The following is a 65887-nucleotide window of genomic DNA, read 5'->3' as shown; positions in this document are numbered from 1 at the left end:
TAGTAGAATCACGTGACTACAGTAAATAAAGGAGGTTACTGTTTCTACTTTCGGTGCAGGTGGGACCAAAAGTAGAAATGATTACTTCTTTTGACTGTGACTGTTTCTACTTTTGGTGCTGGTGGGGCCAAAAGTAGAAATAATGACTTCAGGCAAATGGGTCCTGGGCATCTTGGAAAGCTGACCCACATGGATTCCTGTGAGATGTTGCTGTAGCTGACTCTTCAGATGATGTATCATCTTCTTCTTGACTGGCTTGAGCAATTAACTGTTGTGCTAACATTAATAACTGGGAGCACTTGGTTTTTGACTTGGATTTCGAAGGCTTGGAAGAGCTTGGTGTTGGACTTCCAAGTCTAATAGTGGAAAGTGTAGGTGAACTTGGTTGAATCTGAGGAACTTGAACATGTATAGCTGGAATTTTGACTGGTGTTGAAACTTTGACTGGGAATTCTTCTTTGACTTGATCAATAACGCGTTGATACTTGTATGCATCCCACCATTTTACCAAATACTGGCGATTGACTATCGTGTTATTGATACCATATTTCCATTTGAAGATCCATGAAACTTTGTATTTTGCCATAAATAATAGTAGTACTGGAAATTGACTTGTGTGACTATTGACTGGATACAGAGTGGAAAAGTAAGTGACTTGGTCCATGAGTTCACTGGGTAAGATGTCTGGAATGGCTCCATTTTGGTGCCACCATCGGGAGAACCAAGATGGAATTACTGATTTGAATTTATGATCAAACGAAAAGAACCAGGAGTGAGTAAAAGACTCATTCTCATAGAGGATGACTTTGAACCATGTATCAATATAATCATAATAATTATATTGAATGTGATGATTCGGAAGATCTTTGAGTAGTGATGGGTGGCCCCATTCTTCTAGGCTGACTATGTTGTGAATATAGAAGGAATGGTAAATGACTTTAGTTGGATTGACTCTGTCATTAATGGGTTTTATCAGGATTGACTTGTGGTGAAGAAGGATATCTTTGTAAAAAGAAAGGGTTTTAGTTGGGTGAGCAGGGATGAAATGCCATCCTGGGGGGAAAAAGGCTTTGACTAATTCAACTGGGTTTTGAATATTTTTGTGGGCTGGTTCAATGGAGAAGAGGTTAGTGGTGACTGGTTTGAGAATATATTCTGTAGTTCTTGCAGGGTAAGGGAATCTTTGTTGACTAGGTTGAATAGTTTGAGTCGAGGAAAAGGGATCAGCATGAAGGTTTGAATTGGGTGGTGTAATATTGTGACTAGGTGAGGGAGCATGTATTAGTGCAGAACTGTAACTAGTTTTGGGTACTTGCCCAAGAACTTGGTACCTGTTTCTGCAATCAGTTGGGGGAAGTGCAAGTTGGTTTTTTGTAGTGGAGGTAGGTTTCTTGCTTTTCTCTGCCATGACTGAACTGCAAATGAATTTAATGTTAAATACAATGAATGCTGCTGAGAAAACAATTTTTAATAGCTGGAAAGTAATTTTATGTTGTGCTAAATAAAAATTCTCTAGTAAGAAAATCTGGAATGGAATTTTGATCTCCTTTAATATATTCAATATCAAAATCAAAAATACTTAAAATTGACTGCCGTCTAGCAAAGATTTGTTTACTAGCAATATTTTTAACATCTTTTTCTAAAACATACTTTACACTTTTGCAATCAATTTTGACTAGGAATTTTTGGTTTAATATATCATCTTGAAATTTTGAAATACATAAGACTAATGATAAAATTTCTTTTTTAATAGTACTGTAATTGCTCTGTGTTTTATTCCATAGATCAGAATGGAATCGGACAATTTGCTCAGGGGAAGTAGGATTGAGTTTCTGCAGGAGGATACCACCATATCCTATATCAGAGGCATCAGTTTGAATAATCTTAAAAGAATTGACTGCAGGAATACCTAGACATGGTAATGTTTTTACATATGTTTTGACTTGCTTGACTATGGAGGTGTGTACTGGTGACCAAGGAGGGGGATTGTCCCTTAGACGCTCAAATAAAGGCTGACAAGTTTTCCTAAGGTCCTTATAAAATTCAGCTATGTAATTTAGGGATCCTAAAAATCTTTGTAATTGATTTTTGTCAATAATTTCATCCGGAAATTTATCAGCAAATTGAATGGCTCTACTGATTGGTACTATAGTTGATTGGTGAATATCATAACCTAGAAATCTTACTTTTGTTTGGAATAATTTAATCTTAGGAGTAGAAATGACTAATCCATTATGTTTAATAGTTTTAATAAATGATTCTAAATGTTTCCAATGCTCTTCAATTGAGTTAGAAAAGATGAGAACATCATCTATATATACTATAATAAAATGACTGAATTGGTTAAATATTTCATCATTATATTTTGAAATTCACTGGGAGCATTTTTTAATCCAAAAGGCATTACATTCCATTCATAATGACCAAAGGGGGTAGTAAAAGCTGTCTTATATCTATCATCAGGGTGTAACTGGATTTGCCAAAATCCGCTTTTTAAATCAAATTTTAAAAAGATTACTGCTTTACTTAATCTATTAATTAAATCTTTTTTATTTAGAATTGGATACCTGATCCATTCTAACACATTGTTTAATGGTTTATAATTTATGACTAACCTAGATACTCCTCTTTCTTTTTCAGCATTTTTGTTAACATAGAAAGCTGGGCATGACCATGGTAATTTACTTTTCCTAATAATATTGTTATTAAGTAAATCATTTATTTCTTTTTTGCAGGTTTCCATAACTTCAGTGTTCATTTGAATAGGCCTTGACTTTGTTGGGATTTGGGCTTTATTAAAGTCCTTTATGTATGGCAGTGTTACTATATGTTTCTTTCTATGCCAAAAAGCACTGGGAAGATTAGAACAAACTTCCTCTTTTAATCTTTTATTAAAATCTTCAATTTGTTGACTAAGTAGTTTATTGGTGAGTTGTTCTTCAATTTTTTTGTATCTAATTTCTTCCTGTAAAAATTTTAATTGGTTCATTTTTTGACTTACTTTATAAGTAGATGGTAATGTTAATTGTTTCAATTTTCTTTGTTCTGGTGGTGTTAAGAATTTGAACATTACCTGTTGACCAAAAGGTTTAGTAGAAATTCCTTCTTCAGTAGTTGTAAAAGGATAAAGTAAATAAATAAAAGAGGTGCCTAGAATTACTTTGTCAGATAAATCTTGAACTAGGACAAAAGAAGTCCTAAAACAAATTTTGTCTTGACAAACATGGACTTTGGGCAACTTGTAATTAATTACCATTTTACTACCATTAGCAGAAGTCAATTGTTCTGTTGTTTTGTGATAGTACATGGTAGGTACTATACCTTCTTGAATACAATTTAAGTCTGCTCCTGAATCAATGAGGGCAGGGATTTCAATTTGATAATCATGGATTACTAATTTTACTTTGGCATACCATTGTTGGTAGTATTCTTATTGATCAGATGTTTGGTGATTTTTAGGAATTGTAGCAATTTCTTTACCAAATTGAGATTTATTTAGTTTGGTAATATCTTTTTTAATAAGATTAGCTTCCTGCTTTAAATCTTGCAAAGTGACTTCAGTGTGGACTTTGTTTAATCTTTTACCAGAATTTTCTAATGATGTAATTGAATGAGATTTTTGAAGTAAAATTTGCTTAAGGCGAATAATATATTTTTCCTTTAACTTTGAATCATCTATTTTACTGATTAGGTCAATTAATAATTCTTCTTCAGGTAAGGTTTTGGTGATTACGTTTAATTTTTTAAATTCCTCAATTTCCAATTTACTATTGTTAGATGGTGGGGTATCACTAATGGTGATTGGATCTAGAGGAGGGTGTCCTGTGGTTATAACAGGCTGGTCCGACTTATTTCTTTTCACCTTTTTAATAGTATTGACTTTTTTGTAATAATTTTCTAAGTAGTCGAAAAAATAAATTTCAGTTCTGGATTCTTCCATAAATGCTTCCCAATGAGCTAAAATTTTATCCTGTTTACTAGATGTATATTTAGCAAAATAATTTTTTCTTTTTTGTTTATTTTCTTTTGACTTAAATTCAGAATATAATTTGTCAAAATTTATTTCAAAAGGTTTATTTAAAACTAATAAAGTTGGATCAGTGGGTTCTTCAAAATCTGTTTGAGTTGGAGACCCTTGAAAGGTGTCTTCATCCTCAAATTTTGACTGTGTAGAATAACAAGGTTTACTAATTTGTGAACTTGATTCAACACCTTTTAATTTAATACTGGGATCAATTAAATTGTTGTCCTTTCTAGGCAAAGTAGTTGAACTATTTGACCTATCCATAGCTATTGAGCTATTGGATCGACTTAATTCTCTGATTCTCAGAGGAGGGTTTACTCTTTATTGATCAAAACTTATCCTGACTGTACCATCTAAGTATTGTTGAATATAGTCTAGATCAATTATGTCATTTTGGAGTTTCTGTGAGAAACTCTCATTTTCACTAAGCCAACTGGTTGGTAACTGGATATCATTCCAAGAAATGGTTTTGGGTACTTGTACATTAGCATTTGTGCTACTTTGTATAAGTACAGTTTTATCCTTGGAACTTTTGACTAATGCATGAATATTTAAATTAGTTTTCATACATTTATATTAAATACGGTAAATTACTGCAATTGACTGACTACCTTCAAGCATTTGAGTGATTGCTCCGGCAGTTTGAATATTTAAAGTTAATACTTTCAAAATATTTTTATCTTTTAAACTAAGGGGTAAATCGGAGTAACAGTTAAAATAAACTGGACCATTATGTAGACTTGACTCCATTAATCCTAGGAGACTATCACTATAGACTGTGAATCTACTATCTCTTAAAGATAATAAAATTGAGGAATTTAATCCTCTTCTTGTTAATGGTTTAATTGCAACTTGTATTAATCCTACATGAATATAATTATATCATCGTTCAATGTGACGTTTGACTGATTGTTGACTAAGGAGAGAACATCTCTCTTCTTGTTTAGTAATGGCATAAACATGTTCAGCAGTTTTAGTAACTTGATCAGTACGAAAAGCATCATCTAAAAAACTTAACTTATAAATTTCTTTTACTGGGATTTTAGGTATATTCCAATTTCCTGATCCTGTATCTAAATCTTGATATTCATGTTCTTCTTGGTTGACTATGTCCGCTAACTCAGATAGAGAAGCCATTGAAGAACTGGCTGAAGAACTACACCTAAATAATCTATTCATTGTTTTTAATCCTACAGACTTTTCTTTTAGTATTTTAACCCTAAAGATTTCTTAATTAATATTTTAATCCTAAATTGTCATGATAAACACATACCCAAATTGACACATACCCCAGGTTTTTTCCCAACCCCTCACTGCCCTACCCTGGGACTTACTCACGGGGACTTTTACGGATTACCTAAGGTGGTCTTTTGCAAGGTGGTCGACCGATGACAACCGAACTAAAATACTAACTAAAATTTCAGCAGGACTAAAAGACTAAATGAAAACTAAGTAGGAGTAAAGACAACTTATAGATTACTTGAGTTTAATTCTTCAACTATATCCTACTTGGCTCTGATACCATTGAGGGGGGCGGAAGCACGGACAAGGGGGAAGAACATGTGGGTCAGAGTAAAGACAGTGGGAATTGGAGTACTAATGTTTACTGGGGTACTAATGTTACCAAAAGAATCAAACAAAGGTTACAAAAGAATCAAACAAAAGGCTATGGTACCTATGGTGAATAGTGATTTAGACTAATTTGTTCTCTCTTCTCAGGGAGGTGGATAAGAGGTTTTTCAATATTTTTACTGGATGAGGGGATGCTACTAGAGGATCCTTCATCTATTTTAGTTTCTATTTTATCCAATTGTTTACTAATCGTTGTGAGACATTGATTAGTGTAATTAATTTGTTCAGCTATTTGCTTACATTCAGTTCTATTGTAGAAAAATCTTGGGTCACTCCAAGTTTATATTTTTTAAAATTAAACTTGAACGGATCTTCTATTCAAAATCTTTGGTATGCCGGCTCAGGTGGTGTGTTTCGTAACTAATGTCCAATATGGTGGCAAAAATGTGGGTTATTTCGTGATGGTTTATGGGTCGTCCATCGCTCTAGTTTCATTCATCTCGTTGTTGAGACTAATTCTACGTGCTAAAAAATAAAGTACTTATTATTTGAATTGTACATAATTTTGTGCATGCACTTGGGATTGAGTCTCTATTCTTCTAGGTAAATCAATAGTTGACTACACGCGAGTCTATAGATTTAAAAAATGCGGATGGAGCAGTTGAAAGATTGAAAGCGTCGTTGATGGCTAAACTGCTAAAGGATAGATACAAGAATCTGGAGTCGAAATTGCGGATAATTTCTTGCTTTGTTGTGGGATCTGCTTGTGCATGGCATTGCTCTTGTTTGAGTTGAATTTGGAACCTGGGGATGTGCTAAGCTTTCCGAAGCAACAATGTAGCCAATGGGGATCTATCGGCCGACGCTTGCAGCCTAGGCAAAGCTGACCCCTCAACAAGGAGGCATCCCCTGTGATGTGCACCATGGCATTTGGAATCAAAGACCGTTAGCCGGGGGTACGTTTTTCCATGAGAACACCATTGCGTCATCGGGAAGGTGTTTGAGTTGAATTTGGAACCTGGGGGATCCAATGTAATCCTGTCATATTAGGATCCCCGGTTGTGTGTGTTGAACCAAGAAAGTTACTTTACGTAATATTTTTCTATGTGATTTGGGGGTCCGATTTTCTCTGTCCCGAAAATTAATGTGCCTTTGTGCCGATAGATTTTACAGCCATTGAATTGTGTGATTTTCTTTTATGTTTTAAATTCAACGGCCGAAAAACCCTTAAACACAAAGATACAGAGATTTTCGACACACAAGATTCTACCCAAGTGAATTGCACATGTTTTATGTACTTGTGGTTACCTGTGTGACTTTATGAACCTAACCTAATAAGCAGTACAGCTGGTGGTTTCAAAAGGTTGTTGAAGCAAATTAGCCAAGTGAACCACCGAGGTGGTAGCCCAGTTGGTGAGGGCCACTACTCTCCTTAACGCAGACAGAGGTTTGAGTTCCGGCAGGTGTTCGAAATCCATTTGCAGACCAGATGGGGGGACTTTTCATCAGCTGTGCACTAAAGTGGTGTCGTGGGGACAGCCCGTCCTCCTGGACGGTAGCTATGGTTCGAACCGGACATTCCATTGGCGGGTAGAGAGCCCCTATGGTCACGCCCAAAAGGAATTGCTACGTTGGTTACCCCCTCCCACCCTTTCGATTATCAAAAAATTAGCCAAGTGAAGCTAAACTCATCATTTATTATAAGACCACATGCACAGTAGTGGACGATTTTAATGCTCTCATGAAATTAATCAAGCAAAAGCTGCTCTGATTTTTGCCACCAAAACGTAACAAGCCGACATGCTACACTCCCCCTTTGATTCGAGATGCAAAGGGGGAAGAGTTGGTTCTATATGTTTGGACAAGGAGTACTTTCTGTGATGCCCTAGTGCACTATGCGAGTGTAATGCGTTTCGATGGGTTCTACTGATATCCTACTTGACAATTCCAAAGACCACAAAAAGTTTTTGTTCTGAGATCGGGCTCTTATGTGCATGCTATCAACTCATGTGTCGGGCAAGTCCATACAAGGCTTATACCAAAGGATTCTAAGGAATCTAAAGCCCTCTCCACTGCGAATATGTAAACAGATACATGTTGTAGTGTATCCGTGTGCTTTTGTGCATAGATCGTATTACCAATTTAATTGTCCCAACATTCAAAATAAAATAAAATCGAATTCAACGTACGTAATTCTTATGGTATTTATTTGTAACATGCAGCCGAAAGAAAATCCGAAAATACAGTGGCGGCTCCAGGAATTTGTGATAGGGTGTTCAGAAATTATCTTAACTCTACTAGCTGATATATTAACTAATAATATATGTACAAAATCTCATATAATTGTATAAGTAGGGTCAAAAAACATAACTTGTATTCTTAAAAAATTAACTACGAGGCGAAATGCTTAAAAATATATAACTATATTTTTTAACAAAAATTTAATTTTTTTGAAAGTTGTTGTATTTCATAGTAGATTGTGTTTTGAGAATGGAGGGGGTAAAATTTTACAGTTGTCTAAGATGAGGAATTATATTTTGTGAAAACATTTAAACAACGTATTAATCTACTAAAATCTTTTCGAAAGAAATTGTAGCGAGCATTTTGGAGTTAATCTTCTTGAAAATATATTGTTCTTTAAAATGACATGATGAGATTTTCTATTGTAGTCTTAAGTTTGAAGAAATATTATTCAAGTTAACAGGATTTGCAATGTAGTTGAATTTTTTTTTTAAAGCTTTGTCCATATTTTTATAAGCTAATTAGAAAACATAAATAAAGTAGTTATTGTCATGAATGCAAAATTAATACATTTAGACCATTGAGAATAAAGATATGGAGAGAGAATGCATAACATAATACTTACACCAATAGATTTTTCTTTTCACTTTCCTTTTACGATTTTTTATTATTATAATTATGAGCTTTATTTAAGGTAATTTGTTTGATGTTCAAATATGAATTATCTGGATAGATGGGCTGTAATTGTGTTGTGATTGAGTATTCAATTAGTTTTGGATTAGGTGTTCAATTCTTTTTGGGTTAGGTGTTCAATTCTTTTAGACTTGGGTGTTCATTGATATTTGCATTGGGTGTTTTCAAAGAAAGGCTAGCCCATAATTTTTACATGTATTCTAAACAAAAAAATTTGTTCGGGTGTTCAGTTGACCATGGAAGAGTGTACATAGAGCCGCTCCTGCGAAAATACAACCAACGACCGGATCTTGTCAACCAGCTGTTTAGCTTAGAGTTCGAACCCTCTGGCCGGCCTCTACTTCTTCTCCAATAATCTGGCGTTTTACCTTCTCCAAAAAGGAAACAAAATAAATTAAAATCATTCTGGTGCGAAGCGTGCTTCAATTAGCCACCCAGAGAACTAACTTGATGGATCGAGTATTGCAGTTTCGAGGTCAAGAATTAGCAATCAATGATGTACGCCAACTTGCCAACTACAGTACCGTGTCACCTATAAACCATATGACAACTAGTAATTTGGTGACCAGACACAATATTGGATCCTTAAGTCCTAACTAATTAAAAGCACCAACCATGTACCAACTTTTTTTTTTCCTTTTATGACCAGATGTTCTGGCCGGCCAGTTTACGCACACCTCGACTAATTTCGTCGCAATCCTCATGAAGCTAGTTAACGACCGTGCAAATCCTCCAGTGATTCCTAGATTTGGAATGTTTGGCCTCCGTGAAATTTGAACATGCGATCCCGTAGAGGACAAACACTTATTTGTTTTCTCATATTTACTTGGCCAAACTTGTTGGGGTTAACCATGTACCAACTTGGTTTACAGAGGTGGGGACTGGCAATCAGTTTTCATCAACTAAAATGCTAAACACATGATTAAGTTGCAGAGTTTGCTGTATGTAATCGAACACAACTTCGAACAATGATGAAGTCAACAAAATTAGGGTGCAATTAAGCAAGTATTACTACGAGTTTAAGCATAGAATTCGAATCTGTCTTGGTTACCAACAGCTAATCATGATACGAAAATACTAGAAATAATCTATTAGGTTGTCAATAAGATTAAAAGTTAATTAATTCATGTTGGTATTTGTCAAAATTATTGGATTATGTGTAAAAGTATATTGAAATGTGCAAATGCCTGAAAAAATTTCATTAATTACTTGTTGCATTTTCTTTATATTAATTATTGACAGCTTAACTTCCGATCATTGCAGACGGATCAAAGTAGAAGTTATGAACTGACAGAGGGATATATGTGAGGAACGTATATGTAGATGCTGCCAAGCGGGTGTCAAGCGGCCGATCCGGTCGTTCATTTCGGCAATCGACGGCTCGAGTCTTGACCGAGCAATGAACGATTAAGATTCGTATGTGCTCACATTCAATCTGAACAGTCCGTGCTGAGATGAACGGTCGAATACCGCTCGACACCTGCTTAACGAGGGTGCTTGGCGGCATCCCGAGTCGGATTTTGGGGCCTGCAGTCTAAAAAATGTTGATTGACTCAAAAGGCAGAAACCCCATGTGAAATTGAAAAACTAGTCTTTGAAAGCTCTGCATTCTCACATGGGAGTCTAAAATGGAATCATCTCACCTCCGTAACTTATCTACCAAACCCATGCAAACTCAATGTTTGGGGCCTCCACTAATGGCCCACAACAGTGATTCGAACCGTTCTTTTCGTAGTTCTTACCAAGAATAAAAAGTGTAGAAAAATCAGCTTAGTCGATCATCAGTAAATTCTTGAACAATTTGCAAAAAGGACTGTTCATATAAGCATTTTATACAATTTGTTTACGTACTTATCAATGACAGATCGATCCAGAATTTGTTTACAGATGTGATGAGCGAGATTTGGATCACCGTAGTGGGCCCATACCGGGGTCCAAATATTGAAGTTTGGAGGAGTTTTTTATGGATTAGGGTTGTAATTGGATTTTTCTATTCAAAAAAATAAGAAGAAGAAACCTTTCTTTGTCTCTTTCATTTTTTTTTCTTCAATCGAAACAAACAAATAAGCTCTTAATTCTATAGGGTAGAATAAAAATTCAATTGACCTTTTGATATAATTGCTATGCTTAATGTATGACTCGTTGGTTTTTTTAGACTTGGGGTTCAAAAACGATTCTCCATAGTATGGACTACTCCATAACTATAGAACTAATAGCTCCAAATTATGGGAACTTCCATTGCCAGTGTACTCCTCTCAACTTCGTCCTGCTATAGGATTCCTAGAATTTTCTTACCAAAATTCATAGCATTTAAAAAATGGTCTCCCAAGTTTTTTAATATTCTTTTGTCCTTTATCTATATTTATTATTAGTATTTCTCTAAAAATATGGCGGCAATCTACCTATTCTCATGTCAATAGCAATTATAAGATTATTTTTACAATGTTTTATGCATAAAATATTATTCTTGACAAATTAACTACTCCTATTTTATACATAGAATATTATTATTAACAAATTAACTACTCCTATTTTGTTTAACTATATAGTTTAACAATGATTTCTATTAAGACTAAAAAAAATATTCTTTCTAAAACCCCAATTTCCCAACACACCCACTTAAACAAACCCTAGCCTTAATGATTCTCTGTGCTTGACCAACAACCACCATTATCAGCCGCCGTCTTACCTGCACCTATGCCACCGTATCCACTCCCTCAGAACAATTACAACTAATCAACTTGTGAGTTGGGAAAGAGACAAGAAATATGGCAGAAAATAAAAAGGTTCCCAAACATAATTGGAGAACCGATTTGGGAAGGGGCTGGTTAGGAGTATGGTTAAATATTCAGGTGAAATGTAACGGGAACCTAACCCCAACGGTTGGCCAGGTAGTTTTGGGGCCGGTTTTGAGTTTTTGAGACCCGATGTGAACGTTTTCGAATGGGCCATTTATATGTAATTCACAAAAAATGTTTTTCAAAAATAAAATAGTTTAAAAGAAAATACTATAAGTATTCAACACCATAAGTAACAAAAAGCTGGATAATCATTCCATTGATTCAAAATGCATTAATTAAACATCACTCTTCTCACGTTGTTCACGGCGAAAGTAATGTTTAAACTCAAATAATCAAGTTTAACTGCTACATCTTTTTCAACGGATAACATGTTAATTCATTTAACTTTTCTTGCGACATAATTGACCGAAGATACAATTTAATTAATTTTAACTTCCAAAAGCATCTTTCCCCGGAGGCCATGATAACTGGATCCGGGGATCCCATGATAACTGGGTGTAGTCAACTATATTCAATAAGCGATTCGTGCATTTAGAAAACAATCGCCCATTAATTTAAAATAACTGAATACTTCCTTACAGAACACTTGGGGTTTTTATTTATTTATTCTTTAAACAAATGAGGACAAATAAGCAATTGCTTATTAGTACAAATTTTGACCCAAAAAAATTGTGACTTGAATTAAAGATTACATCTTCACCACAATTTTTTTTGGGTCTTTTGCTTTGGACTTTCATTTAAATTGGGTCTAAAATTCTATTCGACATTTTTCTATACACACACACACACTATAAGGGCATAAAAAATTTAGGGCCCCAAAAAATAAGAAAAATTTTGGGGCACGGTGCGGCCGCATCCTTTGCGTATGGCCCAAGCTGGCCCTAAGTAGTCTTGGCCAGAGACTCAAAGCCGTTTGCTCCCTCCCAATGTCTCAAGTTCGATTGCTAGCTCTTGCCAACAACCTCTTTGGCCCACCTCACCTTCATGCGCACGTGTGTGAAACAGCTGTAGAAGGGACTGTAAGAAATAAGAATTAATCTGAAGTGCGCGCAAGCTAGCTTGAAACACCGGCATTACCCAAAAAAATGTAACGTGTACCTGACCTTTATTTCTCTCACACTAATGGCGTCTCCTCAGTTGTCTGGGCCGTTCGTTTGTGTTGAGGTTTCACCGTTTTTAGTTGATTCTGTGGCCAGAGAAGATTATTAATTACGGGTATAAATAGAATCACTCAAGGTTTAATTCCTAATTTTGTCAATCATCATCACACAAATATTTTTCACTTTGTTTGATTTCTCATCTCAGAAATACTCTTCTTCTTTTTTTAAATTTGATTGTTTCGTCATCCGTATTTTTTTGTTTTTAGTGTTTTTTTTTTTATCAAATCACAAATTGTAAGTTTAATGCATCTGACTAGATCGATCGCTTGGGTTAGTCTCAGTCATTCAGCTTGGTCCAATTTTCAGCCGTTGCGGAATCGAAACTTTTCATAATTTAAGTACGTCCCGTTAAAAAGTTGCTTCATCGAAGATCAACAAATTTTCAACAACTCATAGTTGCAAAAGATAAAATGAGTAGTCAAAGTATGAAAATGATGGATCTTCCTTAGTGGTGAACTGCTAGGATAACCATCGATATCTGATCAAACTAACTGTCAAAAGAATATTTATTTTTACAAGTCTCTATAATACAAGCAGCACCGATTACCGTGATGAAATTGGACTCGGCAAGAATAGTTCAAAATTGAGACCAACTATGGGTACCAATAATGAGAGTAGATAATGGAAGTACCGATAATACAAGTGGGGTCCACTTTCGGGTCCTACAAAAATAATTTGAACCATTCATTAATTTTAAGTGTTTTTTCAAGTGACCTTGCACAAAATCAGTTCAACTGGATATGCGTAAGTAGTTTATCAAACCTTCTAATTTTTCGTTAATTCTGGATCCTTTATTTTTGCTAAGCTTAGAAATCTGGATCCTAAGTTCTGAATAAAAGTTGAAAGATTGGATCAACTATTTATGCAAATCCAATTGAGTTGAGTTTTTGCCTGGCCACTCAAAAAGTTATTTCAAACTTAATGAACAATTTGGATTATTTTTGTGAAACTCGAAAGTGGGCCGCACACCTCATATGTACATTACCGGTACTCCAATGATCGATACCTCTAGTATTTAGCAAAAATGTTAAGGGAAACGACAAGGAGAGTAGCAATTGGGTACCAACGGCATGTGGGGCCCACTTTTGGGTCCCACACGGATAATCAAACCATTCATAAAATTTTAAATAATTATTTTGAGTAGTCTCGGAAAAAAATAAGCTCAATTGAATTTGTGTCAATGGTTAATCCAATTTCTAAGTTTCGACTCAGAATTCAAGATCTTAAACTCTAAATGAAAGTTGAGAGTTTGGATTGACCACACAAATCCAATTGAGTTGATATTTTTTCAGAGCTACTAAAAGAATTACTCCATTTTAAAACTAATGAACGGTTCGGATTGTCCGTGTGAGACCCAAAAGTGAGCCTCACACGTCATCGGTACCTAAGGGCTACTCCATTAGGGTTGAGGGGGTTCGGTACCTAAGGGCTACTCCATTAGGATTGAGGGGTTTCACTTGGTTAAATTGTGTACTATAAATTTGTATATTTCTGCGTATAATTTGTTTTTTTTATTGTCGGCATGTTAGTACTGAATCACTCGTGCAGAGTAAAGTAAATGAAAATTTACTGAAATTTGTAAGTAAATAGATCATATAGCTTAACAAAATAAAATAAATCGGGCTTGATAAGTTTTCAAGCAAAACAAATACAATAGTCATCTTATATAGTGATTTGTATGCACAACTTTTTGTATACTCCATCCGTTCCTATTCTTTAGTCTCTTTTGAGAGTCCGTACCATTTTTCAATCGATTATATCTTGTAATCTATAATTGTTTAGGTAATTTTTAAAACATCGTTTAAAAAAATTCATTGGGATCTATCAAATAAAATTCATATTGCATATAAATAGTATTACAAATTAAAAGTTATAATTATTTTTTTATCCAATCCGAATAGGACGATGGACAAAAAAAAATAAAAAAGAAAGTAGCATTTTTTTGTCATCGTTGAATTAAAATCCTGCAACCGCCTCAGTTGGTACGTGCAGTGGAGTTGCTGTCTAGGTTCAGAATTGGACCACAATGGGAGGACGGTTGGACCATATGGCTGGGTACGTACCATGTGTGCATGTATCCCTTGCGGGGCTATTTCTCGAAACCGGAAAATCGATCGAAATTGGAAAAATTGGATTAGACCGAATTTTTTAAACCGGTTGAATAATTTCGATCCGGTTCCGGTTTATAAAATTTTAAATTTTATAAACCGGAAAAATAATTTCGATCCGGTTTATGTGTTCTAAAAACCGGTTGAAACTGGACCGGTTATATATGTATAATATATACATATATTTATAAAAACATAGGGGAGGGGTTGAATCATGGGTTTTTGGTTGATATTTTGTGGTATATATTGGTCCAATAAATATATTTATTATATAAAAATTGTTTTTATGGGCTTAATTATGTTTTTATGGATTTTTTTTATGTATTGAGCTCAAAATTGATCCTTTTTTGTTGGCCCAAAAAAAAATGGTTGAATTATATATTTTTTGTTGATATTTTATGGGTTGAATTGTAAATTTTTTGATGTGTTGGACCCAAAATATGGCCCATAAATAAAAATCAGATAAATCGGACCGAAACCTGTTGAGCCGGTCGAAATCGGACCGGTTTATTTCAACTGATTTCGATTTCTAAAAATCTCAAACCGGATAATCAATTTCGACCGAAAAATACATCCAAACCTGTCAAAACCGGACCGTTATCACCTCTAATTCCTTGCTAGGCGACACCGCCACATGCACTTGGTACTACGTACGGGGTGGGAAGAAGACCGAGAAGAACAGCATGGGCCGGGAGCAGTAGCATTCATTCGCCTGATTAGACTGCGGGAGAGGGACAAAAGTCATAGAAAGTAGGCGCCATTTATAAAAAAGACATTCTTCACTTGGCCATCGGCTGTCAAATTCAAAGCCCAACCGCATCCATCATCCCCCATCAGTACTCCTATGCTATGGATCATCGTCTTATCTGCTTCAGCTGAGATAGACCCTCTTGTCTTTTTCTCCAGACCAAATGCTGAGATCGATAGACCCTTTTCTTGTCTTTTTCTCCGCATACGAATTTTTGCTCTTTTTGGGTTTTTTTTCCGAGAACAAATTCGCGGTGTAAAACCCTCCTTTTCCTCCGAACCAAAAAAAAACGCGCCACATCAGCAAAAAGGGTACGGAAGTGAAAAAATTCACGCCTTCTCCTCTCCTCTGGTTACCGGGGTTAACTTGAAAGGGTGAACTTCACTTTTGAGAGCAAAGTTTGAACAATTAAAAAAAAACCCATCATTGCATAAAGACCCCTACTCCGTTATCAAGAATTCTACTCTGCACCGTTAAATATTTTTATGCTAACTGTGCTTCAAGTGGATCTTTTAAAACTGAAAATATTCATTTGCAAAGATTTTTCAGAATTCAATATAGAGAAATTCTAAAATAAGACGATGACTGTGCACATATACATAATATTGTCTCTTATTCGGACCTCACTAGTAGCAATATATATATTTTTGAATGGTGAAAAAATAAAATTTTATTAATCTTTGAATGAGCCTAATGTTAAAATGGCCCAAAGAACCAATCCCGTACTCATCCTGAAAAGTCCACGATAACCATATGATCCCACTTCACCTAATCCTATCCCAAAGCAAATCGACATGTAGGTTGATACAACCCCACTTGAAACGAAGTGGTACAAGTATTAGTATCAGCTTCCATTAAGTCCATAATTCCAGCAAAATTCCAGTTCACCTCCAACTCTCTTAACCCTCCTAATTAATCTTATTTAGGAGTTGGGAAGAGATGTGACAATGAAAAACATGTTTGTATTATCAATATATGAAGATACACATGATTTGCGCCTACACTAAACATAAATCCTGCGTTGGATTCCACTCCCAATTAAATATAACAAAATACGATTCCAAAGTTCTAAAAGGGAGGATTCATTGAATCAAATCTCATAATCCACATAACAATCTCAATTAAAATCAAGCTTTTGTTGTCCTTCTCAAAATTCATCCCGAAAATATCAAAACGAGGATGTGTATGTGGCCTCCATCATCAAATCCTGCATAAAGAATGAGCAATGCAGTAAAAATAAAGTCATATGTAGTTGCAAAATAAAAAAAAATGCTGTCATTTAAAAATTGGGAAAAAAACTGTAATAGTCCTTGTAATTAAGTGCTCGTGTTAATTTGGTCCCTGTAGTTATAATTGGCTCGATTTACACTCTGTACTTTCCATTTTGTTTCAATTCGGTCCAATTACTAACTTCCGTTAGTCCGCCGTTAGTCATTTAAATAGCAAAATCATATGCCCCCTTTTTTGGGGTTAAAACAGAGCCGTTCGGCTAAATAAGCCAACTTCCTTATTTTTTGTCCTTATTCAAATTTTTTTCGTATTTGTTAGTTTTTCGTCAATTTTTTTAGGGGTTATTGCATCGTCATGACGAGAAAAATCTAAAAAGTAAAAAATTATTATTGAAATTCATTTTTTTTTTGAATAAAGACAAAAATTGACTTAAGTTTATTTTTCAACATTCCTAGTCAGGAATCAATACATGGGCCAAGTGTAGGAAAATGAATGGAATGACAAGGCACTATTTTTTGTAACCACTTGGGCTGTTAAGTTAGGTTTATTATAACCTATCTGAGTGGTTTGTTATGTCTATGTATTAGGTTATGACATGGTAAATTTGAAACTGAGTTTATATAATATTCTGACATTTGGACATGGTTATTTATCATGTTGTGACTTTTGGATCTATATCATATTGTGACTTTTGGACATGGTTCTATATGCATTTTCAGTACTATGTATGTAACGCCCCGATTTTTCAAGGAATTTTGGAAGCATTAACCCAAAAATACACTAAATTTTACAAACTATTAGGCCCCTGTTTATCCTTATACAAAAATTACAATTTCAAAATAATACAAAAATCTATGTACATTTATATAACAAAAGTAACTCCAGAGCGACTCTAGTTTTGACACGAAATTCCAAGCAATGTTGGCCCAGACTCCGTTTCAGGGGTCCCACCTGTATCAACTGCTCCACTGTGGAATCCTGCACACTCTGGCAAATTGAACGCCGAAGCAAACGATTTGCCAGGATACAAACGTATCCTGAGTGATAATTCACTAAGTAGAAATCCTAAAACCCAATACCACAATATGCAGATCAACAGTATAATAATTCATAATACACCGAAGGTACAAAATAATAACACATCGTCTTTTTCTTTACTATCCATCATCTTACATGTAATCTAAGAATTCTCTCCGCGAGATCCTTTCCTCCCACATCCACTAACTACAATCGTCTCATGGGTCCACCCTTCCTCTTGCTTGTCCTGCACCAGGGTCCTAGGTGAGCGCATCTAAGTTATGTACCGAGTATGTTCTCACTTAAGACCATAACAGGAGGATCGAGTCATCCCATAACGTATCGTACATTAGGGTCGGACATCCACTACCCCACGCTAACTATAACCGTCTCATGGGACCCATTCTCTTTTTCCAAGAGAAACTTTCCATGACGTATCATACATTAACGTCTCACTAACTATAACCGTCTCATGGGACCCATTCTCTTCCTCGAAGAGAAACTTCCCATGACGTATCATACGTTAGCGTCACAACACCGGGCCCCTCAGGTAACCCATTTCAACACAGGGCCCCATAGGATACCCTTGCCATCACCACGGCTCAAATCACAATCCACACAATCACACTTCCAACACTTTATCAATTTCCATTTACTTAACATCGTCTACATGAGTCACTACTCGTAACCACCCAGGGAACCTATTTGTCCAATCTACAGCCACAACAAAATATCACACGGTTCAACATTTCAACTAAAAGTACTAACAACACATAACCATGCGATAAAATTAATCATGTCATAGAATTTATCATGCAAGTAACAAAATAATATTCAGTCAAACAATTAATTACTATACTTAAAATTAAGTCTATTTCTCTCATTTAGAAATTTTATAAAACATTTCTACTATTTAAACATTTTCTTTAACTTTCATATTATTCATAGATTTTACAAACTAATTATTTTTATTGGAAAATACTTATTGCTAAATTTAGTATTTACTAACTATATTACATATTAATATGAGATTTTCATAAGAACAAAATTATGCGAGGCTATTCTAGTCAATATTTATTAGAGTTAAAGATTAACTAATATATAATCTAAAATATTTCTTGTTTACAATCTAAATAAATTTTTACTAGTAAAATATTCTTGTTAATATTTCATAAATATTTATCTACTCCAATAATTTATTAAACACGTAAACATCCACTCAAATACAAATTAACAGTGCAACATCAATAATAATTTCACAATCAAACACTTGTTAAACGATCATAAATTTTCACAGGGTATAACACTAATCATTTCAGCACAACCGGACTAAATTTTAATATAAACAGGACTAAAAATAAATTAACAATTTAATAGCAAATCATCATCTTAAATAAACTTTAAATCTAAGTAACTCCATTAAAATGCAGATAAAGGTTTTGGGTTTTCGGAAAACTACCTCAAACACGATTTTAAGTTCGGATAAGTGTTGTACGGTATCCATAGATCGCCGTGGTGGTTCTGAAATCTCGAGGCAGCGTCCGGCGACACTCCAACAGGGCCGCAGCAGCGATGTGCCCACGAAACTCACGGTGTGCACACACCTATAGCCACAACTATCTCTCTCTCTATTCTAGACTCAACAATAGAATTGGGAGTAAAATAATATACTGGTGTTCAATTTGCGGATTGTGTGGATATGTATAATGAGAGAGAATAAAGTAGTGAGAAGGTGAGAGGATAAGTGTAGAAGTGGTGGAATGAGGAAGGAGAATGATACTGATAATGATAAAAAGATAGGGGACAAATGCTACATTTGGGGGGTTTTCAATTCTAATGTATGTGGACGTATGTATGTACATGGTGAGAATGTATCTGGACGCTTTTATGTATAGGATGAGAGATAGAGAAGTGGAGAGTTAGTTTGAATAGAGTTCTACTTAGGGTTTAGATAGGAAAGATAGGAGATGAATATGAATCACTGATTTCCTGTATATCTAAAGTTTAAATACATATCTTATTCAATAGTGCAAATAATATAAATTATACACAAAATAATATATTTTAATTATTCAATCTAATTAATTATTGAATTAGAAATTTAACAATATAAATTTGTATTAAAAAAAATTGGGTCAAAAATCCGGGTCGTTACAATGTAGAACAATAAGGCATCTCAGTATTTGTCCACAAGTTGAACATGTAGACAATATCAGTAGTTATGATGCCTTATGGCTGATCATAAAAATGCTAAATTCGATGGCCACTTTTCGTAGAAAATTATAACCCAATTTCTTCCCAAGTGCCTCCTTATCAATGGAGAATGAAAGAATGAGCTGTGTTTTGGTTCAGATGTATATTAGGGCAAGAGGGGAATGAGTAACCCTATTCAGCTAAATAAGCCAACTTGCTTTTTTTTTTTGTCCTTATTCAATTTTTTTCGTATTTGTTAGTTTTTCGTCATTTTTTTGGGAATTATTGCATCGTCATAACAAGAGGAATCTAAAAAGTAAAAAATTACGATTGAAACTTAATTTTTTTGAATAAAGACAAAAAAAGGCCAATTTTTTCGTCTTTATTCAAAAAAAATTGGATTTCGATAATAATTTTTTACTTTTTAGATTTCTCTCGTCATGACAATGCAATAACCCCAAAAAAATTGACGAAAAACTAACAAATACGAAAAAAAAATTCAATAAGAATAAAAAAATAAGCCAGTTGGCTTATTTAGCCGAACGAGTCTATTTTAACCCCAAAAAAGGGGGCCATATGATTTTGTTGTTTAAAGGACTAACGGCGGACTAACGGAAGTTAGTAATTGGACCAAATTGAAACAAAATGAAAAGTACAGAGTGTAAATCGAGCCAATTACAACTACAGGGACCAAATTGACACAAATACTTAACTACAGGGACTATTTTAGTTTTTTTCCCTTAAAATTTTATCCAGGCTAATCAATTTAGTACCATAAATGTAGAATGCTGAGGATCTTGAAATACAATAATAGGGCTATTGAAATCCAAACTTGCCTGTCAAAAAATTGACATTAAATTAATCTCTCATATACAAGAACTATTCATATAATGACATGCATATCTACAAGTGAGTAAAATTACAATACCTTATGCAAAGCCTGATTGGTAGACGCATTTAAGATAGTAGGAGATAAACTTGTACCACCAACATTATTCCTGAATGAAATGAAAAAGTTTACGAAGGATATAACTTTCTATATGGACCATGTAATTATAAAGAGTAATACTTACCTTGCTTCCTTTTGTGTGGGACAGTTAGTTCTAATATGTCCTAGTAGTTGCCTGCAAATGCCACACTTCCTGTTTTTTTCCTACCTGATTCTCGATAGGATGTTTCTGTCTAAGGGAAAAGTCTACAAGAATAAAATACTTACTTGATGGAGCAATGGAAGCTATACGACGACTGGTAGTTGTTTCCACGCACAGAGAGGAAAAGGCCGAAGTTGACGATTCGGTGTAGAGATGGAGTAGAATTCTTGATAATGGGGCAGGGGACATTATGCAATGATGGGTTTTTTTTGTAATTGTTCAAACTTTGCTCCCAAAAGTGAAGTTAACCCTTTCAAGTTAACCCTGGTAACCAGAGGAGAGGAGAAGGCGTGATTTTTTTTCACTTCTGTACCCCCTTTTGCTGATGTGGCGCGTTTGTATTGGTTTGGAGGAAAAGGAGGGTTTTACACCGCCGATGTAATGAATTTATTCTCTTTTTTTCCTCAATGAAATGGCCGGTCACTGTATTGAAATTAGCGTAACGGCTCCTCGATTGATTAGGAAACTCATTTGACCTAGAATGTTTGGATGTGCTTAAGCCATATATAGTTGACCCGGCCCGGAGGAAAGAAATATATTGATCCGTCACCGACTCACCGCGTTGCAGGTTGTGTCACCAAGCCCCGTGCAAGTTAAATTTGAGCGACCTCGCCCAACAATCTGGTCACAAGTATCGAACTCAAGACTGGTTGGAAAAGAGCATCCTTATGTTAAATTTTGGAGGGAAAATTAGTTTTGGAGAACAATAAATGAGTTTTTGAAAAGTTGAGACAGAAATGAAGAAATGGGTATAGTTGAGTAGTTGCATTTTCCACGCTAATGTTTTCAATAAAAAACAGTATTTTTATTATTCAATGTGAAGAATTGGGTTGGAAACTCTTGTACGACCTCCCGTTCATTTAAAGATTTTGAATTTTGGATTATAATCATTATTTTATTTTTCTTCAATTGTTACTTTCATTTTTTTCTCTATCTCTTTCCAATCTGCTTTATTTCTCAATATACTAATTACCTATAAATCCAAATCTAAAATTCCAAAACGAACGGGGTCAAGGATGGCCCTGCCCTTTAGAGCATCTCCAATGGAGATGGAAAATGACTATAGATGGATAGTCATTTTAGAATCAAAAATTTATTAAAAGTTAGTTGGTTATAAAATATGATTCACTCCTCTCCAATGGTGAATTTTAAAACGGTTTTTCTATTGTCAACCCAGTGAGTTGACAATAAGTACACAAGAGAATAAGAAAAACATTTATTTCTATTTTTTTTTTTACATTTTTCAATACACATTTACACTTCTTATTGTCAGCCCAGTGGGCTGATTTTAGATTTTTCCATTTTAAAATAGAACCAAAGAGTCATAAATATGCACTAACTTTTCCTCCACCTTATTTCCCTCAACGTAATTCAACTACTACTTTCGTTCAAAAATAATTGTTGTGTCTGCCAAACAAGGACTTTTAAAAATTATCTTTTATTTTTTAAATAATTCCATCATGTTTTAAGCTTTCCGGCCGTTTTCCGTTGAATAGCAGATAACTTCGGCAAATTTTATGGTAGATGATTGTTGGATTTAGGTGAGGTGGCAAGAATAACTATAGTCATTTGGAAATCCATATATTCATCCCCATATTCATCAAATGCATTTTTCATCCCCATTGCAAAAAAAATGACTGTCCATCCCCCATTGCACTTATTACTCTTTAAGTGGTAGTAACGCATTTCTCTCTTTGAGAGGAAATCCCTAGTTAGACCTAGTATTCCAACGGCTGTTGAAAGCCATTCTTTATCTTTCTCTCTGGTCGAGTGTGAAATCCCGATCCTAGATGTGGATGAGGAATTTTGAAGCCTTTTTATTTGAAGTTCACTCTTTTTTATTTTGACCTTTTTCCATCTCTTTTAAGGGAAAGGCTACAATACACACTTTTTATTTGGGTGTGTATCATATGCACCCCAAAAAATGTTATAAATTTGTTTGGGCTCCGAAATGGCTCAAAGGGCTGAGCGGGTGTGCCAGGACTTGTAGCGTCCAACGTGACGGACTGAGTGCCCCTTTTCTGACTTCTTAACCGTGAGGGCGAAAGTGCTGCAAACCTAAGAGCTGGATTGCAGTGTTGGTTCGTGGTTTTGCCTTTACGAGTGAAGACTTAATAATTTCCTAACCGTGTAGAAAAAGAAGTAATAACATAGAATAACTTTATTATATCGTACTAATAAAGTTGGGGATACAAGAGAGATAGGAATAACTTTGTTATGTCGTAATGATAAAATTGGGGTACAAGAGAGATAGAAATGAGGGCGAAATGAGATAGTTGCTTCACTGGGAAGGCTTTAGTTTTAAGTGTTGAGCTTGATTAGTGTGTGGACCATTTTTTCTTCTTGTCTTCTAGTATTTATAGGCAAAGTGCTCCACGGTTTTTCTGCATGCAAAGGCCTTGTTGTCCTCCTCTTGTGGCGCCACGTGTCCTTTGTAACTTCCACTTCATAGGATCATGGGTAGTTATCAGAGAATTACCCATGTGTTTACTCTTATTCATGGGCAGTTACGAAGATAGTAGGGGCCACCTCCATTTGCTATTTCCGTGGGTTATCAAAAACCACCCGTCACTTGACTTAGTCAAATGTCTTTTTGCAAGTCAATAAGCACTTACCCACATTCCACTTTTCATGGGATTTACGGGCAATAGGCCATTTAATTAAATTAAATGGCATACTTATGTGTTTAACCCACAAAATTGCTTCCAGAGACATAATCAACTTCCATGGGCTATGGCCCCTTCTATTCTTTCTTTTATATATAGGCCCAGAGCACTAAGTCCGTGGCCGAATTAAATTAAAATTAATCGGGCCCAATAAATATTATTTTTGGCCCATTAATTTAAACCCAATACATCTATATTTTTTGACCCAATTTAATTAAATGATAATTAAATGGCATTCCAGTGCTTGCCCAGGACTGGGTGCCAAAAACGGGTGTAAACAAAATTATAGAGAAAATGTTACGAATCGTATTGCTAAAAAGTTACGAGTCGTATAAAGGTAACGAGATACACTAAAATGTTATGAATCATAATAAAAATGTTACGAATCGTACTGCTGAAAAGTTATGAATTCTAGAACAAGAGTTACGAAATACGCTAAAATGTAATGAATGAACTATAAAATAGATGCATATGGTACATCCTTTTAAGAAATGTGTATTGTAGACTGATCTACTACTAGATTCTCATTTACATTTTCATTGATCTTCGTTTGTCTTTTTCTTCCTTATTTTTGGTAAAATAATTGGTCATCATTTCTCATGGGATTTTTTTTTGTGATCCGATTTGTCATAGCAAATTTTTCTGTACTAGTCGAACTATTGGGTCCATGTGATGGAACCATTGGGCAGTCTGCAACCGGTAGGGGACCTCAACACAGGCAAGGCCTTTTCATTGTCACTCACCTTAAATTTGACAACTCTTTCACATGGATGCTGCAGAATGAATAATCACGGATTCCTTTTTGGCTTCATTTATATTTTTGGTGGGAAAACTTAGTATATTCAAATTTGAAAGACAGCTATTCATATTAGTATTTCTTGATATTCTCTCCGTCTCATTTTATTGTGCTCATTTTTTTTTTTGGCTTTTCAATTTTGGATATTAATATTACTATTTTACCCCTTATTTCTCCCTCTAAAATTTAAATTTTGAACTTGATTTGAAAAGAAAGTGGAGCAAATTAATGACATGACAAGAAGTTAAAAAAAAAAAAATCATAAGTTACAAAGGGGTAAAATTAGCATAAAATCAATGTAATTATGATCTTTTCTTAAATTACGTGAAAGTCAAAATAAGCGCAACAAATTGGGACAGAAAGGGTATTTTAGTTAAAAATTTGAGTAATCATCAGAATTACTACTATTTATTGATCTTATGAAATTAATTATCAGATAATGCTTTAGATATTCGTAAAAGAGGTGATTATATTATCCAGTGTTAGAACCAAAAGTACATGTCAGCACGCAATACTACAAAGTAGCAAATATTTAGACCTCATTTTTTATATTAAAGGAAAACGAATGAAATTATTTAGCCGTTTGCATAGTCAAGCCTTGGTTAATTGATGACAAACATATCGTTTCCTATTTTAGGTTAAAAGGTAATTTATGATCAAGAATGTTACGTTACCCATGTCCCGGGGATCAAATTCGAGTATCATCTCATTCAACAACCTTAAATGTATACAATTTAATGTTTCGATATCTTCTTGTCAAGGCCAAGGGATCTTTGGCCGAACGACACCAGGTGTAAATTTAGGTGTCAGGAGAAAGAATATCGGGAGTTTAACTCTTCTTTCAAGGTGCTAGATCTTCTCTAACAATACTGGCTTTTGCTGATCGGAAAAAGAATCGAGGACGCACCAAAAATTTCAACCTAAGAAGCGAATGCATGTTCAATCCAAACGTTACCTAGCTTGTCTGTGCATTTTCAGTGTTTTAAGGCTTGTTCGATTAGTGATTGAGATTTTGGACTCAAAATTATTACTCTACTCAAACATTCATTCATTATTCCTATCTCCAATCACTACTTTCGTTTTTATCTTTATCTCTCTCCAATCATTACCACATCTCTCTACCCTAATCATTACAAATTCAAATCCAAAAACCTTCCGCAGAACAAAGCCCTTAATGATCCACTTTATATATCCAGCCCAAAATCAACTCATCATAATATGGTGAGGCCCAATACAGTAGTATATCTCTGCTGCTTTTGGTATCAGATAGTTATGCTAACTGGACCATCTTAAATGGCCCAGGCCCAAGTTTCGGGCTTGGTTGAACTGCAAATTGGGAAGGATTGGGCTGGACTTTGACAAGTGTTCTGGAATGTGCATTATTAGTGTTCAACACCAAGCTTCTTGTAAGGGAGTCCTTACTTAGCTTGAGTAAGGACTTCACATTTTTTTTCAAATTTTGACAATCCGAACCGTTCAATATATTCAGAATGCGATTTTAATGGTCCCCGCGAGAAATTAGCTAAAAATATGATCGGAAAGTGCTTGATCCAAACAGTTTTTCAAAAAGTCCGCATATAACTCTTATTCTGAAAAATTGTTTAGATCAAGCCCTTTCCGGTCCTAATTTTAGTCGATTTCTTTAGAAAAGACTCTTAAAATTACGTTCTGAACACATTAAATGATTTGGATCATCAAAATTTGATCGAAAAATGTGAAGTCCTTATTTAAGCTAAGTGAAGACTACCTTACAAAAGGGGGATTGTTCTTTTCAAAGTCCAGTTTTTTTGTTTTTTTTAAAGAGCTGAATGCAATGGGTTAGACAAGAATGGAACAGCCTCTGATAAACGTGAAAATTTCTAAACGGAAAAAACCCACAGGAATGAATCACGTACTAAAACCATTGTATGATTACAAGTAGTTATCCCTCAGTGTTCGCATATCCTCATCACGAATCCTAATACCTATTTGTCGAATCCATGTTCATCATACCTCTATATGATTGCTGAATCTTAAATCCTCAAACCTGCCAAATGAATTGCCTTTCGCAGGGTCGGCCCAGGCACAAGGTCCAAAAGGCATGGGCCTTGGGCATCCCAAAAATCTCAAATTTTAGGGGCACTTCAATATTTTTACTATTTGATTTGAGTAGGACTCTTTATAAGCCCAATAAAATGAAAAAAAAATGCCCAATTAATACTTTTGCTTCTAGAAATGCAACATGAGTAATATTCAAGTGATACTCATGCGTTTTTGAGATAATATGTATTTGCCTATTTGGAGATTTTGTATTTTACGTTCGTATGTAATGATTAGTAGAACTTTATATTAGTTTGGCTTTTCTCGAATTGTGATTGTTACTACAAAAATTGTTAAATATTAACTCTTTAAGGACATACTTTTTTTATTAGGCCTTGGGTACTAAAAATCATTGGGCCAGCCCTGACCTTTCGAACTCCACGAAAAGACTTTTTATAGAGATTGATGTGTTGAAGCAAAAAAATCCCTTCAAAGTTGATTCTTTCACACAAGGTTTTGAAAAACCTTCACTAGTCTTCGATGTGAACAAACCTTAGCTGTCAAAAGTGTTAGGAGATGGAAAATAGTCAAAATATAAGCTCTCAACTTTATTTTGGCATAGGTAACGTTTTACAACCTAATGGTACATACTCTCTTGGTTTTAAGGGAGAGGTTGGGGGTTCGAGTTCATGTTAGAGCATCGAGCTCCGGTAGTTATCTAACTCACTAGGAATAACTATCCTAGAGTGTGAAAAAAAATACTAACAATGGGCTGAAAGTAAGAGACCAAACCCATTCCTTAGTGGGCTTTTTATGGGCCTAACACAATAGCAACGTGGACCTTCTACAACAGCCCCCCCTTGGCTTCTCACAAGGGAAATAAATGGAGAAATGAAAAAACATACTCAAACATATGCGCACTTGTACCTAGTTGGTATTGTGGTGACGGCTTGTCCTCTCGAACAGTAGTTATGGCTCGAACCGGACATTCCACAGCAGGTATGGAGCCTCTATGGTCACGCTCAAGGGAGTTGCTACGCTGGTCGCTCCCTCCCACCTTTTTTGCTAATTAAAAAAAAAAAAACATACTCAAACCCGTGGGCTCACCCTGAGCTTAAAGCCTACGCCATTCCTCTAAACTGTGAAACGCACTGATTTTTTTTTGCTCATCCGAAACGCAAAGATCGTGACCAAATTTTTATTACCATCTTATTGCTTAATTAGGTTATATTTAATTTATCTGGTTAATTAGCTGGTTTAGTTGCCAATCAAAACACACACACAAAAATAAATTAAAAAAAGCTAGCTTAGTTAATTGCGTGTTGGAAGAATATCTTGTGAAATAGCAAGTTCGGATAAATCGAGATAAATATTTGTGATATACCCTCGTCTTCAACAATTCTAGACCCTTTTTATTTATTTATCAAAAGTCATCTAGCACTCAGCCACCTCCATTGTTCATGAAAAGTCCCACTGTACACAAATTACAAACTTGATAAATATTAACAAAATGGCCAGATCAAAGGGTATTGGGCAAAATCAAGCAAATTTTGTGAATTGCTCCAACACTAGAGAACTGCAAGATTGTAACTTGCATCCCTCGGTGTTTGATGATAACGATGATCTGCATGATTTTGATTGGTCATTCAACTCAATCGGTGAAACAAGTTATAGTATGAATACTATGTTGTTTTTTCGAAATTGAAAGACATGTAAGTACTAGGGGTGTTACAAAACCTGAACGGATCGAACCCCCCGAAAAAACAGTTCAATTGGTTCGATTTTCGGTCGGGGTGATGGTGGAATTTTTCCAGACCAGACCGGACCAAACCGAAATCGGTTCGGTCTTGGTTTCCTAGAATTTTTGCGTGACCGAATCGAACTGATCGACTATATATTATATATATATATATATACACACTTTAAATTAAATGAAAATTTTATATTTTGGGCGGACCGAAATCCCCGAAATTCCCAACCGAACCAATCTCACCCCGAACCGAACCGATCTCAACTTCGGTCGGTATCGGTCCTAGAAATATTTGGATCGAACCGAATCGGTCTTCGGAAATTTCATCCCAAACCGAACTGAACCGAACTGAAATCACCCATAGTAAGTACTGAAATATAAAAAAGTTAGATAGATAATGAAAGATGAGAATTATAGTAATATTTTGGGGATTTTAGTACCAGAATGAGCAAAAAGAGATACAGGCAACGACGAGTAATGGCGAACATTGGTGGACGAGGTTGAAAAAACTAGGTTTAGAATTCGATGAAGATGAGGGTATTTTGGGAACATATTAAATACTATTTCAAGTTGGTGGAAGAAGAAAATTGGGACCAGAAAGAACTTGTTTAGGTTCAAAACTTCAAATAGAATCACTTTAAGATATGCATGTAGGCAACTACCAAGTATATATTAACCCATTATGTTGAGACAATTATGCCCTCCTCCACAACTCACCATTTACTATACCACTTCAACAACGAAACCCCTAAATGAGACTCAATATACCTGAAAAAGGGTATTTTTAGGATTAAAATTCGATGAAGACGAAGGTATCTTGGGAAGGAGTTATAAATATTCCAAGTGCGTCGCCAGCATATATAAACCCATTGAAAAATATGTATGTACAAATCCATTCTGTTAAAGACAATTATACCCTCCACCTCTACTTCCTGTTTATTGGACCACTTCAACAAAAACCATGCCCCTAAATGGGACTTATCGGCCAATGGGTTCTAGTTCAGTTAACATCTTCTGGTCTTTCCATGTGGGAAGTTAGGATTTGAGCCCCGTCGTAGGCGTTTGAGATTCAGGACTATGGAGAGCCTTTGAAACTCCTTATGAATGAACCTACTAACTCGCTGATGTATGCAATAATGGAAAAAAGAAAAGAAAACGGAACTCATCAAACCAAGGTCATGAATCCCGTATCGTACTAGTCGATACATACCGATATTGTCCAAAATTCGGTACCCTACATCGTTAATTTTGTTATGGCTCAAATACCAGGCGGTATCGGCCAATACCAGACAGTACCGAACTACTTTGAAACTTATTTATTTTCTTTAAGTAACGGACAATATCAATCGGTCCGATTATTTTCTCTTATATTTTTCTTTTTAATAAATATATATGTAATACTATAAATTGTTGCATGTGAAAAAATAACACTAGCCGGTACAGTATTCACCACCTTGCATCTAACTGCAAATACCTTAGGAAAACAATAAAAATAACACCACACCCCCTTTTCTCCTCCTGTCTTTCTTATATTGTGTAGTGGTTTTTTTTATTCCTAGCACCACAATTTATACAACTCTTGCATCCTCTGTTTTTCCTCCCTGGCGAGAGATTTTTGATTACCGTCTCTCTCTCCTCCCTCTCTCTCTCTCTCCAAAACACCTGCCTGCTTTGATACATATATACATGTCCTAAATTAAACCGCGAGACATATATATACACATACATATTCACATATATATATACACATTCAGCATCCATAATTGTACCTGTTTCTTCATCATCGTGTGAAGGAAAAGCTTTACTCGCCGCTAACTCGAAGATCAAACTTCAATTCAAAACATTGTTTGTCTCCCTAATGATACTGTGCCTTGCTTTGCATTCAAGTAATGTAATTCCTGCTCTGGAGGTGATCCGTTCACAACAGGTTCGGCTTGAAATTTCGAATTTTTGTTTACTTTTGTTTTTGTTTTCAGATCTAGTGCACGAGTTGTTTTTTTTTGTTTTTTTTTTCTTCCTTTTTTTGCCAGGATTGTGATTCTAATCGGTTCAATTTGTTGAAGATTAAGAGGTGATTAATTACAAATATGAAGAGGTCTAGAGATGATGTGCTCATGGCTTCTCAACTCAAACGCCCCGCCGTCTCCTCTCGCGCCGACCCGTTAGTCTCTTTCTCTCATATTGTTCTTGTATTGTGAGAAATTAACCCGTGATTAAGCTCCTTCATAAGGTGTTTAATTTAAGTAATAAAGGTTAATAACTTAGTCATGCATGATGCAACCAAATGAGATTAAGCTCATTCACCCTGAAAATTATTATTAATTCTCTTAAATCATGGTACTGTTAGTTATTTTCCGATCAGGAATATATTTTGTGTTTCTGATTCTGACTAAAAGCTTTGGATTTTTGTTGCTGGTTCCATTAGTGATTAGGTTGGGCATTGAGGGCAACAAAATCAAATTTTGTGGAACTATCCTTATAAGGACAAACTTGATGTTGCATGAAAAATCTCTCTCAAATTATAACTCTCGTCTTGGAAGATCAAGATCTGGAGGAAAGGAAAGGTTATAATTGCAATGGTGAATAACTAAAAAGGCCTGAAAGCAATAGATATAGATATGAAGATTTCAGATATAGAGCTGTAGGGATAGCTAATATGCTATCTAATGTAAAGAAAGACATGTCTAATAAGTGGGTCAGCAAAGTGAATTGATCTATTTTAAGGAGTCGAATTTGATTTTTTTTTTCTTGACGTAAGTTTTTTGGGTTATGAAGCTCTGGGCACCCTCAGATGACGGCCGCATCAAGCGCACAGAAACTAACAACAAATGACGCATTGGCCTATCTCAAAGCAGTTAAGGATATGTTTCAAGACAATAGGGCGAAATACGATGTGTTCCTTGATGTTATGAAAGATTTCAAGGCTCAAAGGTTTGATCATTTGTTCTTTCTTCTACTCTTAGAATCAAAATGATGTTCCCTCATTGATCACTACGTTCCATTGTTCGCTTTTTGTAGAATTGACACTGCTGGTGTCATAGCGAGAGTGAAGGAATTATTTAAAGGGCATCGAGACCTAATTTTGGGTTTTAATACCTTTTTGCCGAAGGGCTATGAGATAACCCTCCCTTCAGAGGACGAACCAACTCCGGGCAAGAAGCCTGTTGAATTTGAAGAAGCAATTAATTTTGTCAGCAAAATCAAGGTGAAAACGACACACTGCATCATCTAGTTTTGCTCTTCAGCATATCCATCTAATTGGTACTTTTTCATGCAGATAAGATTTCAAGGTGATGATCATGTGTATAAAGCTTTTCTTGATATTTTGAATATGTATAGGAAGGATAGCAAATCCATTACCGAGGTCTACCAGGAGGTGTGTTGTTGGTTTTTGGTCTTGTCATCAACTTCTATCTTCTTTTTTGCACTTCCCCCTGTTTTCTATCTAATCCTGCTACTATATAGTGAGTGCTGTTAGTAATTTATACCATTTGTAGGTTGCTGCTCTTTTCCGTGAGCACCGCGACCTGCTTGTGGAATTCACGAATTTTCTGCCTGATTCTTCTGCTGCTGCATCTCCTGTCTTCTGCCATGATGACAGGCATATGCATGTTGAAAAGGTAATTTCTCCTTCCTCTTTTTATTTCCCTTTTCTTTTTTGGTCGCTTCTCATCCTCATTTATTGTTATTTTTTTCAATCTAACATTCCAGAAGCCTATCGATTCACATGCTGACCGTGACCTTAGTGTTGACCGGCCTGATGCTGACCATAATAAAGCACTAATGAGAAGTAACGAAGAGCACCGGAAGCGCGGTGAAAAAGAAAAAGAGAGAAGGAAAGACCGAGAACGAAGGGAACGGGATGATAAAGACTTTGAGCATGATGGAGTGCAGTGTTTTCCCCATAAAAGGAAATCTACTTGTGGGATTGAAGACTCTGTTGCTGACCAATTACACCTGGGTGCTGAAGTGGCAGAGAACTTTGGCATGCACCCTGGTTCATCATCTTATGATAATAAAACTGCCATCAAAAGTGAGTGGTTATGCTACTTCCGAATTCTTAGTTTTGGTGCTATACTACTATGACTTTTTCCCACTCCTGGAACTCTATCTGATGTCGGTGCTCTGTTTCTTATGTTATGGTCAAATATTCATTTGTTTGTTCTGTTCTGATTTTCCGTAACTCGTATGTGTCATATCTGGAGTCATTTTCTTCGGACATCAACTGCTTGATTTGGTTTTATGCAATCAACATAGGTTGCCATATTTCAATTCTTTTCCCTGAAAATGGTGTTTTGTACATGTACACCTGCTATAAATGTCAGAAAAGAGAGATCTCAAAACAGAGAAATGCCATTGCCTTTGTGCTTTGACACATGACAATGACATGATCGGTGCCTTGAATGATATTCATTGGAACTGGATTTTGTTTGTGGCTACGATTGCTTAAAAGCCTGACATTTGTCTATATGTTTGCGCTTCTTTGGGCGGCTATCAATTAGTTGTCTTCCCTTTCTCAGCTTCTTAGACATATCCTTCCTTAAAAAAGCTTGCATCCTGAGTTCGATGGTGTCATTGCAGGCATGTACAGCCAAGAGTTTGCCTTCTGTGAGAAAGTTAAGGAGAGGTTAAATAATTCCAATGTTTACCAGGAATTTCTGAAGTGCCTTAATATCTTTAGCAAAGAAATAATTGGTCGATCACAATTGCAAAATATGGTATGTCTTTCGGGCTTTTAAGTTCTTCTGTCTTTGTGCTTTCCTTGTTTTGGGTTTCAAGTACAAACAGTTTATGGGTGTTTGTTGTTGTTTTCTGATACATAGTGGGGCTTTTTTTTGGTGCATTAAAATTCTACTTAAAGAGAATATATATTTGATTATAGAACTAGTTATGAATTCTGGCACCACCTTTCATTCCCTAACCTTACGCAGTGCTTATTGGGAATGTAAGATGTTACATACTAAAACATCAGAAATTGAGGGTCCCAAGGGAATGGTTTGATATCTGACTGGCGTACTTTGGATGAGTGCAAGAACTAGGTCTTGAGTTACGAAGAGTGAGTTTCTGCAAGTATCGCCATAGATTTTCTCTTTTGTCATAGTTGTCTAGGACCCTGGGATCACTCTTGGCAAAATATCTTTTGCTATCTGTGCACTGAAGAAGGCCCAATTAAGCTACACATTACCCAAGCTGTTGCTAAGTAGTGCTTAAAGCTCTCAGTTATTTCTAGCAATGAAGATTGGGTTCAACATAGTTTTGCTCATTTTTCTGGTTGAAGGCAAGACTTGACTCTTTGTCCTATCCCAACCCTCGTTGCCTCTTAACAACGTCTCCATTCTGGGATAACTTCGCCTTTGTTTTTGGAGGCTTACTTTTCAAGTTCCGAGGGGCGAAAGATGCACCTGATGGATCATACTTCCCCACCTTTTTCTATTGAGTTGCTTTTTTTTTTTTTTAATCATAGTTTCTCAGTCTCTATTGCTTGGTGTTCCTCAGAAATAGATAAGATTCTAGACGTGAATTCCCCTGCTTTTTTGACATTTTATTGTTTCCCTGTTGGGTACTTTGTCTGTATGATAGTAGCTGTTTTGTCAACTACCACAATTGTTTGCCTTAACTTATACATGTATTTGTTAATAGACAATACTGCAATGTGTCATTGCCTAGCAGACCTTTTTTTCCATTTTTGCCTTGATATTCTTTGATGACTGGATATGGAAACTGAGTATGATGAGACTCTTCTTTGTTCCCACTGTTGCTCTTAATAGTTACTGCTTATTGCGGTTGCCCTTTGTAGAAAGGAAACTCTTCGACCTTCTTGTTGCATTTTTCCACCTGATATTAAATCATGGCTCCTTCCTTGTGTGCGTGATACTTTAGTCCTTAATACGATCTGTGATCCTTTATATTTAATTGCCAATACAATTAGCACTGTCAACATATAGCACCTGCACATTTATGACAGTGATGGATACCTTCATTTACTCTGTTGAAAATTTGTCAGCTGTAAACATTTAGAATCTTGTAAACATTTAGAATCTATAGTTTCTATAATACCTCTCATTTCTTTGATCACATATAATCTCTTTATCTCCGCCGAGATCTGGTTTTCTCTAATTCTTCTTCTCACCTATCTTGTCCAAAGAGGGAGCCTATCATGAACGCCGAGCTGAGGGTGATACAGTAGAACAGATTACTGAAACCCTTCACACATTAAGTTTGAAAAATATGATATCTGAAATTTACCAAACAGTTTAATTTTGATATACTTAGGCAATTGGCATTCTTATAGAAATGTTTCTTACATATATGGGATGTGCCCATGATATCTGGATTCTCTTGGCTGCTCCAGGTTAAAGGTTTGCTTGGGAGGTATCCAGACCTAATGGAAGGATTCAATGACTTTTTTGCACGGTGTGAAAAGATTGGTAATAGTTGTTGAGTGCAGTTTATCAAGTTTTCATTCTTAGAATATTTTGCTGTGCTACTGCTTACTACTTATCTTTTCTTGATCTTTCATTCCTGTGAGTTTATCTAATTAAGATCTTTCCTGCAGATGGTTTTCTTGCTGTTGCCGGTGTGATGAGTAAAAGTAGGCTGAATGTTCTTTTTATTTTATTTTATTGTATGATATTGCTATTTTATATGGTTCTATTTGCTCAGTATCATATATGGTCTTATGTATTTTTTTATGGGACTTTTGAGTCTTGAGGGAGGCATTGGTATATGTGATGTTTTGTGCACAGTAATGTCTGACAACCATGGCTTTTAATTTATTGCAGGATCATTGTGGAATGAAGGAAATTTACCCAGGACACTGAAGGGAGAGGGTAGGGAAGGAGACCGGGATCGTGAGAGGGATGATAAGGATAAAGATGGAGATTGTTTTGAGAAAAGAGAAAGGGATCGACCTGACAAAGCTGTAGCCTTTGGTAGTAAAGATGTAGTAAGCCACAGGGTATCTCTGTTATCAAGCAAGGATAAGTATATGGCGAAACCCATTCAAGAACTTGACCTCTCAAACTGTGAGCAATGCACTCCTAGTTATCGACTTCTGCCAAAGAATGTAAGCTTCCTCAAAGTTTCCTACTTTCGAGGTATTGTTCTTACTTCTTACTAACTTCTGCATTATGTGTCTTGATTTGCTCTGTGCAGTATCCAATCCCTACTGCAAGCCAGAGGACTGAGATTGGGGCTGAAGTATTGAATGATCATTGGGTGTCTGTCACTTCCGGAAGTGAGGATTACTCTTTTAAGCACATGCGCAAAAACCAGTATGAAGAAAGTTTATTTCGATGTGAAGATGACAGGTTTGAAACAACCTGGAGCCGTCCAATAAAATCTACTGTATTAAACATTTCATACTTCTATTTGAGATGAAGTAGAACTTAATTTTTTTTCCCTTGGCTTTCATTTCTCTTTCTTTCCTATTAGGCTTCAGCTTTAGATTTGTAGTTTAGCTGCCTACCCAATTGTGGGATGTGCTTTTTTTTCTCTCAAGTTTTTGCTACTCAAATAGATCCTCGTTCGGATCAAAAAAAAAAAATAGATCCTCGTTTGATCCTACTTTAGTTCCATTCTATGAAGCATTGACACCTTTAGAGGTTGACTTATTGCGGTGTCGGACACGGGGACATGTGGCGACGTGTCCCGTAATTTAATTTAAATTTTTGAGGGGGACACAGCTGGGGACACCAATGGGGACACGGCAGGGGTCAAAGTGCAATTTTTTTTAAAAATTTGGGGTCAAACTGTAATTTTAAAAAAAATTGGGGGTCAAACTATAATTTTTCAATAGGGTTGTATTGAACTTATGGATGTCTTATTTTGTTTGAATGGTATTGGAACTATGGATTTTTCGTTTTGTCCACATTTTGCCATTTAAATTTGGAAAAAAAATTGAAAAAATATAAATAAATAAATAAATATACACGTGGCATGTCCCCCACCGTGTCCGTGTCCCCATTTTTTTAGAATTCCCGTGTCTGTGTCAGCGTCCGTATCCGTGCCCGTGCATCATAGGTTCCATGCTTCTATAGTTCTGTACACCCTTTGTACTCTCCCTCTTTGTGCCATTACAAATGCTATGCAACAACCATTTGCTCTTACCATGTGGTGTGGAATGCTTAAAAACCATTGCTACAATGCATACAAGTATACAACATAGACACTAATAATATCCAGCCCTTGTGGGTTGTGCCACGAGATGGTAATAAAAGTAAATGCTTGTTGTAGATGGTCAACATAGCATTTTTGGATGCGCAATCAAATTTCTTGAAAGTGTTCTCTTTGAAATTGTATGGAGTTCAATAACTGCTGATGCTATTGTTATTTTTGATGTCAGGTTTGAACTGGATATGTTATTGGAGTCTGTTAATGTGACAACTAAGCGCGTAGAGGAGCTATTGAGCAAGATTAGTGATAACACAGTTAGAATGGATAGTCCTATTCGTATTGAGGACCATTTAACAGGTGATGCAAGTTAATAAACAAGTAATGAGTTTGCCATATATGTGTTTTTTTTTTTTTTTTGTGGTGAAGTCATGTTGAATCTATTGTCTCATTTATTACAGCTCTGAACCTAAGGTGCATTGAACGGTTGTATGGTGACCACGGCCTTGATGCAGTGGATGTATTGAGGAAAAATGCACCTCTTGCACTGCCTGTTATATTGACTCGCTTGAAGCAGAAACAAGAGGAGTGGGCTAGGTGTCATACTGATTTTAATAAAGTTTGGGCTGAAATATACACCAAGAACTATCACAAGTCGCTTGATCATCGTAGCTTTTACTTTAAGCAGCAGGACACAAAGAGCTTGAGCACAAAAGGTAACTTAGAACTGAACATTTCGATGTGGATGAGAATTATTGTAAATTTGAATATCTTAATATTAGGATCCTATAACCAAATAATCTTTAGCTATTGATAATAGTCTTTTGAAGAATCAAGCTTGTCTTCTGGTGGCTAAGTTTTGCTTAGATAATGATTTTCAGATCTTTTGAGAACATTCTTGCGTGGTATTAATTATCAGCACAGACAATGAGACAGGAATTACATTTTTGTTATGCATCGGGAGTATCAGTAATCTTAAGTATATGTAAAGGTGTATAAGGAGTACTTACACAGCCACAACCTGTACTGAAACTTGTGTATCATTTGTTCATTCAAAATTGTAAAAGAACTTTGAAATTTAGTAATTCCAAAATTACTAGGTTTCATTCCCCCCAATATCTTAAATTTGTGGAGTGTCCAGTGTTAATTCAAAACATTTTGTGTCCTAAACCATCACTTGGCTGTCCTTAATTTTCACAAGACATTTTCAATGGATGATCCTTATTTAACTTATAAGTGGAATATTTGCTTGTGGAAAATTTTCGTGTGGGAAGCATTTTGTAAAAGAAGAAAAAAGGAAGACTAAAGTCTAATTACGCATTAGCAAAAGGAGTCTACTCCATTTGTCTGAGTCCATTTGTCTGAGTTTGATCTAAATGCAGTTGCTCCATTGGTTAAAATGTTTACGTTGAATTAGATGTGATCCGTTTTGGGGGCACTGGTGATCCAGAATAAGAAGTATTTTCATCATTATTTAAGAAAAATCCTTTTTTCTTACTTCGCATATCCACCGTTGGATTTCTTATGATCTTGTGGGGGCTGCTTTATATATCTGAGTGAAGATAGGGTTTCCTCATTCAGCCGCTTCTCTCCTCCTCCTCCTCCTCCTCCTCCTTTGGATCTGGTCGCAGAGTTGGGCATGAATGCATGATCGATTCAAGATCTATGTCCCTCATGCTTCCTGACTCCTTAGCACCTCTCTCTCCCATTTACATTTCACATCTTTCTCTTCTTAGCTAATTGTTCTATACTTGGAGTTCTTTATATGTAAGTTATGTTGTAAAACTGTGAGCAGAAATTATCAGGTTATATGGATCCGGGAGCTGTAGAAGAATCTCTCTTTGTTGTCAACTATTTAATTTTTCCCTCAGAAATAAGCAGTGGAGGTTTGTAACTGGAGGCATTACGAGATATCTTTTTTATGAAAAAAAATTACTGTAATTTATTGTTGTCTTTGAGATTGCTAATTCCAGATCGATGTTGATCAACAGATAGGGGATCTGTTGTCAACTGGATCTGGATTTGTGCAGATTTGTGATCAGTAACATATCCGATCAGATCTGATCTAGATTTGTCTTCTAAGATTCTGAGTAAGATCTGAGCTATTGGTCGCCCTATATAGTTGCATGCAACCCTAGCTCTTTGAATAAGGGTTAGATTTGTAAGATTGTACTTAGCATATATAGGTGAAGCACATGCCCAGAACCCTAGGCAACTGAGCACGAAAGTCTTTTTTCCCTACCGTGTTTAATAATGATGATGCATTATTCAAATTAATTTCTTCTGGGTTTTTTTTTAGGATTTCTATTTCTAGTTGTAGGTTTGTAATACAGTCAACTCTCTGAAGCCACGTTGAGGTTGTGTGTGTCTACAAAGAAGTGTAAAATAGTTTCTATACTAAGGTTCAGATAATGCTTTTGATTTAATTTGAAATGACTTTCAGGAATATAGGGACTCCATTCAAACCATTTTCCTTATGGTTGAAGTTATGCTACTGGCAAATTATAAAGGCTTGAAACTAGGACACCATTTATCTGACCTTTTGCAGTTTGATGCCTTATTTGATGGAAAAGAATTTTGCTTGTCTCTGAAATGGTTCCTTATGTTGATACCCACTTCCACATTCATGATGCAAATATCATGGTTCTTTTTTGTCGTAAAGATGTCTACATACTAAGAAAAGTTGTTTCCCTCCTTCGTTTAAGGAAGCTTCTTTTTATTTCGTAAACGTAAACTTTTTTTTAGTTCAATTGACTTGGCATGCTCTTCATGAGGACATCTGTAGTTCTGTTTATTGTCGAAGTGTTTGGACATCAATGGAATGTGAACAGTGAACAGTCCAATGTGTCTAACACAACTTTGGAGTCTGACATACAACCAACCATCTAGACTGAAATTTAGACCATCAGTCCTGCTTTAAGGAGACAAATTGGTATTTGTAAATACTGTATAGAAATTTGACTAGTTTGTAACATTATGTGCAACATCAAAATTCATTGAATTACCATATGACACTCCCCCAGTTTTTTCGTTCAGCTAGAAATGATCTTATTGCTTTCAAATCATTGTACAGCCTTATTGTCTGAGATCAAAGAAATTGGTGAAAAGAAAAGCACGGAAGATGATGTGCTGCTCGCTATTGCTGTTGGAAATAGACAACCTATTATTCCACATATGGAATTTGAATATCCTGATTCGGACATCCATGAAGACTTGTACCAGCTCATCCAATATTCCTGTGGTGAAGTTTGTACTAGTGAACAGCTGGACAATGTTATGAAGATTTGGACAACCTTCGTGGAACCTATGCTTGGGGTTCCTTCTAGGCCTCAGGGGGCAGAGGACACAGAAGATGTCATAAAGGCTGCAAATCGTACTGTGCAAACTGGTGCTTTAAACATTGGAGAAAGTGATGGAAGTCCAGTTTGTGGTTCTACTTTTATTACTACAGAAGAATCAAATCCTTCAAAAAATGTAGGTGGAAGTATTCCCCCTGAACAATTGAATTCGTGCCGCGTTTGGTTGGCAAATGGTGATAATGGGGTTAAAGCAGATGAACCTCGTGATTTAGATCATTCTAGTAGAAGTGATACTTTATGTAACACCCCTCTACTTGGAAATGTTCAGAGTAATAGTGTTGTTGATGACGAAAGGTTAGGGCTCATAAGACAAGTTAGTTCAAATAATCAGTTAGCTAATTCAAACACATCCCCAGCCGCTGGAGTAGATGAATCTCGTGGAAGAACAAATACAGAAAACACATCAGGTTTGCTTTTTGTTTCTAATCCTGTTAGAGTATATGGTTTATTCCATCCCTTTGCTCTCTGGACTCTTCCAGTCGTTCTTTTGGTTGCATTTCTCTTAAATTGATGAGCGGGATCTGAACTTTTTTTTAATTCAAGGCCTTTGTGATACTCCTACCGGATGTGGCAGTGCTTTTGTTGAGGGTGGGCCTGAAACGATGCCTAGCGATGGAATTTTACCTTCGTCAGAGGTACAGTGACTTATTTTGTTAAGATAATTCACAGGAATGGCATTCTTAAGTTATCTAGTAGGAGAATTTAATTGCTGAGTGCTGTTGGTTCTAACTACTAATACTCTCTGATTTGTTCTTAAAGATATTACTCTCTCCATTCCATATTGTTTGCTCTGTACATTAAGGGCACATGCAATTAATGCATCTCTCCTTACGAAAATTTGATTAGATTTTCATCATTGCTTCTTATTCTCTACTTCTAAAACTACTTTTAGTCATTTATGATGTTAATTTATGGAAATAAATACCCATTTTTTCTTTTACTTTTTAAAGAAAGCAAACAGTTTGGGACACCCCAAAGAGAATAGTTGGCAAACAATATGGGGCTGAGGGAATAAATATTTTCTTTTGTTGGATTTGGAAAAGAGAAGGGAAATAAATTAAGAAGAAAAATAAGTTTCATTTGTGATTTCATGGAGAACTGGGAAAGAAAATTATAAAGAGGAACCAACTAGAGAAATAAAGGGAAATGGGAAAGAATATGGAAAGAAAATAGGAGGAAAGTGACTATCAATTTAATTCCCTTCTAGTTTTTTTTTAACATCCCTCATATATGTGGAAACAAACAAAGAAAGCAAGGAAAATAATTATTCTCTTTTAATTTTCCTATTTTTCTTCAAGTCTCAAAAGCACGTATAGTACTGACTACTGAATTTCTTGCCCTTTAGGATAGTTTGAGGGAAAACAAAATTGAATACTTCCTTCCATGGAGCATCAGTGATAAGCCTCTCATCCTTAAAATGAATACCAATTTTCAGTGCTTGCGTGTCCTCAAACGTGCTTAGTTGCAGAAACGTTGAACAGGTTAAGTTTTAAGAACTTAGATATATAGACACTTTTGTTATCAAGCTGCAGTTGGGTACACCAAAGTCTTAATTTCCTAGAGTTAGGGCATATTAGGGCTTTATGAGGGGAGGTGTACAACACTTTTAGATATTCTCCATATGGCGTATGCTGATTGCAATTTTACCACTGAGATATGGGACATTATCTAGCTTTCTCATGATAGATTCTTGCATCATTTTTTGAGCATGATAAGCAGCTGCAAATCACTCTCTCTCTCTCTCTCTCTCTCTCTCTCTCTCTCTCTCACTTGGACTGAATGTTTCTTATTGATAGACCATTGACTAAGCAATAGCTAGGTAATGGGACCTGTGACTGGATAAATAGAAGAACGCAACCATTTGTGACTGACCCTCAGACCTGAAGCCCGAATATAATTTGAAACCCCTATGCCTCCCCTCCACGTTCTTAAGCTACTATTCATGCTATATTCTGTAATCGATCATCTGCCACTTGATCTTGCCTTGACCTTCGACAGAATAGGAGGTCTAGATCCAGAAAAGTTACATATTCCTTGGCGGAAATCCCAACTTTATGACTTAAGGTTGTTTAGATGGTATTAACCCACAAAGTGCACCTTTTGGAGCCTTGTGTCCTGATGGTATGATCTTCTCTTGGCTAGGGTTACGAGTTGGATAGCTTGCAAGTGAATTTTTTTTAACTAGGTTGCCGATGGTTTCGGTCTTCTATGTTGATTTATTGCTTGATCCTCTTTGATGCTACAGGTTGGTGATTATACAATACCAGTGTCATCTTCACATGGGTCAATTGCAGAGGGCATCAAAACTGAAAGAGAGGAGGGTGAATTATCTCCGAACGGAGATTTTGAGGGTAATTTTGCAGCATATGGAGATGGTGATGCCGAAACAGCACATAATCCAAAGGATAGTGCTGCTGGTGCAAGCAGCCACTTTCAAATTGCAAATGGAGAAAAAGAAAAATGTTGCGGTGAGGCAGGAGTAGCACAAAATGATGAAGGTGAGGAAAGTGGTCAGATGTCATCAGAGGACAGTGAGAATGCCTCTGAGAATGGTGATGTTCCAGGAAGTGGCGAGTCTGCTAACGGTGAGTGCTTCCATGATGACCGTGAAGAAGGTGAAAATGATAACAAGGCAGAAAGTGAAGGCGAGGCCGAAGGGATGGCGGATGCCCATGCGGTTGAGGGAGATGGAACATCGTTGCCATTCTCAGAGCGTTTTCTACACACAGTGAGGCCTCTTACAAAGCATGTTCCTCTGGCATTACACGACAAGGAGAAGGATTCCCGTGTGTTTTACGGAAATGATTCCTTTTATGTTTTTTTCAGACTTCATCAAGTAAGCCCTGTTTGTTTTGAGATATTATTTGGCTTAAACCCAAATACAGAGTGCGGTTTTTTCTAATTGGGACCACAATGAGTACCACATCAATCATCTAAGCTGTTCAATTTGAAAAGTTTACCAAAACAACGGACTGGCCAAAAAGTCAAATTGATCAGATATTGGTAGCCACGCAATTGAAGCACAGTTGTCTTGAAAAAATGAGATTGGCTACACAGTCTGGTTTTTATAGGATGATCCTCTCAAAGAACACTTCAAAGTAAACAGTTTGGATCATTGATGTGGGACCCTTGATGGGCCGTCAACCTAAAACTGCACCCTGCAGTTGGAAATACAAATTGCGGAGAAGCTATATCAAGTTGTTGATCTTTCAGGGTGTTTTGTGTGATTGTTCTCATTCTTTTTGTGTTTCCTTCTTCCACTGGACTTTTCAGACACTGTATGAGAGATTACAATCAGCAAAGATTAATTCTTCTTCTGCCGAAAAGAAGTGGAGGGGTTCAAACGATACAAGTCCATCTGATCTGTATGCGAGGTGGGTTGGCTTTGCAATTTTGCTTTCAGCAACATTGAAATGATTAATACGTATTAATTTGTGACCTCCTTTTTTTGTTTTAGATTCTTGAGTGCACTTTACAATTTACTTGATGGCTCCTCTGATAATACAAAATTTGAGGATGATTGCCGAGCTGTTATTGGAACGCAGTCATATCTTCTCTTCACCCTGGACAAGCTGATATATAAACTTGTCAAACAGGTAATGTAATAGGAATCCTGTTTGCTTCGTCTGTCTTGCGTATTGGTTCTCCCATTCTGACAGAAGAAATCATTTCCATTGTTCTTCAATAGCTTCAAACTATTGCAACTGATGAGATGGACAACAAACTTCTTCAACTATATGCATATGAAAAATCAAGAAAAGCTGTAACATTTGTTGATGGAATTTATCAAGAAAATGCCCGGATTCTTCTTCAGGAGGAGAACATATATCGGATCGGATATGTAAGTCTTTGACACTTGTGCATTCCTCTTGCAATCTGGCTGGAATTTTTATGTGGTGGTATATATGTCGAACTGTGAGAATTATGGTTTTGATTAAGACCTGATATACAAGTGGATTTGAATTTGCTACAGACAAGTGCACCCACTCGTTTGTCCATACAGCTTATGGATTGTGGCCATGATAAGCCTGAAGTAGCAGCTGTTTCCATGGACCCAAATTTTGCCGGTTATCTGCATGATGACATCTTGTCATTTGTTTCTGACAAAAAGGAGAAGTCGGGGATTTTCTTGAGAAGGTATGTAGAAAATGTGTTGAAAAGTATTATGATGGTTCCATTGTTTCATTTATTATATTACTTTTTATTATTTATTTGCCTGTGATTCTTCACTTCCAAAGTTTCATTTTATCCGATTTGACCAAAAGTTAGGAAACGTGTTTTTTTTTTACTTTTCTCTTGTCTTTCGTAGCGTAGACTTCTCAACAATAGTAGAGTATGACCACAATAATGTTTGTGAAGCTGAGCTAGACTCCCAATAGAGAACATAAAATCTCATACTACTCTCACTATGGAGAAAGGTATTAAATCTTTTGTAATATATTTAACTATTGGTTGGTGAATATGTGCTCATATTTGTAGAAATAAACGCAAACTTGATTGTGGAGATGATTTTTCTGGTACATGCCAAGCCATGGAGGGACTCCAAGTTGTGAATGGTCTAGAGTGCAAGATATCTTGCAGTTCATCCAAGGTATGTTTTCTTGAGTTATAAACCATATTTTGATGTCAATCTAATTATGAGTGCAAATCATGACTTTTTTAAGCTATATATGGGTGTATTGGTATTGGTAGGTCTCCTATGTTTTAGACACTGAAGATGTCTTGTTCCGGTCAAGAAAAAAGAGGAGACTTTTGCATCACAAAACTTCGTCCAATGGCCACTCAAAGCCTTCAAATGGTTGTCTAAGCCGAGTGGAACGGTTTCACATATTCCTTTCTGGTTCATAATATGCTTTTCTTAGACATGGTATATCCCTGGAGTTTGAAGCCAACTTGTTTGTCTTTTTATTTCCTCATTCCATCAAAAAGCTTGTCCGCTCGCTCACGTTCTTACAATGTTATTTTTGAGCTTAATAAGTCTTCCAACTAAGATTGGAATGTTAGTTTATTTCTGAGGTCATTTTGTTTCGATTAATGGAAACTACTATTATTAATGTCGTGATTTTTGACATTTTCAGTAGCCAATCAGATGCTTTTAAAGCGATGGAAGTGGAGCAGTTGCTGCGGACACAGGAGCTTTGGAGGTATTATATATCATTTAGTTACCATTTATTTGACCGATCTAATAAGGAAATGACAAAGTGTAGTATATGCTGCAAGCAGTGTGGCATTTTGAGCCCTAATTCTGTAAATAGTGGTAATTTGCAATGTGAGATGGTCGTTCATTGACCATTTCTTTATTCTCCCTGGTCCAAGTAGAGGAGCTCTTTTATTTGACTTTGAGTTGGCCTTAATCTATGGCTGGTCGACGCGGCTTCAGTGGAAGTGTAAGAAGAACATTTTCAATTTAAATGACTGAAGAATCCATTACTATTTCTTTGCAAACTTTGATTCTTTGAATATATGCATATATGTGAACTGTGAAAAGGTACTCGATGCTTCTGTTTATGTATTAAAGGCCTTAGCCTCGTGAGGCTAAGCTGGCATTTGAGCCAATTAGCTTGTGTCTACCCTGGGATTTTTTTTTTGGTAAGCTGATTTCATTGACAAACACAAACCAAAGAACATGGACCAAGGGAATATCCTTGACGGTCCTATAAGAAAGAATTGAGCTACGTACAAGAACAAGGCATCTGAAGAAAGCAAGCCGAAGACAGCCGAAAAACAGGGGCTACTAGAGATCAACCCTCTATAAGGTAACACGAACTTAGGTATATTACGTCCTATAGAAATTTGCTTGTTTTGATCCGTTGCTGGGATCTCTCCAAGAGGACATGCAAGCTCTTGTGTCTGACAAAATCCTGCAGATAATGACTTGCAGGCCCACAGCCCGGCACCCATGGTTGGGCGTGGGCCATAGTTTTGATGCCCAACCCGAGCCAAGTCCTGCTTGGTGGCAAACTGATCGTGCTGCCTGAAACTAGACGTTTTGAGCCGGATTTGGGCCTAGAGCCCAGGCCCAATCCCAGATCGTTGCATGAACACTCATGGTCGTCTGGGTTCTTGTAAAGTGAGTCGACACAGCTCGAGCACCCTGAATGTGGCAGGAGGTGGGTTTGGGCTGGGATTGCTCGATTAACAATGAGTCAGCTTGGGCTGAGGCGGACCTTTATTTTACACCCTAACTTCTACCATCATTTCCAGGGGTTCTCAGCACAGTTGAAATTTCCCCTTATTGGGCGCAATAGCCGCGCTGTTATAGTTCCACTTTTCAAGTGAACAAACTACAAACAATGTTTGGGAAAAAAAGAATCAGACTACAGAACATGTAATTTCTCTTCTTTTCTTTTTCTTTTTCTTTTTTCCCAATTGTGTGATTAACGATTCACATACATATACCGAGTTTCGTATTGTATGTTGTTCTCATTACCCTCTCATTTCCCATACTAATCAACTGGTAAGTATCGCAGCTATTGGATGAAGAAAACTGACTTTTTGAATGGCTTCTCTTGGGCGACTACGGACACTCAACCAAATGATCGATAAAACGGATCTCTAATCTGATTCAATCCTTTCACAATTTATATGTAGTCTTGTGCACTGGCATTGTTCAACCTCCTGGGAGGAAAAAAGTATCACCCAAGACTTGAAGATGTCTAGAAGCCCCGTGTTGGGAGTTTGCCTCGGACCCCCAAAATGTTAAAGACCGGCTTTGTTGAGCACAGATTTTGAACTAGTTGTGGCAAGAGTGAAATGATAGGAAGGACCAAGTTTCCGACCATTAACAAAATTAGAACTTTTAGAATGCGGTGCGAAAAGAAAGTGAAGTAAGAGTGCTTTCTGTATTGCCATAGTGTCCGTTAAAGATATGAAACAGTTTCTACTAATCCATCATGGAGAACAAGAAACTGGTCCAGAGTCCCCGGACCACAGAAACCGCCATGACTTTGATACAGAGAAGAAAAAAGAGAGATTCTCTTCACAAGACTAGCCAAAATATAGTAAATGGAAACAGACTCTCCCCAGCAACTGTTCGGGACAAATTGCTCGAGCCATATCATAATAAGGAGAGAATAAATATGCCTACATCATCATCCAGAGCAATGAATAAATACACGGCTCAACTTTATGAGCAACTTTATATGTTTAACAACATACTCACCAGCCTTCCCTAAGGGCCAGACGAGCATCTGAAGATGGATGCCAATTAACTTTGAATTCACTTGGATACCGTTCCTCCACAAACAACTCTTCTGTAGCTGCGCCTTGCTCAAAACTTCTGACACCAGAGTCACAAATTTTTGCGAGCCAGTTGAATCTGTGATGAAAAATAAACTACTTTAATAACATTCGATTGTCAGAAACAGGTACATAAGATCAAGCAGTGCTCAATGCCATTAAAAAGGGCTTAGCTCTGTCAATCTGCCTTAAAAAAACATACAAGTTGTACTCTCTCTCTCTCTCTCTCTCTCTCTCTCTCTCTCTCTCTCTCTCTCTCTCTCTCTCTAGTATCATTCGACAATCCGAGCAGTACATTTCAGAAGTCTCAACGTGCTCATCCTTTATGCAAAAAATCAGGTTGATCGGACAATCTGAATGAAGCATATTTGTAACAAGAGAATATACAATTAGAGACCGTCAATATCTTTTCTGTCAAACATACTTCGACTAAGTTTTTATCATCTTGAATTTTTGCATGGACGACATTGAGACCTACAAAATGAAAGGCTCCAATCATCAAATAGGAAAATAGTGGATCTTATTTTGCATCACATGAGGTACCACATGATGGATCCTCGCATGAGCATGAGCATGAGAACTTAGTTCTGATTCAACATAAAATCTTACCTTAATGCAACCCTTCGAGCAGCACATAGGGGCATGCTACCAATTCAGGACTTCTTCGAAGCAGTAAATGTCAGGTTTCATTTCCCCAACTTGAGTCAGTTGGTCTCTCCAATGCCACCACATTAGTAATAATAAAGAATGCCTTTGGTAGAGAGAGAATCTTGCTAGCACAAAAAAAGGTGAATTCGTTAAGTATTGCTTAAAACAAAAAATCAGACAAGGAATAGTCAATACAGTTCTTCGATCATACAGCAGGTCTTAACAATTTGTTTGTTTTGCAGAACTTTTACCTAATCATTTTTGCTGGCAAGTATTACAGCTCTCCTCTTAAATGCACTTACATGTACATTGTTCTTTTAGATATTTCCCTTCATTTTTGATAAGTACTTGATCATGCATCGCCACGAAGGCACTTCTCCAATTACGCCGTCTCAATGTATATTCCACGAAGAATGTACTATGTTTTTATTATTGCAATGTGTTTGTCTACGAAAACTGCGAAGTTCAAGAAATGATATGGATTACTGGAGTTCAAGTGAAGCACCTATATTTACCTGACTCTCAGAGAAAACGACGTTATATCACAGATGTATGCCTTGAATGCCTTAAATTTTCATCCAGCCAGTTCACTTATTGGCGGGCGGTCCATGATGTTGGAAGTGGTCACTGCGTTACTTTTTAGCAATGGGTCGATATCAGGCAACTTAGGAATCTGCAATTAGGGAATGCTAACATTATGCAAATGTATCATTGTCCACTGCAAGGAAATACCTCAGAAGTGGAATACGTATACATGTGTTACTATATTTTCCATACCTGAGCTAATAAATCCATAGTTCGTCGTAAGAGGCGAGACAGGTCTCCTTCATCCATAGCACAATCCATCATAATTTCCCTCCAAGTTAATCCAGAAGCCCAGGCTTCTACTATGCCAGAAAATTGGCTATCCAAACAGCATGATTTCTGTAAACAACAAACATGCTCATTGTGATTGTACATGCTTTACCCAAATGTTACCAAAAATATTGACTTACAGTTGCATTGTGCTTTTCCTGAAGATGTAGAAGAAAGCTTCGTTGTTCGTCCAAAAAATTGATGACTTGTATCACGGTATTGGAAGGCTCATACATATAGCTGCAGATAATGAATTAGAATCACAGGCTGTGTAATCAATATCTAAATTGGGTCAAAGGGATGTCAAGCAATTAGTGAAACATGAATGCATTTGTTGATGGTGCTCTCCTGCTTTGTCTATAGATATTTTGCTCATAGTTATGGAGATGATACCACGGCACCAATAATAATACTATCAATTACAAGCAGGATACGAGAACCCATTTCCTCCCGTTGGTTCCTTTTGTGATCATATCCTCAGGTAAGTTTAATATCTTCATGTCAACCTTATCGCCTCTATTTCTTTTCAATCCCTCTGACTTCCAGACGCATTAATTGGTCCATGATGCACATGGACATTTCATATCAAGCGACTTTATCTAATTTCATTGTCAATTGGTGCCACTTACGAGTTTTCCTAATAGGGCATTTCCTCGTAACACCACTCATCCAACTCTACATTTTGCTAACAGCTAAATTATATTCTGAACATTTTAGCACCAACAATCCATTCATAATCTTATACACAGAGGAAGAAAACTTAAAATAAAGAGGGTTGGACACCTCTAGATTGCGACCCAAATAGATGGGAACACATGGTTTAGTTTGGTTTTGGTTGGTATCCATTACCTTAAGATGGTTGGATGGCTCATAAAACTGTAAACTGGCCTTAATGAGATAGCTTCCCCACATGGAATTTGCGAAAAATTCAGCAGTTCAGCATGATAGTAAATCTCACACAAAATAAGGCCATAATTAAGTAAACTACACATATTTTCATTTCCATAGATGCTGGTACAAACAAAAGAGATTTAACATGTGGCCTGATACCCAAGAAACTCTACGACGCCTCATATATGGTCAAATGATTGGCAACACTAAACCCCCAGCTCAAATCAATTCCAAACATCCCAAGTTAGGAAACCAACCGTTAGTAAGAGGGCTTATTTGATTTCGGCAGTCTGATTCCCTCGCATATTTCCAACTTTTGGTACTCTTTAAGTCAGAAAATGCAATAAAAAAGACAAAAGGACCCATTCAAAGACTGTGTACTCATTCAACTTCAATAAGACTTCTAAATACCCCAGCTTTCCAGTAAATTGTATACTTTGCACAGAAAGTTCTAACAAGTATACTTTGGAGCTGAGCAGTCTCAGCATACCCACAGAAAAAGCAACAAAAATATTAAGTTCCCGACATCTAGAAACAAAGATCGTACCTGTTATTTTTAGAAGGACGAACTTTAATCCCTTCAGAAACTAGACTTCCACAAACAGCAGCAAGCTGTGCAGGCTTTAGATCTAGCAAGATTTTATTTCGAAGAACCATAGCAAGCCAGAGTTCATTTTCTCCTCGAATTGCAGCTGCAGTTTCACCAAGTGGAAATAGCATTCGTGTATTGATATCCATTGCCCTGGCTTCATGTATGACATTGCTAACCTGGCAAACATTTTCATAATCTTTTTAATCAAATTTATACAACTCCAGGTGCCCAGCTTAATCGAGTAATTTTATCAGGTTATTCTGTTACAACAACTAGTCCTTCACCTCCTAAGCCTGTTTACGCAAAGTAACAATTCTCCATCTTGATCATACCACGCAAATGGATGTTATTGGAATTATTTGACAATAGAATGATTGGCATGTTGTTCAAGAGACTGCTAGATAACAAATACTGGCATGCTAAAGGGATAAAGTCTGTATTTCTTAAGACCCAGATAACATACTTGGTTAGTTCCTTAAGCTATAACATAGAACCACTGTACTCGTTTTACCCCGCATTGACAGAAATTGACGATTTACGGATTCAAAAGTATGGAGAAGTACATGATATACACAGTACTTTGCAGTAATAACATACCAAATGTAAATATAACATTGTTCAAATGCACATCGAGGGCTAAACTGGCACATGCACCTATACCAAAAATTACTATCAGAAATAAAGTTTTTGAAATGTCAGCAAACATTATAAATTCAAAATTTTGCTCCATTACCTTCACAAACTCCTTCCAGCCAGATGGCTCAATTTGCTCTATCCGACTAATCAAGCGCTTTGATCTAGCCTCCAGGCGTCGAATTTTTTCCCGACTATACTTTGCCATATCTACAATCTTCTTATATTCTTTAAAGCCTTCTGTGCGGGAGATCTTTTTCTTCAAGCGCGCAACTTTATTCCTTTGGTCCTTATAACATTCTAGTACACTATGGTACTCTTGCGAAAATTGTTGCACCTAACATTAAAAAAGTATGTCAATCACTAATTCATTTTTGGTAAAAGCTTTTAAATTTTAGAAACAACAACCATATGCCCTGCGGAAAACAAAAACTCTGGAAAATAACTTAAAGACCCAAACGATTAGAACTCAGAACCGGAATCACAAAATTGCTGAAGATCGCAGACAGAAGAAGAGGGTAGACGGAAAGAGTAACTTGAAATGGATGCTGACATATTGATTGGAAGTACTACTCTGTGTTAATGACTTGAGGTCAGGCTCCACCATGAAATGAGGCGCCATGTTGAGCTTTCCAAATTTAAACACATGGGACTAACCACTTTTTATGTGTTTCTGTGTTAGCGTGTGCTGCTGTACGACTGAATCATAAAAATGTTCTAATTAGTAGTCAATTCCTAATACTAGCCTTATAATGAACTACAAATTATGCGCGTAGTTGAGCATAGTAACATCGTTAATCGGAATATAAGTTATAAGAGGAAAAGTTAGATACTAGAAACCATCTTCCACTGCCACAAATGTACGATGTACACGCTTTTTTGGAAAGCTTTTAACAGGGCGGTTGCAACTTAACGTAAGATCCAAGCCAAATGAGCTTTCAGAAGGATATTCATACACTATTTACATTGGCATCTGTGGATATCCACCCGTTGTGGCGGAATTCTTGACACCCATTACGGCGTGTCTAGATCAGAAGTGCCCATTGCGGCACACTTTATCTGTTTTGAGTTGCCACTTAGTTTTAGGAACCAAGAAACCACAGAGTTTTGTTTCAGGAGCCAAGGGTCTTAGGCACCCCTATTCGCCCAACTAAACAGTTGACCTCCAGTTGTTTGACATAAAATGTTTCAGTTTGTTCATTAATTTCGCTAGTAATTAAGCCATTAAAGGTGACGACAGGAAAGTAAAAGGGGGATCTGGGAATGGGAATACACAGTGAATAAACACAAAATAGATAAAGCAGAAGGTTCTGGTGCATAACCAACTGGTGGCCGACATAAGATCTGGTGGCCTGCACTTCTAATCTGGTGGCCAGCACTTAAGGTCTAGTGGCCAACATCAAGCGGCTGCTGCAACGTGGAGCAGCCATTGTTCCACATTTACCCAAGCAAAAGAGGCTAGTTCATGGGACTATGAGACTATCCCACCTTGATCCCTCAGTGCTCAGTATCAAGAAACGTGCTTGATTTTGTGGCTTTTATGGATTAAAAGCACGAAGATCAGTTGAGCAGTGAAAACTTCAAATGGTTGAAGGGGAACGATTATCTGGAGATCGGCACAAACATCTAGCAGCCGCAACTTCCGGAGTCGCGGCTGACACTTCCTAAGGGGACAGACTTTCTAACGGTGCACACGGGCTGATGCAAACCAAATCAAGAGATAGATTCATAAGAGAGATAAATCCCAAAATGGGATACAAGGAGCAAAAACTCTCTATATTCTTTTATCAATACATCAAAAAAACTACCTAATGAGCACTCTAGACTCCTATTTATAGACCCTCTACTACAAAGGACTCCAAAAGACATACATACCCTTAAACCTACTGCATCAGACTCATCCTCTTAAAAAAAAACTGGTCCTCAAGTTGGACACAAGACTCAAGACAACTAAATAAAGAAAACATAGAACTATAGACCTATTTATTATGCAGCTCCGAATTAGGAATGTGACTGCATTTCCTTAATTCACATCACCCTCATGCAATAACCCATCTTCAAAATGAGCTTTTGTTTGTGTACATCCACTGAGTCCTTGCTTATGTGCCAAGAAATCGCCCATTTGCCATGTCTCTTGTGAATCAAAATATCTTCGGAGTAGCTCAACATAAACACCCCCAAGTCGTGCCAAAACCCATCCACCTTAGCATGTTGAAAAGTCACCACACAATATTCAAAACTTGCTTGCTTGAAGACAAAACGCAAAGGGTCAACAAGCTGACCTAAATCATCTTTTCCCTCTTTCGGTAATACCGAATGGAGTGTACTAGGAAAATGAACCAATTTGATCACCCCTTGCACCATGTGCAACTCAGAAGGCAAATAATGGAAGCAATCATCAAGTTTTGGCTCTCCAAAATCTCCAACCATTGGTGGATGATCTAAAACGACTTCATCCATCTTTGGTGATACAACCAAAGCATAAGGAACTTCTTCTATCACTTCCTTGCTTTCTTGCCTAGTCATAAAGAAGCTTTCCTTGACCATATTAACAAGCGTTCCCTCTTCATCGTCAACACAATACTCTTCTTCAAACTCGTCATCGATGGGAACATCTTCCGGTTCACCACTCTTAAAGACGAGATCATCTTCAAAATTACTTCTAATCTCGTAGGCATTATCAACCTTAAGATCTTCTCCAATATGGAGTCACTTCAAGATCATTTCCAAGTTCCTCATTTGGGAACTCATCAAAAGATGGGGAGGACTTTGAAACTACCATCTTTAAAATCAGCTCCAAGCTCTTCAAGTGAGAGCTCATCAAAGATAGGAATATCATGTGAGAACTCATCACAATAACAATGCTCCTTGTCCTTCTCAAATGCATCCGGGTTTAGGCTTGTCTCTTCCTCTAGCACATCCGGTTTGAGATTTTCATAGGACTTGAAATCATAATAGCCATCAATATTCTTAATGAAACAGACAAATGTTGCAACTTTTTCTCTAAAGTAGCAACTTCTCTTTTCAGTAACATTAGTTGCACCTTATCATACAAGGTAGCAACTTCTTCATTCAACTCTTTAATCTCATTCCTATTTTCATTTGAATTGCAATCATTTTCCCTTCCAGATTGTGGAATAACGTTCAATCCTTCACCATTGTTCACCAAAAATCCTCTACCTCCACCTTCCCTTCTTCCTTCAACTCTATCCCTAGGTGTATGAGTCATTCCAATGGTAAAATCAGCCAATTCAATCACAAACCCAGTCAACTCAGTCCCAAAACCAGTCAACTCAGCATACAACTCAGCCAAAATACTTAAACCAAGTTAACTCAGTCACCAAATAGCCTCAAATACCCAACAAAACAATGGAAATCGACACTAATCGCAGCAAATCACAACAAACGAGATAAAACCAGCCAAAATCAAACCTGTAAATCGCTTGACAGAGGCTGAAACCACTGGGTCAAGCTTGAAACCCTTGATTCGCAAACCCAAATACTGAATCGAGTATCCAAACAGTGCTTCAAGGACCTAAATAGCTATTTGCAGGTCAGGGCCCTTGTTTTGAGTGCCGAAAGGCACTTGAATCACGAATTCAAGGCTCGAAACAAGTAGAACAGTTGCTATTTGAGTGATTCAAGGCCGGAAATCACTGATTCGAGTTGAATCGAGGGTTGTTCCGAGCACTTCGCACACTGTACAGGTGCTGAAATGGTCCGAAACAGGCAGATCTGGTCTCAAAATGATGGATTAGGCTCGAAAATGACTGGGTCTTGTTCGAAATCCCAAAACGAGTGCCCTAGGGTGCTTGAACAGGTCCGAAAATGGTTGAGCAGCACTCGAAATGCTCTGAATCAGGTCGGAATAGGGTTTTGATGTCTGTAACAGCAAGAATCAGCTTCGAATGGTCGATTCTGTAAGTTTAGGAGTCGAAATCGAGATGTAAGAGCTGGGCTTGAGCATATCTGTTGGTTTTGAGTGGAATAGGGGCTCCGGCGAGATTTTTCCGGCGCCGTTTTAGGGTTCTAGCAAGATTTTCCGGCGAGGTTCAGGTTTCCGGCGAGATGAATGGTGGGGATCGAGCCTAGAAGCTCTGATACCAAATGATGCAAACCAAATCAAGGGATAGATTCATAAGAGAGATAAATCCAAAAATGGGATACAAGGAGCAAAAGCTCTCTATATTCTTTTATCAATACATCAAAAAAAACTACCTAATGAGCACTCTAGACTCCTATTTATAGACCCTCTACTACAAAGGACTCAAAAAGACATACATAACCTTAAACCTACTACATCACGGGCTTCTTAAGCGCTCGTAAGGGATACTCCAACCTTTCAAAAGCCCGACAAACCTTCCGTTCTTCAAATCAAAACACACGAGAAATCCCTTCATCATCGGATTCCCCCAAGGCGGGGCTTGTAAATGGCTTAAACATTTACAAAGTCGAATTAGGATGTCTACAACATCTATATGCGGCAACGACTCGAATGAAGATAAATATTCTAGCATACTTCTGCAACATAAAAGGTAAAAGTAACGCATTAAGCCATCACAACTATGCTTATTACCTCATCATCTTCGGAAAGACTATTCACCACCGGCACGTTTAAGCTCCAAGACCACGTGTCTAGAGATCCATCCATGCACCATAAATCACCAAGTTCAGAATTCACTAGTTTCTGCCACTGCATTTCCTCTTTATCAAGTAGCATCCTCATAGTCTCTCGAGGCAAAGGATCACCATGAGCCAAGGCAACATTAGGGAAGCCTGTTTTATACAACATTTTGACCCACTTCTCTGTGAAAAGATACCAAGAATTATCTGAACCGAGGGCCACATGATAAGATAACTCGATTTTCTGTCGCTTTTCAGTGTCAGCACAGTAGAATTCTGGGCCTACTACATTTAATGCAAAAGAATCATTCGCATAAACCTGTAACAAAGGAGAAAGAAAAAACACATTTCAATTCTGTTCTCCACTTGGAAAAGAGGTGAAAGACAACTCTAGCAAGAGTAGAAGTTCAATACGCCCTAATCAACAAAGAATCAAGACAAGCCATAACCAAAGCTTCAGATGAAGGATTACTTGGTTAACAAATAAATAGCAACCCAAAGAAGTACTGATGCATGAGATACTTCCACAAACTAATAATGTAATATGATTTCAGTATGGGTATGTAAGTTCGGGCTTTGGTTCACCATCATCATGCTATGAGAGAAAAATGCATCAACGGAAACTTTCAGACAAAAAGTGACTTTCTCCCATTTTGGGACTTCACGGTTTGCTTCGATTCCTCCAATTCCTTAGGTTTTGGATTCATTCCCAAGTCAGCTCCAGAAGATGGAACAAATATAGGGACTGGTAAATAGCCATCATCCCTCTGATAGTTTAACCAAACTCGCTATGTGGGCTTAAACCACAACTGACTGAAAAAACCAGAATTTAAGACTTCAAGCAGCCTAGAAAAGTACAAGCTCGGAGATCATAGTGAAACCAAAATAGCAAAACCAGTTCTCTTTTATGCATCTGCATGTGACAACGATGACAGATACGTAATTGCTTATCAATTGGATATCCAAACAAAAGGAATAAATGTGGGTATAGATTGAAGAAAATTCTAACTTATATCCAAAACATAAAAGAGGTTAAGTTTCATTGAGGTTTAGAAACATCCATACAAAACTGTACAAGAGTAAAGGATACCGACTTAGATCAGAAAATCTTGTGGAGGAGAAAAGAATTGAATAATGCCAAAGGTATTGAGGCACAGCACTGGTACAAAACAAACAAAGAGGAAATCAAGAGAAACGTACCCATACTTCCCAACTCGCCCTAAATCATTATTCAGCAATAAGAGGACATGCACTTTCAAGAGAGATAGTAATGTCTCTGCAACAATTGATTGAACCACAACGAGCAACTGTGCTTCCCAAATATTTAGGTCAGCTATACGTGTCAGTTTTTATTCAAAGGTATTGAGGCACAGCACTGGTACAAAACAAAGAGGAAATCAAGAGAAAGGTACCCACACTTCCCAACTCGCCCTAAATCATTAGTCAGCAATAAGAGGACATCCACTTTCAAGAGAGATAGTAATGTCTCTGCAACAATTGATTGAACCACAACGAGCAACCGTGCTTCCCAAATATTTAGGTCAGCTATACGTGTCAGTTTTATTCACTACGAGCGAAGATCTGATTAGTACTCAACTAATATTGGAAAGGCAACCAAAGAAACAGACTTCCCATCCCATCCCCATCCCCACTTCCATTTCTTCATTCTTTCCTCTCCCCTATGTAGACACTCAACTATTCAACTCAACTCTGTAGGCTTTAACAAAGAAACGAACCTTATACTCAAAAAAAACATAACAGGGGAATAATTGGCAAGCTCTCATAGCTAATTTTCTACGTGAGGAACTCTTTAATCTAGAAATACGGTAGAAATATAACATAACACACTACCCCCGACTGCTACGTCAGCTTTACAGCAACGGCAAACGCGAGCATAAAGGAACATGACTCCACTGGAAACATCTTTTCAAATCTCTCCACTTCCCAAGTAAGTCAACAATTCCATAACAACTAATAAGCCTCTCAATTTCTAGACCAAAAGCAGCCTCCAAAATGCATATTAAAAGCACACCGACACAATTACCATCGGCATGTCTTATGCGACAACAGAAACAAATTGACACATGCCTCCAATTCCTCTTAAGTGTCTTCATCTGCATTATAGTCTACTGAAAAATAGCTTCCACCAAAAGGGGCTACGAGCAATTCTAATCACAGTTCCTTTGGTCTGTTTGAAAGAACTGGTGATAGAGTAGACAAGTGTAGATACAGGTTCAGAGGTTACAAAAGGAAATTTCCACTACAGAATCGTGGGTTGATTACATCTTTCATTCCCCAATTCGCCAAATGAAGACATGTTGTAGGTCTTGCACATCTCCATATGAGGAAACTTTACAGGTTTTATACTTCTTCTAGGGCAACAAAAATGCAATCTCACAATGGGTATGAACAAATAGAGCACTTTTCAGTTGAGAACAGAAAAGTACTCGTGAATCATTCCTCGAACCACATCAAGTTTCAAAGCTGGGAGGAATAGAAGCACGTTTATTTACGTAAATAAATCACTCACCATGTCCTTAAGTTTTGAGCCATCTGGAGAATCAACCTTCCCTAAATAAACAGCTGACACTAAATGTTGAACACCTTCAGCATCACTGTACTGCAGAGTCATGAAAGGTAACTGTCCATCTGTAAATTCCTCCAGAAGATGTCTCAAAGTAGATATTCTCTCTTTTTCCATCCTTCTCCTGAGTTCACTACGTACACGTTTTTCATCCTGGGGAAAAGCAAAATCGAAACCATTCTCTAGACTGTTAGATAAACATTTTGTTGGAAGTTTAAACACCACAGCGAAGTAGAAAAACTTAGTTTTATAGAAATAAGCAAACAGAAACCAAATGGCAGGTTAACACCAAACATGCAGGAAACTTCTACAGAAAATAATGTGTTCATAGACCTCGAAAGGCACTCTCTCACAACAGTTCTGGGTTATGTGCAGCCATAACACAGACATTACGAAAAAAATACATTGGCATAACTTTACTTTGAATGCTTTCAGCTTTGAACCACATCATGATAAATTAGGCAAAAACATTTCCTCCAACTTATTACGTGGATTTTCAATACGCAAAACAATATGCAGGAATGACCAAAAAGGTATTAACCATTGCTAGAGTTTGTTCCACATTGGTTAATTATAACCTCCAAACTACTAGTATTTTAGCTTGGACGGCCTCTGTACTCAAAGCCAATTGATTTTGAGGTGGATGCTTTAACATGGTATCAAAGCATATTAGATTGTTAACTACCAACTCATTGAAAAGCTTAAGCTCTTAGAGAGAGGGATAACTTCATTATTTATATGTTCAACACACCCCCTCACGTGTAGCCAGGATCTCTTCCAAAAGCGGCCTAAACACGGGTAAATATTTTAACATTAGGTAGGTGGTGAGATTCAAACACAGGATATATTGCCTGCTCTGAGACCATATTAGATTGTTAACCACCAACTCATCTAAAAGCTTAAACTGTTAGAGCGAGGGATAACTTTATTATTTACTCTGTAATTCTGTATATCTTCAACAACCATCCAAACTCAAGGATAAAGTTTAAAATTGCAAAGACTGGAAGATAAATGAAACTATAAACCTACGTACCCTTAGTTCTTTCTGAAAGTCAGCGATCTCCTTGTATGCCCTCTCCGGTAACAGTTTCTGACTCTTTCTATCAATAGCTTCATCACTGATTTCCAAACTGAGCCTTTCAATCTCGTTCTGTATTTTACTAAGCTCCTCTTTTGCAGCAAGCATAACATTACTACCCACGTAGTTCCCAAAGGTCTGCTCAACTAACTTCCTTGCTTCTTCCAAAGTTCGTCCTGGTTGGGAAACTTTCATGCCATCTGCATCGTTAGATCCCCGAGTAACTTTTCCACCCTGCAAAGCAATTACGCTAAAGAACCCAAATGAAAGCTGTCAACTTAAATTAGAAAAAATTGTGAAGGGTCCAAGCATGTACTGCAAGAAGATTTAACACCATCCCATATGAGGCGGTAAACTGTGACACCAGAGGTTCAAGTGCAGAAAAGAGAAGCTTGCAACATTCTTCAGCCCCCTCATTGGGAGTCTGCACAAGAACTACATGACCCCTTTCATCAATGCCTCTTCGTCCAGCACGCCCAGCCATTTGAAGCAAATCATTTGATCTTACTTGAATACGCCCACTTTCGCTCCTTTTGCTAAGAGATGAAATAACAGCTGTCCTAGCAGGCATGTTTATACCAGCAGCAAGTGTTTCAGTTGCAAAAACAACCTTCAGAAGTCCTCCTTGAAACAGCTCCTCTATAAATGACTTCCAAAGCGGAAGACACCCAGCATGGTGCGCAGCAACTCCTCGCAGAAGGCCTTTCACAGAAGCCTCCTTAACAGCATCAGGATACTGAATTCGGAACCTCTTCAAGGCCAATTCAACCTCACTCATCTCACACTCATCTAGGAGATTGCAATCTTCAAGATACTGAACAGCTGCATCACAACCTTTCCTACTAAATATAAACCAAACTGCCGGTAGCATATCCCTCGAGCGAAGGTGGCCCAATGTGTCTAGAACTTGAGGAACCTGAAAAGTTAGAAACAATTGCAGGTCACTTAATTAGTTGTGATTCGTTGAGGAGGTTACGCTGCATACCACAAAACGATTCTTATTCAATGTGGAAAAACAGCCAACACTAGTAAATTAGTGAGACACAACACTTGGTTCCATACTTGTGAGCGGCGAATGGAGGTCATGTCATTCTTTGATAAAGATTGTCCATACATATGAGTACGAGTGCTGTAGCTCATGTTGCTTTCACGTTTTCTCGAAGACCTCCTTCTAGACCCCTCGTCCTTGTCTGGAGTGACTCCAGATGAATAATGTTGTAAATAGTTCAGAGACAGCTTCCTGATCCAAAAAAAGATTTGCAAGTTGTCAATGCCAGAATATTTTGCGAACATGTATAAGGGTGAGAAGTAAGGAAAAGACGAAAGGAGAGGAACTGCAGAAGGTGTCTAACAATGGCGAACTAAACACGTCCATTTTCATCAAGATTGTCGACCATAGGACCCACGTATGAGATGTGGCGACGGAATTACTAATACGCCTGCAGCCTATAACACGGAGTTCTTCATATAGATATAACCAAGAGGATCTTGACGTTTAAAATTCATCTCCCATTATCACACCATCCAAGGACTCTATGTTTACTGGTAGTCACAAGTAAGATAAGTAGGATAACGAAAGAAATAAATTCAGAACCACCTTCCCCCGATCTCTGGAACAAGACATGAACAAGACCTTATACTGCTCTCATAATTTAATGGCGTGCATCAGAAAGCCTCTTCATCTAGAGAGACCTTCTAGAAGAGGGATCCTTCAACAGCATGACATCCAAATATGTTCTAATTGTATTATGGGTAAAATAAGATCAATATTTTTTTCTGAAATGGAAAGCATCATAGCTCTCCAAAAAACAGAAAATTAGATAAACAAAGTAAAAGAAAGAACGGCATTGTTTAATACATGGGCTATGACCGAAGCTGAAATAATTGATGGACTTTACCTATTCATGCTTGTTCCTTTCTCATCAAGAAGAGGTAACAAAGATCCCTTTGTGGAGAACAGCCAAATCAATGGAACCGGACGCTTGGATGATGTCACCAACTCAGTTTTACCATGAATCTATGAAATAAAAGCAAAAGAACATGTAGGTCCACTGCTCAATCATCTTGTGTTAGATCAAGAATGCCAAGATTTTTTAGAATGCTATCATTGAGATGTGAACAAAATAGTAAAACAGGTAGTATCACATGATTCAGATGAAAAACTAAGAAATGTGAATTAATTTATTGATACATTCTCCAAGTTTTCACAACATAAAAGAGCCCAAAAACAGTTGAACAAGAGGAACGAGAATTATCTTTAAGGCAGATGTTAGTTTTTACCACAGGGTAAGAAATGGGATCAAGAAAGTACTTTTTTTATGATTTTTTATCGGCAACTAGAAAGCACGTTAGAGGCCTCATCCTTGACACCATGTACAGATCTGTTTGATTTGTTGCTCCAGGACTTCACCAGTAGGAAATAGGATACTACGATTTGCGCCAGACAAAAGGATACTTAAGATAACAATATTACCTTACCTTACCTGATTATTTACCACACAAAAAACAAAAACAATATTACCTGACCAATCCAACCAGCTAACTCATCCGGATTTGCAACCGTTGCAGACAAACATATGAGTTGTACATCTTTGGGGCAATAAATAACCTTGAAAACAATTTGCACAATAGTTAGGCATAAAGACTGCATTCAGTAAAACAAAAATGAAAAACTATTGCAGAAATACTAAGAGAAAGGAAAGTACGCACTATCTCTTCCCAAACTGTACCCCGATACATGTCACTTAGATAGTGCACTTCATCCAAAACAACCACATCACCATGACAAAGCCCACTTTCAGATGAAACCCTCCCAACACTGCAGGGAAAATGATAACCATCTATCTAAATAATCAACTCATCCAGCGAGAATGTATAATTAACATATACCAGTTGCTTTGGGGCCAAGACAGAGCATTTACATTCAAAGAAACTCTCTTACAAAATCATAGCATACTTTTTTTGAAAGGCAATCATAGCGTACTTGACATAATGAGGGATTGACATGTTCACAATTGAATTAATTTTAAGTAAATAACATTCACAGTCACTTGGCGCTTCCTGCATTTCCCTTATGTGTTTGGCCTCTAAAATGGGGAGTGTGACAGACAAGAGTGGAGTGTGAGTATCATGTGGTGGACGCATAATTTTTAGAAAGAGGTGGCCAAATGTAAAATTGTTTAGAGTACAAAGAGAAGGCGGTAGGAAAAATTCAATTTTGAAGTGGCTAAAGTAAAGTTATAAGATTTTGAAGGGGTCAAAACACTAAGTTTTAGCATAAATAACAAAAATTACATGGGAAAAATGGGAGTAAGTTGAAATTTGGGGTGTGTTGTAGCCCCCGCCTGCACCCTCTTGCATTCCCTAGTGGTTTCCCGTACAAAAATGCAATAGCAGCAAATTCTATTGATGTCATGGCAGCATTGGAAAAAAGCTAAGAGCAAAAGATAACGCTTTGTCCAAATAAATTATGAACAGTCTATTAGGCTTCGTTAAGATAGGTGTGGATTCCAAATCAAGGGATTTGATTTTATCGTTCAGTAGGAATAGCTCAAAATAGGTTTAATATCCTACTTATGGGATTTGACAGTGAGTTTAGGAGCTTTTTGGACATAATTTAAACGACTAATTAGTAGGTTTTATTTGAAAATAGAAATCCTTCATGTCAAATCTAAAGTGACCATAATAAATGCAACTCTTCTATCTCTAACCTATGTTTCACTCTAGGTTCACAAGCCAAGTACTTATATATAGTTCTCCTCCTTTTATAGAAATTGGACCTTCAATCAACAACTGTTGAAACAGAGCCTTAAAGTTTAGCTCATTGGATTTGTTGCATGACTATGTTCTGTAAAGTTAGAATGTGGAAGTGAATCCAAAAGTCATTTTAACTTGCCTCCGATACATCATGTTCCGCAGAATCTCAGTGGTCATGATTATAACCTGAGCATCTTTGTTGATAGCTGAATCACCAGTAAGAAGACCAACATTGGCAACACCAAACGTCTCACTGCAAACGGATACCAATCATAATGATATACGGACAATAGATATATTTTGATGCCCTCTCGTCTGTGCAGTGTTTCATGAACAACAACTACTTCTGTAACATCTTTGTTTTTTGTCGTTTCATATGAAAGTGAAAAAAGTGTTACCGGAAGTCGCGGAATTTCTGATTTGATAATGCCTTAAGAGGAGTAGTATAGAATAGTCTCTTTCCTCTGGCCACAGTTGCGACTGCTGCAGCTTCAGCAATCAAAGTCTTGCCACTGCTTGTAGGTGCAGACACTACAACCGACGAGCCTCTCAAGAACGCTTGAATTGCCAATCGCTGAGATGTCAAGCAGATAAAGGAAAATCCACAATTTCAGACAACATATACACGCCACAATTTGCACTAATATACGTATATACACATACACATCAAATTGGCAAGTTGGAGAGTGATGAGGATTGTTGAAGCATCCAACTCAAAGCCAATTAACAATAAGTGGAGAAGCCGCCCAGGCTCGTATAGTGTATACTAGTTTTGGAGGTTATAACAACACTCCCCCGCACGTGCGACCCCTGACCCGGACATGGAGAGGTAAACAACAGATCCATAACATAGGGACTACACCAAACAACGGAACAAGGTGCACTTAAGGAAAACAATCCAGAGAGTCTTGTCCAAAAGCCTCCAAAAACCTAGCTTTGATATGTAGAAGCATCCAACTCAAAACCAATTGGTAATAAGTGGAGAGGCCGCTCAGGCTCATATACTAGTCTTGGAGGTTATAATCAACCAATGTGGGACAAGCTCTAACAAGATATTTCTAGTAGGCCCATATGGCCGAGAAGAGTAGCCGAGCAGCTTATGAGAAAGAGGCATAGTGGAGAAGCAGACACACTGATGCCCACCAATAGGGCGACTAGACCCCTTCTGGGCCAGAGAATAAGCCAAGGACGAATTGGACAAAGGAGACTTCGTGCGACACTTCTCCATAGCCCTTACAACAATTACTCAGACAACGACCCCTGCTCGGACACTGGCAAATCAAGGAGTATGGTATGGCTGTATGGGAATAAATAGGCAACCAGCCCACTGCCTCAAGAGGCTCCTACAGAAGGCCTCAGAGTGGGATGGCTAAAGCTATTGGCCTACACTAAGTGTCAGCCTTATTAACATTCCTAAATCTAAGGGACAAAATCCTAATGGGATTCCACCTCCCAATGCTAGATAAACACAACTCCATTCAACTACTGAGGTAGGAGAGACTCTCTCTCTAGAGAAATCCTGGAGCTCTTCTTTATCTATTTTTCTACAATCTCGACTGACTTAGGCATCGCAAGGGAGTTTGCTGACCCCACACCGGCAACCAAGTTTTCTTGCAGGTCATGTGATCCAAGAAGCTCGAAATGGTATTATGAGTTGGCGTCGTCTGTTGAACAGCTTGAATTTTTATATATCTGGTTTCAATTTCTATTGCTGGCAAGATCCACCCTACCAGGTAATTCCAAAGTAGCTGACGACAACTCAAGTATTGGCAGATAAGATCAAGCAAGACCTGCAAAGCTTAAAAAAAATAGAAACGAGGGAAAATGCCATAGAAGACCTCCAATCCGAAGTCCTATCTGGGCTCAGTTTTCGGAACTTCAGGGAAGTATTTTTCTTGATTTCTAAATTACTTATTGCTCTTGGTTCAAAGTACATAATGCAATGCTACTTCACTTACTAAGTTGTGTGGTAGTGGCTAAACTGGAAGGCGTATGCAATACAAAAATGCAGCCCCAGAGCGGATGACTACTCAGTTATCGTCAACAAGGCCACTTGCATTAAAAATGTCACTCTTCTTGGCCCAGATGTTTTCATTCTAACTAGGACTCTTCATGTCACATACAAATAAGTTGAGATTAAAAAAGCAAGAAAAGCTCTTTGTACACTTCATTACATTCTTTGATGATCTTGAAGGATGACAAGCCTAGTAGGAAGTCTCCCTGAAGAAAGAGACACTGGCAGATACTTGCTCAAGTTCAACAAAGTCTCTAATTTTTTGTGTTTCTCTTGAGAGTAGGTGCCTTAATTATTTGCAATTACTTGGAAATCTCGTGAAAAGTAAAAGGCGGACATCACGTTGATGAACTTCTAGTTCTTGTGAAGAGGTACTTGAAAATTTGCCTCAACGTCAAGGAGATGCTACGCCTAAGAACACTCGCCCTTTAAGATTCGACTCGACTTCTACGAAATGGTTAGACGTTGCCATCAGAAAGTAAAAATGACCTGAAATTTATCAATTCGGAAATTGTAAATGGAAGCGAGTTCATCCACGTCGATGATCTCTTCACCGAACTCTCTAACTTCATTAAGTACCCTCTCGACTCTCTGCCACTTGAATTCCTCAAACACAGGTTTCCCTTCCAATGCACCATCATCGTCATCGTCATCAACTGGACTTTCCACTTCATCCTCTTCGCTCAGCTCGCCACCGTCCAGAACCTCGCCGGGCACGTCATCGTACTCATCGGCAGCTTCCTCGTCGTCGTCGTCGTCGTCCTCAAAGTCATCGGAAATTTGAGGCTCCGAGGGAAAGAGAGACCTCGGGAACTTGTAGGAGGCCGGAAAGTGCGGCGAGTGGTTTGGAGTCGATGTGCGCAGGGGTTTGAGGGAGCAAAACCCTAGTAGAGGCTCTACTAGAGTTGGAGTAGGGGTTTTGGCCGGGTGGAGAAATGGAGAGGTTTTGCTGGGATGGAATGCGGAGATGTGCGGAGGAGAGAGAGTGGAGAGGGCGTTCATGGCGGGAGAGAGATTCAGATGAGGTATCCGGACTGAGGAATATACGGAGGAGTACTGACGTGTGTTCGTAGGAAATTAAATTTGCCTAAGACCTTGTTTGGTTGTGATTTTTTAGATAATTTTATAGGTTTGCGATTTTTCCGTTTTTAGTTACGTAATTTTTTAGGAAAATTACTCAAATGATCCCTTTAGTTTGGTATTTGGTCACTTTGATCCCTATAATTTTAATTTGCTCGATTTTAACCCTGTAGTTTTGATTTTGCGTCAATTAAGTACAATCACTAACTTCCATTTCCTCCTACTAATGGAACCAATTGTGCAAATTGCACTTG

The 65887-nt window shown here is 37.2% G+C and overlaps 2 protein-coding genes and 1 long non-coding RNA gene across 13 annotated transcripts; 1 reads left to right on the top strand and 2 right to left on the bottom strand.

The window, feature by feature from the left end:
- Window positions 1-16368: 16368 nt before the first annotated feature.
- On the bottom strand, window positions 16369-21097 carry LOC131310130 (uncharacterized). Its single transcript, XR_009195127.1, has 3 exons — window positions 21004-21097; window positions 20716-20785; window positions 16369-16554 (listed from the first exon to the last, which is right to left on the bottom strand). It is a non-coding gene; the product is annotated as an uncharacterized LOC131310130 (long non-coding RNA).
- Window positions 21098-29697: 8600 nt separating this feature from the next.
- Window positions 29698-45085, top strand: LOC131310127 (paired amphipathic helix protein Sin3-like 3). Of its 5 annotated transcripts, none has more exons than XM_058336949.1 (24): window positions 29698-30096; window positions 30233-30330; window positions 30945-31100; window positions 31188-31374; window positions 31447-31545; window positions 31667-31789; window positions 31881-32202; window positions 32751-32887; window positions 34522-34597; window positions 34726-34761; window positions 34952-35235; window positions 35325-35479; window positions 36514-36641; window positions 36743-36997; window positions 39355-40047; window positions 40184-40275; window positions 41886-42476; window positions 42914-43014; window positions 43098-43236; window positions 43329-43481; window positions 43614-43777; window positions 44120-44231; window positions 44333-44507; window positions 44722-45085. In XM_058336949.1, exons 2-23 carry the CDS (start codon window positions 30257-30259, stop codon window positions 44486-44488), a joined length of 4233 nt encoding a protein of 1410 aa, XP_058192932.1. In that variant the 5' UTR covers window positions 29698-30096; window positions 30233-30256; the 3' UTR covers window positions 44489-44507; window positions 44722-45085. The 5 variants fall into 5 exon arrangements, with proteins under 5 accessions (XP_058192932.1, XP_058192937.1, XP_058192936.1 ...); XM_058336951.1 differs by having other exon boundaries at window positions 29716-30096; window positions 30239-30330; XM_058336950.1 differs by having other exon boundaries at window positions 29716-30096; window positions 30200-30330.
- Window positions 45086-46507: 1422 nt separating this feature from the next.
- LOC131310128 (DExH-box ATP-dependent RNA helicase DExH15 chloroplastic) lies at window positions 46508-65635 on the bottom strand. 7 transcript variants are annotated; one of them, XM_058336959.1, is made up of 19 exons: window positions 65043-65635; window positions 62938-63113; window positions 62679-62792; window positions 61493-61601; window positions 61305-61391; window positions 60682-60800; window positions 59846-60023; window positions 59100-59699; window positions 58739-59017; window positions 57652-57858; window positions 55075-55440; window positions 50599-50835; window positions 49821-50041; window positions 48523-48622; window positions 48305-48451; window positions 48043-48200; window positions 47489-47652; window positions 47082-47353; window positions 46508-46958 (listed from the first exon to the last, which is right to left on the bottom strand). In XM_058336959.1, exons 1-16 carry the CDS (start codon window positions 65553-65555, stop codon window positions 48102-48104), a joined length of 3552 nt encoding a protein of 1183 aa, XP_058192942.1. In that variant the 5' UTR covers window positions 65556-65635; the 3' UTR covers window positions 46508-46958; window positions 47082-47353; window positions 47489-47652; window positions 48043-48101. The 7 variants fall into 7 exon arrangements, with proteins under 7 accessions (XP_058192942.1, XP_058192941.1, XP_058192940.1 ...); XM_058336958.1 differs by having other exon boundaries at window positions 47304-47353; XM_058336957.1 differs by having other exon boundaries at window positions 47304-47353; window positions 47489-47648.
- Between the last annotated feature and the right edge of the window lie 252 nt (window positions 65636-65887).

This window comes from Rhododendron vialii, chromosome 12a (assembly GCF_030253575.1).
Source record: "Rhododendron vialii isolate Sample 1 chromosome 12a, ASM3025357v1".
Classification (NCBI taxonomy): Eukaryota; Viridiplantae; Streptophyta; class Magnoliopsida; order Ericales; family Ericaceae; genus Rhododendron; species Rhododendron vialii.
The sequence above is the reverse complement of the archived record's forward strand: the minus strand, read 5'-3'. Positions and strand labels throughout refer to the sequence as shown.

Coding starts and splice junctions, on each gene's coding strand:
- LOC131310127 (XM_058336949.1), top strand. CDS start 30,257: ATGAAGAGGTCTAGAGATGATGTGCTCATGGCTTCTCAACTCAAACGC. Junction 31,546..31,666: donor TTACCGAGGTCTACCAGGAG/GTGTGTTGTTGG, acceptor TACCATTTGTAG/GTTGCTGCTCTTTTCCGTGA. Junction 32,203..32,750: donor TAATAAAACTGCCATCAAAA/GTGAGTGGTTAT, acceptor GTGTCATTGCAG/GCATGTACAGCCAAGAGTTT.
- LOC131310128 (XM_058336960.1), bottom strand. CDS start 65,555: ATGAACGCCCTCTCCACTCTCTCTCCTCCGCACATCTCCGCATTCCAT. Junction 61,392..61,492: donor GTACAGTTTGGGAAGAGATA/GTGCGTACTTTC, acceptor ATTGTTTTCAAG/GTTATTTATTGCCCCAAAGA. Junction 50,042..50,598: donor GCTGGAAGGAGTTTGTGAAG/GTAATGGAGCAA, acceptor AATGTTTGCCAG/GTTAGCAATGTCATACATGA.